Source organism: Lagopus leucura, unplaced genomic scaffold (genome assembly GCF_019238085.1).
Source record: "Lagopus leucura isolate 7727_CA_CO unplaced genomic scaffold, USGS_WTPT01 Super-Scaffold_73, whole genome shotgun sequence".
NCBI lineage: Eukaryota > Metazoa > Chordata > Aves > Galliformes > Phasianidae > Lagopus > Lagopus leucura.
In genome coordinates this window covers 95440160-95500574 of record NW_024962252.1, presented here as the reverse complement: position 1 = coordinate 95500574, position 60415 = coordinate 95440160, and the positions used below count along the sequence as shown (strand labels likewise).

Sequence of the window (60415 nt, the reverse complement as noted above, 5' to 3'; positions counted from 1 at the left end):
GGAAAAGGACACTGGCAGAGGCCAAATGATATCTGAACACCACTGTGCTAACATGGCAGCTTTGTGGGAGGGCAGTATTTGAGTCAGATTGAGGCCTGATTCTCCCTATCTTTGGTTCAAGACGAAGGTAAAAACTGTTTAAAAACTGGTAGACAGCAGACCTGAAACCAGCCCTTGCCCTGTGAGTGTGTGGCATGATGATATAGCTAAAAAATAGAACATTTTTGTATGAAATGAGGGCAGAAGAGGAAGGAGGAGTGAACCTCATGCAGTTCAATGCTCTCTGCAGTCTGTAGGGGTGATACCCTCGCAGTCCCACTGTCAGCACTGCAACAGAGCAGGCACATGGGCTCCATACTGCAGTGCAGCATCTGTGCTCAGAAGTGGATTATGCAGCTGTTGCATTCTTCCACCATCATTTGTGCTGCTTTGCCTCCTTCCTCTCCCCCCTTACATCTGCCTGTAGCCATCACAGATTGCTCTTTCTCTCCTTCCCACTCTCTAAGTTGTGTCCTGTCCCCTTTCCACCCCCATTTCCCAAAGCATCCTCTGGCAGCAGCTGCCATGGGCACCTTTTGTGGCCTAGGGAGGGGAGAGGTGGGAAACGGGGAAGGTAGGTCCCAGCCTGTCACCTAAGTTGGGACAACAGTCAGAACCAGCAGAGTTCAACCTCAAAAACAGGAGTTACTGAGTCAAGTTAGTGAAAACAAGGCACACAGAACCAGGGAGGGCCATTACAGTTCAAGGCAACCTACACACATGCCTTTTCCTAGGCTGTTCTGGTAGCACAGTACAGCTGGAGCCAAAGGAAATTCTGCAGCTGATTTCACTAACAGGATAAAATCAGTCCCATTGGCACAGGCAGAATTCAGCCCTGAGGGTATATGAATAATATTTCTCCAGCCAGCACATGATACTGCTGCTTATGTTATCCTCCCTTCAGTAAGAGACCGGGAGGGCCTCTTGGACTATCCAGTGGTTCGTGGTGTTCAGGATACACCATGATACCCACTTAATGAAGGAGGAGGAACAGGATATGCTGTGACACAGACAATATATCATTGCTCCCATCCCAGCTGGAAAGCAGGCAGTGGTCCCAGCCTGTTCATCCAGTCCAACAGGTACGGAACTGTGACAGCAACAGATGACCTCAGCCTGCACCTCCCAACAGACACCATGTAGTTCTGCCCTCCCAGAGCAGATAGGCAGCCTGCAGTGACAGGTTACCTTGCCTGCTGTGCCACTGCTTCGGTTGTACCGATTAAATATGCTTTTCTCAGACATGGAAGCTATTATTTCTCTGCGATGAAGCAGCATCCCACATTCTTATCAACCTGTGCCCTACTTCAGAAGCAAATCTAATCTGCAGCTTTCATAGTTTGCTAGAGCCAGAGTTGGTTTGTTCCTGTGTATGCTCTGAGTTTGCCGATTCTCTACTGCACCAAGTATGGCAGAGCTCTCTTTTCTGTGGCCTGTCAGCATTACTCCTCAGAAAAACAGAACAAGGCATTGGGGTGGTTGGAGCTGTTTGTTTCAACATTCACACACAAAAAAGGTAGAAGTGTTAAAACGTTAATAGAACAAACATCAACTTGTGGCAGCAGAGAACAATGTTCTGTCAATGTTCTGTCTGGGATATTCCTGTGCTTCCGGTCACCTCCCACTGAGCATCTCAAATATGATATGTAAGAGAAAAGTGGGTGAAAAGAGAGAGTTTCAAAGGTTTCACTGCATTTCTGGTGGTGTGCATTAAAAAAGGGGAGATGGGGAGTATTATTTCACACATACACCATATAGGGAAAGGGAAGCAGAGCCTTCCATGATGGCCACCACAAAAGCAGAATGCACAGCAACGTGACCGATCCACACGGAGGTCGCTGTCTGACAACCAACACAAGCAAGCAAAGGAAACCCAGAGCTTTTAAAACCAATGCTCGACATTTCCCATTTCAGTTGGCACACTTTGTTGACTTCCTTTCTGGAAATTAACGTAACCACGCTACAAACGCAGAGCCGCATGGAGCACGAGCAGCTCATCACAGTCTTACTGTGGGGAAACAAGATGATCAGCTCCTGTGGGCACTGAGCTCTGCTGCCACGGGAGTGCTGGCACGGGACGCAGGCAGCAGCACACAGGCTGTTTGCGGGCTGTTCCTTTGAGCCACCTGGATAATAAACTTTGGTCAACGCGTTACACGGTGCCCTTTGTAACCAAGGGATGCCAGATAACGTGTCGCCGGGGACTGACATTCCCCAGGCGATTATGTGGAGCCGCTGGGATGCGCAGGGCTGAGCAGCACCGAGCGCCCGCCATCCCAGCACGGCTTCTCAGCGACCTGCTCGGTCAGGAAGGGCAGAGCCTCGGCGGGAACACGTGTGCAAGCACCGCGATAGCGCTCCATCGCCAACCGGCCCAATGGGCACCGCGACCGCACCGCCACAACGGCAGCCAGGCCTCGGCAGGCCGCTGCCCCGCCCCGCCAGGCCCCGCCCAGCCGGCTCGCCCGGGCTGCCACGTCTGCCCGCCGACGTCACCCCGGCCGGCTCCTCGGTGGCCAATGCGCAGCGCCGCGCGCCGCGCCGCGCCGACGGGGCCGAGGGAAGAAAGGCCTGCCGGCGCGCATGCGCTGCCGCCGCCGCGGGGGCCGACGGGAAAGCGAGTCTTCCGACCCCCTGCGCTGCCGCCGTCCGCGCGGGGCGGCGGGCGGGGCGCGGACTCGCTTTCCCGGCGTGCCCCGTGGCCGCCCCCCGGCCATGTAAGCGCCGCTCGGCAAGACGCCGCCCCGTTTCCTGGTTGGGCTCCGGCAGCCATTTTGGGCTGAGGAGCGAGCGCGGAGGCCGCGGAGCGGGCAGGGCGCCGGCGGACGGGCAGGCCGAGCCGAGCGCCGAGAGAAGGCGGGAGCCGTTGGACGCCTGCATCCGCGGAGCGCCCGCCTCGGCGGCGGGAGGTGCCAGGCCGCGACCGCCACCACTCACAGCGCGCTCGCCGTCCCTCGGGCCGCGGGCCCCACGGACATGTCCAGCATGAACCCCGAATAGTGAGTGCGGGGCGGGGGACGGCGGCGAGAGGATGGGCGGGGGCGAGCGGGCCGCAGCGGGACGGCCGTGGGGAGCGGGGCCTTCCTGCAGGCGGCCTTCCCGCGGCGCCGGGTGACGGGGCGCGGCCACGGGGCCGAAGGGCGGCGGCGGAACGCCACGGCGGGCGGTGCTTGGGGACGGAACGGCGGGGCTGCAGTGCGATCGCGGCCGGGCCTCGGAGGGCTGCGGGGGAACGGCGCTTTGTGAAAGCCGATCCGGGCCGGCGGCTCGGCAGGCGGAGGTCCGCCCTTCGCTTAGCCGCGAGTCATGTGTGTGTCACATGGCTCTTGCAAAACACCTCGAGCTTCTGCGGGTTTTGCAACGCCGGGGCTCGGTAATGAAACGGTCGTCGTCAGCCCGAAGGCGGCGCGGCTTTCCGGGGGGTTGCCGGAGCTCGCGGTCTGTCCGTGCGACCCCCCTTCCTCGCCTCTCCGCTGGGAGCGAGGCTCGACCTGGGTCCGGGGCTGCCGCAGCCTGGCGGCGGTGAGAGCAATTTCTGTGCCCCCCCCCCCCCACCACCATCCTCGTGGGGCCGCAGGGACAGTCGCTCTACTCGTGGTTCTTCACGTGAGGAACAGGAGGAGAGATTTGGGAAGAGCTTAAAAAAATATTTTGAAACCTGCTGTAGTGCTGGAGAGTGTTTTTAGGGCTCTTTCCCTGACATTGGCTTTGCCAGTGCTCCGGGTTGGGATGACAAAGCTGCTGTGCCCTCTGATGTAACTGGAGTGGCTCTGGTGTTGAGCTGCGTGCGTTGGATGGCATTGCTGCTCCAGATGACACTCAACCAATTTCAGTCTCAGAGCTTACTTTTTCTCACAGTGCTGGCTTGTGTGGCCATGGTTTGTGCTCCCGGAACATGGCAGCCTGACTGCGAGCACTCTGTGCCCATTAAATCACCTGAAGAGCGAACAGAAACAGAAGGCAAAGTAGTCATCATCTAGTTTGAGATAGTTTGTGAAAACCAAGAGGTACGGCCAGCAACTCAGATTACATCTTGGCAAGGTTACATAGCGAGCTTGCTAGTGTAGGTTCAGGAAACATGAAAACAGCAGCGGGATGCAGCCAGTGGATGAGCAACCAACAAGTGCTGGGTGCCTTTATGGCCATGAAAGCTCCCAAGGCCCCACCTGAGTTCATCCTATGTGCCAGCAGACTTTGGATCCAGAGGCTCCCTGCGGAGTGCTAGGCTGGGCTGTGAGGAGCTGGGAGAGGAGGATGTTCTTCCCATAGCTTTCTGGCCTTAGCAAAGGCTCTCAGCTGATACAGAGGAAGGTTTCCTACACAGAGGTACTGAATGCTGCTCTGAAGTTGAACGAACATTTTGTGGGAGATTTGTTCTCTGCAGAGCACATTTGTTCCTGATGGTGAGGGCTGTTGAGCTCTTGAAAGCGGGTTGAGGAGGAAAGGCTGTAGTTTAAGATTAACTTGTGATATTAAAGTGTCACTTCCTGACAGGGCCGTCTCTGCCGGATGAGGATAAGAGATGGGAAGAGTACAGTGAGATGACAGATATTTTCTTTCCCTGTGGTATACTTTGATCAATATTAAGCCAGAAGCAAGACTGATAGGGCTAGAACATTCTTCTTTATAGTTCATCTGCAACAGGTGCAGGTGTCTGTTTGTCTTTCTAGCAGCGCCTTGCCTGTAATGTATGTTCATTTCCTTACCACAGCCCCACACCCTCCTTCCCTGGCATGCCAGAGCACCATCAGGCATCAGTGGGTCAGATAATGTTTTTAGTGAAAAAGACTTGCAGTCTTCGTTTGGTTTATTTAAAATGTCATGAAACTAGAAGCATGGTGTCAGAGCTTGCAGGGATCGTATGCTTCTGGGAACTTCCTTAGAATTTTGGTGCTCCAAGACAGCTTAGTGGGTTAATGAGCGTGCTGCTCCCTCTGAGTGAAGGAGGGCTGGCTGAGATGTCGCTGTGGTGTCTGTGAAGCCACGTTCTCAAAACATCTGTCTGGGCAGTGCTGGGTTGTGTTCCTTTGTGTTCCTCCCCCGCTATGGTGTTTAAGTAAGCAAAGTGTCCATCTTGACTTCAGTGTCAAGGTCTTGCCGGGTTTGGTGCTTCCTACTTGTTGTGCAAGCTGTGTGCAGCAGGCTGGCTGGTGTGAACGCCGCAGGGTGAGCAGGTCAGCAGTGTTGGGAGCTCATCCTGCTGAGTGCTATGTCAGGTCTGGATTTCATGCTAGGGAGCCGGAAGGGGAACAAGGAAATGTTTGTGGAATACATTTGCTTATAGTATTCAGAGGTGTTACCAAATACCTGTGTGGGATTTTCATCTTGTATGGTGGAACTTGGTGGACGATGACTGAGTGACAGCTTTGGGTTACTGGAGACATCTGGAGTCACGTGTTCTAACCTTTGTAAACCACAGTATGTGTTGCAGAGTAGCATTGTCTTCTAATCCTGTTTGCTTCCACAAGCAGAGGGTAATCAGTGGCAGTCATGCTCCTCTTCAGCAAATCTTGGATGGTGGAACAAAGACGGAAAATTGGAGGCTGCTGTGTCTGTTTGCAGTAACCCTGCAGCTGACGGCAGTGATTAAAGCTGATTCCAGCAGTTCCCTGTAGGGGATGGATGTCTACCTTGTCTGTTTTGGGATAAAACCTTCCTGATACTAGGAAAAGAAAGGACACTTTCAGCTGGCTGAACAACAGTATCATGGGCAAGCAGATCCCTCATTCTGTGCGACTTTGGCCTCGTCTGTCCTGAACTTCCTGCTCGTGGCATGGGGAATCTGTGGTAGTGCTACTCTCCACTCAGATGTGACAGTTCTCTTTGGAGATCTCCTCTTTTGCAAAGGGCAGTTGAACTTAGTATTATCCAACCCTTCTCTTTGGCAGGAATCTAGTGTGTCCTCTTCCTGACAGGGAGGATGGAAGAGCCTCCCTTGTACTTGCTGTACCTGCCTGTCTTGCTGTGCATCCTCCTCTAGTGTGCTGTCTGGTATGGGTTTAGCACCTAAGTATGCCTGTTTAGCAGCTAAATATGCCTGCTTACATATATAATGAGAGATGGCTGAATGATCAGTGTGATTCATGCCATCTCGAAGTGGTGTGGAGTAGCTGTACTGCTTGTGCTCAGCCTGCTTCACTAGGGCTTTCTGTGCCCTAAGAGCCAGTGACCAAACTTCTCAGCCCTGGAAAACAAAACTCAGTAGCTTCAGAAATGGTCGTTGCACTTCAGAGCCAACACCAAAATTAACCTGTGTGACTTGGACACATGAGAGCAGTGGAAGGTGTTTATTCCATCAGCTGAGTTCAGTCTGGAAATAGACTTCAGTAAAGCTTTGTAGTTTGTTTTCATTTCTGTTGGTTTTAAACTGTTAGAAGTGTAACATCACGCCCCCTGTAGCACTGTTCATCAGGTTCCTGAGGTCTGTATATAGGCATCTCATGTTTTAAAAGTACCCAGAAATGCAGTGCGCAGTTGGGTGTTATGCATGCAGTGACCTTCATTTCTGAGAACCTAAGCAGCAAGGTTCTACTTTCAGTTATCCTTGAGTTCACACAGGTCTAAGCTTCAGTCATGCTGATCTGGTGAAAGTAGGCTTGTGACACAGCGCCCGTTTTTGGGGTGGGAGCCACTTGGTAAAGGCCATTGCCTTGTGCCGGGGCCAGAACGGTGCTGGAGCTGCTGTGAGCACTGGATTGCTTCTGAAATAGAGTGAAGTCAGGAAGGCCTTAGTGGTAAAGGTGTCCAAAGCAGTATTTAAGGCTTTTGGATTCCCGTTGCTTTAATTTAGCAGTAGTGCTGGGTAAGCTGTGAGAGCCTTTCTGCTGTGAGAGCTTTTGGACAGTAAGTGCCTGCATGTAAAATGGAAGACTTAATAGCAAGGTGGAGGTGGCTGGTGGCTGCCCTGAGCACCAGGAGGAGGGCAGGGAAGGCCACACGGTGCCTGGGGGCTGAGGACACCTGCATCTTCCTGATGACAGGCTCCTCACTGGGGCCTTATCTGCACTAAGGAGTTAATGCTTTTCTCCCAACATTAGCAGCAGTGTTTTAGTGAGAACAGTGGTAATATTCATATGATACTGTTCTTAAGGAGATTAGAAACGTGCTGCAGGCTCCCATACTTTCAATTGTATTAATGCTTTCCAGAAGTAATAATTTAGTCTTGCAAGGAACTTAAGCTTTGCCAGCAAGTTAACAACCAACATGTATTGTAAAACTTGAAAGCTGAGGAAGCTGTAGCTTCAGTTTGTGTTCATGGAGAAGGAGGGATAGGTTGAACTACAGGCCAGGTCTGAGAGCTGCATGCCTTCACCTCACCCTCCAGCCTATGTCACTCTTCTCTGCTGCTCTCAGGGCAGTAAATCCTTGGTGGGGGTAAAGAGACTTCAGTGCTTGTCTGCAGGTGCTTGGGGGGTAGCTCCTGCCTCAGTTCCTGGGTGTGGGAGGTGGCTGGAGGAGCACTGACCAAGCTGTAAGGCTGCCCGTGCAGTCCTGCTGGCTCGCTGTCAGGCTTAGAGCTCATCTTGTGATGGAGCTCAGCAGGGCGTCCTCAGCTCCCACCTCATTGCTGTGGCAGCTTTTGCAGGTTGGCCCACAAGACATGGAGCTGCTGTCCCAAAGGGCGTGGGGGCACGGGGTGCTGCTGGGTCAGCTCACAGATAGGCCAGCTTTGTGAATGGCCTATCACTGCTGTCCTGGCAGTGATCACCAGTGTGAGCTGCTGGTAGTAATAGTGGCCCTGGTAAGCAGTAGTTCTTCATTTGTCTTGAAGCTGTTGAGATAAGTGGGTTGTGTGTGTGCAATCAAACTTCTCTCTCCTGAACTATTTGGGTTAGTAACTGTCATTTTACTAAAACAGTCTTTCTTCATGTCACTACATGACTTGACCTTAGTGAGTTCTGGTCGCCATAAATTGCTAAATATCCTTTAGATGACTTTGATTTTTTGAAATACCTTGAGTGCTTTTTGCTTTATGATGTGTAGGAAGCATGCACTTCTGAAAGATTAGTTGTTACATTTTCTTCTCTCAAGGTTAGAGACAAACCAGAAGCACTATGAGGGTGAGTGGAAGTCTCAGCTGACCAAGTTCCTTCAGCTTGGGACCAGCGAAAGGGCAGGTCACCCAGGCATGTGAGCAGAACAGCTCACCAGCTGTTTGTTTGCTACCAGCTGAGGATGCATGCAGGCTGCTGCCAGCTGGAGTTGCTGCAGTGGTGGGGAGTAATAGGCAGGGACAAGTGGCTTCAGGCACTTGGATGAGTCTTGTCTTCATTTGGTTACATGGCACAGACACGTAGCTGTTGTAAACTTGTGGCTAAATGAGAATAGGACGTCATTCTGGGCAGCATGGGGCTGAAGTGCTACAAGCCTAGGGTGAGTTAGTCTAACATGGGTTACCTGCTTGCTGCGAGTGGTGGTCCTCATCACACCACCACCTTCCTGAGCACAGATGTGTGGATGTCACACCTGAGCATGAATACATTCCCATTTAGCGATGGCTTTCATTCTCCTTCTGTTCTGGAAGACCAATAGAGTACGTGGCCGTTCTGCTGTGAAGTCTGCAGCAGAAGGCAAGTGTTCATTTTCTGCTAGCAGGCTGTTAAACTTAATTTAGGTGTACAAGCTATTAACACTGTGTATTCCATTGGTTTGGTTTGCTTTTAGCCAGCTGTTCATGGAGTTACAAGTGGTGTTGGGCCTTTGACTTAAAAATGATGTGAAGAAAGCATGCTGGCCACCAGAACTATTACTTCTGCCATCTGTTGCTGCAGTTGCTCAACCAAAGAGCAAGGCTTGCACTTAACTGGGAAGTGTGGTTTCAGCTTTAGCTAGACCACAAAGGGCTGAAGCAGGGCTGTCTTGCCTTGCTGATAGGCCAGTGTCCTCAGTGGAACTTCCTAGGAAGAAATGCTTCTATCCAAAAGTGCTGTGTTCAGAACATGCACCTCACACTTCCCTTACAAAGCAAATTGAGCGACTTGTGAAAGCGTCTAAACTGGGTAAAGGAGTTTGGAGTTGTAGGTGCCTGTTCTCTAGCAGTGAATTAATTTTACTCAGTCAGATATAATATATTGCTTTAATGAACTTGGCTGTGTCAATGGCTCTTTTCATTAAGTGCTGTTTTTTCTTCTTGCAGTGACTATTTATTCAAGCTACTTCTGATTGGAGACTCCGGTGTTGGGAAATCTTGCCTTCTACTTAGGTTTGCAGTAAGTGACTGTGCTTAATCTTTATGGGAAAGCAAAACAAAACCTGCTGGATACTTAAGAAGAATTTATCTGCTGTAAGAACTGCTTGAAAGGACTGATGTCTGTCTAATACCTAGCCATAATCAAAGCATTCCAAAGTTCTCCTGTCTTCTGCACTTGTTTCTAGCTGATGTATCCTCAAGCTATAAGGACAGATGTTGAGGCTGTGCAGTTAAGTTTGATTGTCACTCTTTCACTTGAGGGAGAATATCCTAATGCTAGGTTTTGATACTATTGCAGATAATGGTGGCAGTTCCTGCCCAGACATCTGCTCTGGGAGGAGCCTGCTGTGCTGCATGCTACCTGCATGAAGTGGTGGTCTGCTGTGCACCAGCAGCATCACGTGTGTGGAAACTATCAGGATGTGTGGCGCTGCTTTAGGAGGACAGGGTAATGTGAAAAGCAGAGTGAGCACCTGCTGTAACCTGCTCTGCTCTTGGAGCTGGAGGCAGTGGATTGGAAGTGACACCAGGGCTGGAGCCATACTCCCAGATCAGTCTAGCCTGTTTTTCTTGCAGATGCTTCTGAATACATTTTGTCTTCACATGAATTGTCAACTTTTCTTTTTGATAACCAGCTCAAGTTTGTGTCACCTGATATTTCTGTAACTAAGTAGCTTCTTCCTGTGAAAATGTGACTTTCTACAAAGCTTTTATTTTGCTTGACACAAGGAATTATTACAGCATTCTCTTACATGTGCTCCTGCTGTAGGTTAAGCAGCAACAGGCTTTTGAACACACCTGCCTGAGCGTTGAAATGTTAAGGACATAAATGTCACATTCTGAAAGGTTTAATGCTTTATTTCTACTTTCTGCTTCTTCAGGCAGATGTATTATCTGAGGTGTTTTCCATTCACAACCCAAAGAAATCCCCTGCTTTCGTGCCAGCTGCTGGTTATGTGAAGCCCTTTGTGGCATATTTTACCCAAAGTTCCATCCTGCTGGTACTTCAGGGCTGTAAGCTCCTTTATGCCAGTAGGCTCACGATCTCTAGAACATAGCAGTGAGCCCAAGGTTCCTGTGCTCCCTAAGGGCAGCTGGGGGCTCAGAGCAGCTGTGTGTGCTCTTAAACCAGTGCTGCCATTGGCTTCCTGTGTTTACTCAGACTGTGCAGCAGGGGACTTCAACACAGGAGCCCAAGCTGTAATTCTAAACTGCCTTAGCAACCAAAGGATCTGAAATTCAGATGTGGAGTGTGACTGAGGCAAAGCCTTTACCTTCTTGGAGATAGCTGCTGTGTCATAGGTAAAGGAACCTCCAAGGAAGATAAAAATTTGAGGCATTTTAATGACCATCATGGTTATTCAAAATAGCTCCTCAGTTTGCCAACTCGAAAAGCTGTCTTTTAAGCTATGGTTCATGAGGACTTAATGTACTGGTTTTCAAAATGAATTTTACTGACTAGTTGTGGCACATAAATCTTGTTTTATGCCATGCTTTCAACTTCTGCTACGTTTCTGAAGTGTAAATATTGATTGAAGTGGTGCAGGTAACCGTTGGACTTTGTAATGGATGGTCAGACTGCTTTTTGCTGGAGGACTAAGTAGCTTTGTGTGCATGGTGTTTGTCTGTTGCATAATTAAGTAGGTGACTGCAGAAGGGCAGCTGGCTTGACTTCTGTTCACTCTTTCCTAGGATGACACGTACACAGAAAGTTACATCAGCACAATTGGTGTGGACTTCAAAATCAGAACTATAGAACTAGATGGGAAAACAATCAAGCTTCAGATAGTAAGTATTTCTGAACTCCTAGCTACATCAGTCTGTTAAAGCATGGTTGCCTTCATGATTACCAGTACTTATATTTGATTATATTTTAATGATAAAATGGTTTCTTCCCTGTACCAGGAGGATAGGCAATTGTAACAAGACTTCTCATTGCCTGTTTCTAAAGAAGGATGCTGATGAAGCCTGCTGGCCCAAAGGGGGAAATGACCTGTTGCTGTGTTTGTTTTTTTTCTTCCTCTGGGAAGCAAAGAAGGCTGAAGTGTTACAAGGCACGGTGGGCTGTGAGCTGAGGGGGGTAGGATCCTGTGCTCGTGTGTTCTCATCAAAACTGGGCTCATTCTGCAGTAGTTGGCAGGGATTTGTGCAAGGGCATCACACTGCTGCCCTGGATGCCCAATTTCTGCAGCAGCTGTTAACAGCTGTCTGTACTGTTCAGTGCTGGAAGTGTGCTTTCGTGCATCTGAAAGGAGGAAGTAACACAAATGCTTGTTAGCTGGCTTGCCCATCTTAGCACTGACTGCTCTCTGGTTGTTTGGCCTTTCCCTTAGAAGAAGCAGGGGAAGAGGCTTGGCAGCTTTTTCCTCTGATCTTGAAGCGCTCCGAAACGGTGACTTGTGTAATGAATATCTGTGCAAGGTCACACAATCCCTGCCAGCCATTGCTTCCAGCTCCAGCAGAGGCACTCAGGATGGGCAGGCAGTGACTCAGGGATTTCAGGCTGTGTTGTGGAGCAGCAGTCCGGTACACAGCCGGAAACCTCTGTGGCAGAGCCTGCAGACCTCCAGAGCCAGGAATGCTGTCAGTACTGACATCTGTCTCTGAGTCTGGCTATTTTTAATACGTGCTTAGCCCTGCTCATGATGTGGCCCAGGGAACAGCGGTGTTTGGGTGAGAGCTGCTCCTGCCCTGGCAGGGGAGGAAGTCAGGAACCGTATAGCCTTCCTTAACAGAGGTTACCTTTGCAGCTCCTGTACCAACAAAGCCGGAGGGTTTGGTGATGTTAAAAGATGCCCACACCTGTCTGATCTTAACAGGTTTTAAAGCTCTGGCTCATGTGTTTGTTCTTCTCACCACTGCACTGTAGTTTCCATTGAGGTCCAAAGGATGTGAAATGTTATTTTTCATTGAGATAACTTTAGTGCACTTGTCCAAAAGCCAAATGAACGGGCAGTTCTGGAAAAGCACCTACTGAAGTACTTCACAGTTAAAGCATTGATTATCTTGAGTCCTGTTTGTTTCTGTGTAGTTGTGACTTGGCTATGCCTGCAGCTGGATGGCCGATCAGCCAAGCTGCATTTCCACAAGGCTGTGTAACACTACACTGCAGTAACTGGTCCTGTTTGTCTTGCAGTGGGACACAGCGGGGCAGGAGAGGTTTCGAACTATCACTTCCAGTTACTATAGAGGAGCTCATGGCATCATAGTTGTGTATGATGTTACAGATCAGGTAAGGGGTGAGTCTGTGCCTGGTGTTTTCCCACGTGGACTGCACTAGGCTGGTATGTAAATAAATGCAATCTGATGCTTTTTGCACTGCACAGGATTTCAACAACTTGGCATTTCTTAAGCATACAAGTGGCATGTTCTTCTGACTGTTAATGTTTATCATATGTGTCTGCTTTGGGGCTTAACACAGAAATAAAAGGAGCTTTGGGATACGTGGCTATAAAGCTGTGGTATCCTAGGCTTAAGCTAAGATCTGCTGGGCAGGTAACTGACTGTTCTGTGTGAATATTTCTCAGCCTGCCTTTGGCAGCAGAAAGTCTGAGTTACTGATATTCTGAATGTACTTGAACTTTGGTCTGCAATGAAGACTGGAATTTGAAAGAAATGTCAGTGTGTGTGCAGTGTACAACTGAGCCAGTGTTTTCTGTGCATCTCTGAAGATTACTGGTGCTGTTGTGCTGCCTGAAGGGCTCTTTGGAGGCGTCGAGTTTCCTGAGCTGATAGAAAAGGAGCAGTTGGGCTCAGTACTAACCTGAGTGGCAGTTCTGTATTTCTGGAGTCAAAGACTCCATCATCTCTACAACGAGGTGGCTTGCACCTCATAGCTGGTGCTCTTAATACCTGGGCTGGTTCTGCTTTCAGCTGTGTGCCTTTTCTCTCTGCTACAGGAAGAGGAGGAGGAGTCCCTGATGGTGTATGTTGGCCACTCGGGAGGGAAATACAAAGGGGTGGAGGGGGAAATGCAGCAAGGGAGGAAGAGTGATTGTACAGGGCTTGGAGCAATGAATTCTAGAGTTTCTAGATCCTGTGTTGACTTCCTTATCCTGAGATAATCAGGGGAGTGCTGTGTTGTGGATAAATACAGCAGCATTATAGTTCTGTCCCTTGTGGTTGTGAAGCACGCTGATAAGTACGCTATTCTTCATCTTTTTCCAGTCATTACCAAGTAGTGCTGACCTCTGTCATGGTGAGGGGTCTTGCTTACAGTTCTCTTGTCTCCTAGGAGTCTTTCAATAATGTAAAACAGTGGCTGCAGGAGATAGACCGTTATGCCAGTGAAAACGTCAACAAGTTGTTGGTGGGGAACAAGTGTGATCTGACCACAAAGAAAGTAGTAGACTATACAACAGCAAAGGTATGTTGGTGATATCCTTGCATGGCTGAGCGCTGCTCTGGGTCGCAGATGCAGCTGAGTAGGGCAGAGGAGCACCTTGGTGCCCAGGTGGCAGTGTGCACTGTGTGCAGCTAACTTAGGTGCACAGCGGGCTGGGGCTTGGGAGTGGGCTCGTGGTCTGGTAACTTGCAGCTCGTATGGAGCTGCACTGGGAAGCAAGGTGAGGTATGAATCTGTATGTGAGCTCACTGTTTGCTGTTTCTCCATTTGCAGGAATTTGCAGATTCTCTTGGAATTCCATTTTTGGAAACCAGTGCAAAGAACGCCACAAATGTAGAACAGTCTTTCATGACCATGGCTGCTGAGATTAAAAAACGAATGGGTCCTGGAGCGACAGCTGGTGGTGCAGAGAAGTCCAATGTTAAAATTCAGAGCACTCCAGTCAAGCAGTCTAGTGGAGGTTGCTGCTAAAACTTGCCTCCCCCCTTTTGTCTCACAACAATGAATTTGCAATCTGAACCCAAGTGAAAAAAAAAAAAAAAATTGCCTGAATTGTACTGTATGTAGCTGCACTACAACAGATTCTTACCGTCTCCACAAAGGTCAGAGATTGTAAATGGTCAATACTGACTTTTTTTATTCCCTTGACTCAAGACAGCTAACTTCATTTTCAGAACTGTTTTAAACCTTTGTGTGCTGGTTTATAAACGTGTAATCCTTGTTGCTTTTCCTGATACCAGACTGTTTCCTGTGGTTGGTTAGGATGTATTTTTGTTTTGATGTTTCTATTGGCATGTTTAGATGTCAGGTTTAGTCTTCTGAAGATGAAGTTCAGCCATTTTGTATCAAACAGCACAACAGTGTCTGTCGGTTTCCATGCATAAAATTTAGTAAGATATATGTAAGATCTGATTTGCTAGTTCCTTCTTGTAGAATTATAAATGGAAAGATCACACTATCTCTGATTAATAGTTTCTTCATACTCTCTGCATATAATTTGTGGCTGCAGAATATTGTAATTTGTTGCACAATATGTAACAAAACTGAAGAAATGTTTAATAAATATTGTACTTATTGGAAGTAATATCAAACTGTATGGTGATAAATATTGTCTTAATTTGTATTGGCTAAAGGGGAAACGAGGCTTGCATTGTGCACAAAACATATCTTTGTGCAGCCATGGCTCTCAGACCTTGTAGTAGAGCAGAGACCTTCCTTCCCTGCGACAAACATTGTGCTGTGCCCCAAAAGCCTGAGCTCTGGCAGTGCTGGAGGCACACACCAGGCCCAGGAACACCCCGGTGCTGGCGGAGGCGTCGTGCACTCTGAATGTACTGCAGTTCCCCAGCTTAGTCTCAGATCTTAATTTATTTCTCAAGGACTCCACGTAGGGCATCTGTCCGCTTGGTGTGAGGGGAGAGGAGCGGTACTGCCCTAACGTGAGTGACTTCAGCGTGACCTTGAGGTGGTATGACTTTCTACCAGTATATTACGTCTTTTCTATATACTGTTAATTCCATCCTCTTTTAATTAATACTCTTCTTCGTGCAACAGCTTAGTTTCTCTTCTGTTATGTGTAGAGGCACCAGAAGGATGCGGTGGGGACAGGGCAGCCCCACGCCAGGCTGTTGCTCCGGTAGGCTCTATTGCACCCAGCGTGGAACCAACCAGCAGCAGTGAGGTTTGGGCAGCGTGTGATTTGTTGTACAGAGCTAATCAAGTCATTAGTGCCTGATGTCTAGCTAAAAGCCACAGGAAAGCTAGCCTATAACACTTCCTATACATGTAAAATTGTTCAGCTTTATCTAAACTCAAACGTTCAGCCTATTCTGTAAATAGTCTCATGTTTGAAAGACCATGTAACATTCCCCTAGTAGTAAATACACCTTGTGGTAGTAAGAATATAGCCTAGGTATGTTGTGAGGTATAAACTAAAATTGGTGCAAATATCCTCTGATCTTTTTGTTTTGGGGGGGGACTTTGGCTAACAGCTTTCTTCAACATAGTTGCATCAATCAACAGGCAATTGTAATACATAAAGTATTGTCATGGTTAAGTTGAACTCTTCCACTTGAGACCTTCACAATAAAGTGATGTGCTTTCTATTAGAGATGTGCTTGTTGGTATAATTCATTATAATGTGACTGGCTCCTCCTTGAGGGCAGGAGCCATGGGAGCAGTGAGTGCTGCTCAGATCAGGAAGCGACCCAGAAGGTGTACTGAGGGCAAAACATCTTCCCTTCAGAGAACTGCACAAATGAACTTAAATGTTGAGATGCCTGCTACATAATATCCAAAACAATGTTAATATATACAGTAATAAAAGCATTGCAAAACCAACTTGGCCTACACCAGTTGTTTGGTGTTTTTTGTTGTTTTGTTTTTTTTTCCTAAGTCACGACTTAATTTGCTGGCACTGTTTGATGCTGGGAGCAGGGGGAGAGTAGAGCAGGTTTAAAGGCAATCCCTGCTGAACCGGGCTCTCACTTGTGAGCTCCAGCACACTGCTTTGTGCTCAGAACCTGCCAATGGTGGCCACCAGGCAGCAGCCTTTCCTTCCATCAGCACTGGGGTAATGCTGATTCCTGCTGCAGGAGCCACACCAGTGCTGAGAGGAGGAGGTGGAACTTGGAAAAGCGTTAAACAAAAAAGACCAAGGTGTTATTTAGAACTCCTGGCTGCTTTGGTGTAACTGTACTTTTTGCCTTCCACTTGGGCACTGCATGTGCTGTATCTGTTCTCTTTGTAAGAATGGGAGGAAATGATGTATTCTGCAAGAGAACATGACTTGCTATTTAGTGTAAAGGTTAATTACAAGTACCAACAGCCTGTAACTTTCTTTTTTTGACTACTTACCTAATGAAGTTGCTCCAAGCACACCCTTTTTTGTTGCAGAAAGGCTCTAGAGCCCCTTTCTGATAAAGGGGAGCTGTAAGAGGGGGGTGGCACAGTCCTGTTCAGCCAGGGGGACCAGCATGGTGCAAGCAGCTTGTGCACAAACCTGCTTGCTGTTGTCAGGAGTCACTCAGAGTATTGGCTCTTTGCATTTAACAAAACAGTTCAGTGGGCACTGAAGGATAATTATAAACAAGAGTTTGCTCCCAAGAACCAGAAGGAGCTGCTGCTACTTGGCTTCCAGCACCTATTTCTGAAGGGCACAAACACAGAACGCTGCTATTAGAATCACAACAGCTTTACTTAGGTGTGAGTTGCACTGCACACTATGGATTACTGAGATAAAAAAATGTGCTCCTGCCCCGTGGGACAGAGCACTGCAATAAAAGAGTAAGCTACATTCCAATAAAACAAAGAAGGAGGTGGAGAGCTGCACATTCCTCACTCGTAGAGCTCCCAGCTTAGCAATAACAGCAATACCAGGAGCCAAACAACTGCTGCACAGCTTGCCCTTCTGTGGCTACAGTAAAAACCAAACCGAATGGGCCAACACAGCAGTGGCATCCCTGCAGAGCTGTGTGTGCAGTCACTGCTCAGCCCTCCTGAGCCTGGCTGACGAATCTCAGCTCTGATGGAGGCAGCACCTGCAATGAAACAGAAAGCTTTAATGTCGGGCAGTGGCTGCAATCCAAACACAAACAAAACCAACCCACACCGTGCCTCAATCACCTCCTCATACACTCTGGAGAGCATGCAGTGTGTGTCTTCAAGAATTAGAAATACAAACTTTGCAATGCAGCGTTACCCTCTTCTAAAGCTCTGGAAATCTTTATTTCCCCTTCACCACTTGAACAAATGTTCAGAAATGCAACACGCGAGGTCACAGAGCTCTGGGGGAGGAAGGAGTTCCCAAATTGTGCCTCTCAGGTGCAGGAGCTGCACCAGCCCTCCTGGCGCAGCACGGAGTCAGGCTCCACGCTGGCACCCACAGTCATTTCATAAGGACACGGTTTTAGAAGGATTCCCAGTGACAGCTCAACTGGCTGAGGGAAATGGGACCGGATTTCCACAGTGACAGCCCTCAATCACCGCTCTGTGCCAGTGTTCCCTCTCCCCTTACCCTGCTCGACCACTGGGCCTCTGGTGCCTGAGCTGCTGCCTGCTGCGCACTGCTGCTGCTCTCCCCCTGCACGGGACCCACAGCAGCCAGGACCGACTGGTACAGGCGCTCTGCGTGGTTCTCCAGCTCCTCTGACTGCTTCTCAATTAAACCCAGTGTGTCCTTTAAGGCTGGAAAACAGAAGGCATGAATGGAGTTATTAACATGACTGTAAGAACAAAGAATAGAGCTCCACCTGCCCCAGACAGACTTCTGAAGGAAACCGACTGTCAGATCTCACTGAACGAGTCCATGTCTGCCCCTTCCAAATTGTGATGCAGTGTTACAAGGGCAGCAGGATGTAACATAGGAAGCTGCAGAGTAAGACTGAAAGTACAAAAATAGGGGCTCTCAGAGGAGTCCTTTATGCAGAATGCAAAAGTAGACCATTAAGACAGCTTTGGTGGCTGCAAAGACTTTTTGGCCACAGGATGTGCACGTATCCATCAGCCACACAGGCAGCAAGCACTGTGACGGATGGCACAGCATGGAGCAAGGTTAAGGCACGGGGCAGCCTCCGCACCTCCAGCCACAGATACACCTCTGCATCAGTCCTTTTCTTACATCTGCCTCCGTTCTCACAGCAACAGCAAACTGCCCACCAACTGCCAGGGATCCAGGGGGCCGGCTGTACCCACATGCAGCCACACAGAAGCACCCATCCCCTCCACCCCCACCCAGCAGCTCCTGCTCACCTGGCGAATTGGAGGCCATGCACTCAAGCAGAGCAGCTCCACGCTGCAGCACGCTCTCTGTCAGGCTCCGGTGGTCGGCCACGTCCTTCCTGAACTCCTGGGGAGAAAAGGGGAGCACTGCTTAGCAGCGTGTTGGGCAGCACCCACCCCAGTGTGGCCGTGTGCTCCAGGCCATATACCCACCACGTAACGGTGCAGTGCCGCCCTCACACTGGCAGCATCAGGCATAGGGGGCACCCAACCGTCCGCCGTGTCCGCCACATCATACAGCCAACAGATGAGCTCCTCCAGCTGGTGGCAAAACACCTGAGGGAACAAATCACAGCTGCTGCTCCGCCAGCTTCCTGCCCTCCTCCTCACAGCAACCCAGTCCCATGGAGTTCATCTGCAGCTGCTCCTCCCCGGGGGATTTTTCTCTCTCAATTGAGTACCTTCATTTATATTTAAAGCATCTCAGTGAGGGATTATTTTTGTAGGATGCAGTGTAAAGCCTGGGGGCCTCTGCTCCCTCTGAAGACTCCAGCCCTGCTGGGCTCCGTCTGGGAGTCGTGCTGCTGCTCCTGGTACAGAGAGCTCCCCAAGCAGCCCTGTACACCCCAGGTACAGCCCTCATACATCCCAGGCAAGGCCATGTTACAGCTCCAGGTAAGGCCCTTTACCCTGGTTTGTAGCACAGCTGCCCCGACTTCCCAGCCCTCCCCAAAAGTTGTGACTGCTTTTATTAGGTGAACTCAAACCACCAATAGGAATAACCCAGCGAGCAGAAATGTTGTGAGGACGCAGAACTCCCCACTACCAGAGGTTCTTGCTCCATCTGAGGAAATTATCTGCCCTGGTGAGCCACCCTGCACAAATTCCTACCAGCTGCCAGGGACCGAGCACCAGACAAGAGGCACTGGGAACACAGGAGCAAAGTACAGCCCCAAAGAGCAGTGGTGAATGGAAATAGCTGAGAGAACGAGGACTGTTTAGTCTGGAGGAGGCTCAGGGAAGACCTTAGAGCTCGCTATGGCCTGAAGGGAGGCTGGGCTGAGGTGGGGGTCAGCCTCTTCTCCCAGGTAACAGCAATAGGACAAAAGGGAATGACCTCAAGTTGCACCATGGAGGTCAGGTTTGGTATGACGATCTTAGCGGTGTTTCCAACCATAACGATCCTATAATCCTACATTGCATGCAAAACCTTCCCACAAGAAGCTTCAGTCCCTGGTCTCAGCCTACCTTAACACACTGGGCGAGGGACTCACTCCACTGGTCCCCCTCTGTGGGACAGCCTGCAGCGTGCAGCCTGTTCAGGTGTGTCCCCTCCAGGACAGCCCTGCTGCTGGCAGGGAGATGTGGTCTGTGCAGAGGGTCTCTGTTGATTCTGCTGCTTGGCTGAGCACTGTCCCAGCCGTAGGGGTGACATAGCCCAGCAGGGCCTTCAGTTCTCTCCCTTAGGTCCCTGCTGCCCACTTCTCCAAAAGGAGCCCATTCCGACGAGAGGGTCTCTGGGCCATTGCTGCGAGGTGGAAGGTCCCAGTGGCTTTGCCTGGGTGTCCTTATAGTTAAGGAAAGATCAGACAAAATCTGAGACAACGTTTCCAGCTCCTGGAGCCGGGGAGGCAGGGAAAGGAATTCTTCATCACCGTCCCACTCCCTTGTCAAGGGGAGTACTTGTGTTGTAGGCAGAAACCTCTCAGCGCTTTTCACCTTTCCTTTGTGACTGGAGAAGGGATTCCTGGTACACCAGCTTCCCCCATCCACATCAGGGCAATCAAATGAACTCAGTCTGGCTAACCTGGATAACGTTAAACCCTTAGCAAAACCTCCAGCAGGACCTGCTGTGCCAGCAGAGGAAGCGCTCCTTGCCAAAGATGCTTTTGCAATGGGAGAAGGTTCGTAGTGAGAGACAGCTCCCGCACTGCCTGCTTTTCCAGCCACTGGTGTGGAGTATCTCCTTGTGGAAGCCACAGCCCCCTGATGCTGATTCTCTCTCCTTCCCTGATCCTGCCAACGTAGGCCATAGATGCTGGTGGATCTGAAAGTGCCCTCAGGAGACAGAGAGAAGCTGTCCAGATCTACTCCTGAGTCATGGAATAGAGGCTCCGGCACGTTCCCAAGCTTGTACTTTGGCTTCAGCGGGTATGTATAGTCCAGCAAGTCTTCATACTCTTTATTGGGGTTCCAGTGGGGAGACTGACGATCCGGGGATGGGGGTAATGAATCAGGTATGGCGCATGCCCAGTAATCAGCCTGATAGGAGGACATCTTCCTGACACGCTCCATGGCGGCACAGTCACGCAGCAGGGGGCTGAGGGCCTTGCGTGCCTGCGGTGTCCTACCTCCTGTTGTCCTACCTCCCGTTGTCCTACCTCCTGTTGTCCTACCTCCCGTCACACCCTGCTGGTGGCACAGCTCCCAGGTGGCTGCAGTAGGTGTGTCCAGGCTGGCTGGTGAGCTCTGGGACCGCCTCCCTTCCTGCTGCTCAGAGATGCTGTTTTCCTCTAAAGAGAGAGTGGAGAAGCTTGATCTGGAGCGGCTCTGCCTGGGGCTCTTGGGGCTGGGCAGGGTTTGCTGAGGCAAGGACTCCGGGGGGCTGGAGGACGGGGACCAAGGTGCCTGGCTCCAGTGCCTGGAAGCGATGTGATGGATGCTGGCAGTGCCATTTTCCTCTGTGGAGTTCTGCAGGGACCCAGGGAGAGAAGAAAGGAGAAGCTAATTCACGTGCTTGCTCAGTTTACAGCCCCAGCCATGTTACAAGCCTCCCGCACCACCAGGAAATCCCAGTAAAAAGAACCAGGAGAAACACTTCTGATGCATGGGGAATGGTACATAATACTCGTGCTTTGTGCCCAGACAGAAAGCCTCTTTGTGCAGCCAGGCCACGGAGATAAAAGCCCAGCCCCAGCTCCGCCCCACGAGGCAGCACTGACATGAACTCTGTCCCAGCAGCGCGCCTGCACGCTGCTCCTCAGGCCTGGACAGGGTTTGTTTTTAAGGAAAGGCATCTCGAGGACTTGGAAGGCTGCATGAGTCACTTGGCAGCCAGAGACACTTACTTAAGGAGCTCCATTTTGAGCAGCTTCCAGCTCCACGGCAGCAACACAGGAACCAAGGCAACAGCCTGTGTGCCGGCACCCAGCACACCGCCGGAAGAGAAGGGGAGCTGCCCCCCTCAGCAGCACCCGCTACCACTGCTGCACGTTTAATGCAACAGTGTCACTACTTAAAACCCAAAGGCTTCTCCTTCCTGCTTGGGGCGACGGTGTTTTGGGTTTATCTCAGCACGTTTTCGAGCTGATGTGGTGTTGGGAGATGCAGTGCTCTGTGCTACAGGATTTTGTGTCACATCACACAAGGTCCTTTGCCTCCAGGCCTTTCCTTCCCCTTGAGGTGAAAGCTCCCCAGGACAGATACTCCTTCCCACCCCACAGGACCCAGACTCACAAGGCCCCATCTCACCAGGGCCCATTGGCAATACAGAGGTCAGCACAACCCTCTTCACCTGCTGCTGTTCCAGGAAGGACCAGTGGCCAAGACGAGATGAATCACCACTGTGGTCAGCTCCGTAGGTCAGCGGCCGTCTCTCCAGGCGGTTTGCTTTCGTTCCAGGCAATCTGGATGCAAGTGCTGTAACACCGGTGGCCAAACCACCACGTCCACTCATTGCCAGGCTCTCCGTGTCGTTCAGGGTGGCTTTGGCTTCCTCTGCACCCAAAAGCTGGTGCACGTTGCTGGCCAATTCTGGGTAGTCCGTCTGTCTGTCCATGCAGTCCCACCTTCTGTAACATTTGGCCTTCTGGCTCAGCGAGGCTTCAGAGAGCGACTTTGCCACATCCAGGGCCATTAGCATAGAACTTCTGAGTGATGCCACTGCGTCCCGGGCTCTCTGAAACACACAACAAAAGATGCTCTTCACCTCCCCTCATCTCCACGCAAAGTGAAAAAGTTGGGTGCATTTTATAGCAAAGCCAGCAGTGTGCCCAAGGGGCCAAGAAAGCCAAGGGCATCCTGGCTTCTATCAGCACAGGCTGCCCAGGTGGGGTCACCGTTCCTGGAGGTGCTCAAGAACTGTGGAGAGGTGGCACTGAGGGACTTGGTGGGGGTTGGCCTTGGTGATCTTAGAGGTCTTTTCCAACCTTAATCACCCTATGATTCATCACACCTTGGTGCATCAAAGTGCAACCCAGAGGAGAGCAAACTGGCCTTCCTATCTGAACAGTCATGCCCGGATTCTGGGCACAGCACACAGGCACAATGCAACTAAAGCTCTTACAGCCCGAGAGCAAACCTGTGTTCTGCACCAAGGCTTGGTCCTCTCCCGAATTAACAGTCTATCTCAAAACGAGGTTGTGTGCCATCAGTGGGCCCAACTGAGACATCTTTCATCAGAATGCAGAGCATGTAGTAGCTTGGCTGAGCCCTGAAGCGTGCTGTGGGGAAAGCTGAGGTTTTTAAGGGACAAATGCAAAAAACCTGAGATGGAAGCCACACAGAAGTGAGCAGTACATAGAAAAACAAGAGGAAGAGAGAGGGAGCCACAAACCCTAAATCTTGGTACTTAGCTACACAATTTTGGGCAACCTGATCCAGGCGTGGACATCCCTGCTCATTGCTGGGGAGCTGGGCTAGATGGCCTTCAGAGGTCCCTTCCAACTCGAAGGATTCTATGATTTCCCAGGACTTCAGAGTTGACACTGAAACAGTGGCCGGCTTTCACTGCTCACTAATTAGTTTAGCTGGGTCCAAGCAGATTCAGGAAGATCACAACTTCAGGCAACAACGCTCCTCCCTCCAGGGAAACTCACCTCAGGGCACAAGCAGGGCGCTGGGAGCACAGAGGGCGGCTGGGGAGGCTTTGTGCTGCCGTCCTCCTTCAGGCTGGGAACATGATCGCTGCTGTGGCTGCAGGGCAGCTAAATTCAGCACGGCAGCAACAGGCAGACAAAGGCCTGTTTCACCCGGACGGCTCCTCCTGGACCCGCTCAACCTCTGCTTTTTGCCTTTTAGATGGCAGGGGCTGAACCCCAAGGAGCAGCATGCTGCTGCTGGCCAGCCCTGCCAGACGGCCGCACCTGCCAGCCTTACAGGATCCCCAGTCAGCCTTACAGGATCCATTAAAGGCCCAGACCACCCTCCCACATCGATGCGTTTTCCTGCTGTGCGTCCCAGGGAGGGATGAGGAGGAGGGGTAACGCTGCTGGTCGGCCTCCTTCTTCCAAACCCAGCTGATCTCACGTGCACAAAGCCCACCCGGCGACAAATCCGACGGTACAGCGGTCACATTCCGGAGCCCATTTCGGCCCACGTGCTCGCCGTGCCTTCCCCATGCCGTCATCGAGCATCCGCCCTGCCCCCTCGCAGGCTTCAATGACCGCCTTCCCAGCCCCCCGGAGCCCCTCAGACACTCTTGCCGTACTTCTCCCAGTTTGCAAGCGCTGCGTGGCACCACAGGGCTTTGCCCAAAGAAAGCGCGCAGGCACAGGACCGGCAGAAAGGCACCTCCGGACTGCACGCCTCGACAAATCCGCTCCGTTTGCCCGGCAATTCTCTCGTCGTTTTCCACATCCCGAGCACACCGCCCGGCTGCCCCCGGATCGCCCGCAAACCCCCCGGCTCCCCGCCCCTCCCGGCCCGGCCCTCACGTACCGAGCAGCGGCCCCGGCGGCCCCTCCGCAGCCCTGCCCCGCCGCCGCGCTCCTCTCCGTACGTCGCAGCCAATGGGAGCGCGACTTGCGCGGGATCGCTACGTCGCAGCGGGAGCGGCTCGGCCCTCCCCCGGCCGTGGGAGGTGGCGGTGCCCGCTAGCGCCGCCCGCCGCTCTGGCGCTTCAGCTCCGTAAAGCGGTGGGAAGCTTACCAAAAGCTACAGCACTTCGCTCACACACACAGCTAGGTCGTGGGAGCCTCTACTGCACTGTTACTAGACCTTTCCTACAAACGGTAGCTGCCGCTTCCCCTTCCCGACTTTGGAGAAGCTCCTGAAAATGTAACTTGCAGCTGGCGGACGGAACGGGTCAGAACCGAGGGAAAACAGCGATTCCTATTTTGGTGCCAACACCGAAGGCCAGAACAACGAACCCCAGCGCTGGCAGCTGAGTAATTTCAGCGCTTCACCGCTCGCTTGCCCAGCCGTGCAGCGCCGGGGTTCAGCCCGAGGAAGTGGTCAAACAGAAATTGCACTTCTCCTCCGTGGCCGCACGATGTACCCAGCGCACCGCCAACAACCGGCCTGACTGCCAGCCCAGCAGCGCAGCCACAGCGGCGGCTGCTCCCGCTCGGCATCCTCCTCCCAAGCAGTGCGCCGCATTACCCGAGAGAATTCAGGCTGCAGCACCAGGGGAGCAGAGCGTAACCTCGACCCCACTGCTGGTTGGAACCTGCTCAGCTTGCAGGAGTCGAGTTACGAATGTTTGTAGGCCTTCCTCCAACTCCCGTAGGCTTAAGCACCTCCATGTAATTGTAACGGCAGTGTACTGCAACAAGAGAATCCGATCTGCCCGACTGTGTACGCATTTTGTGACACAGCGATGACAGCCATTGCTGATCGCAGTCCTGGGGAGCTCTGCTGGAGTGGCTCTGCATAGGTGCTAGGCTTCAGAACCAGCTTGCAACTCATCTGGTCACAAATTTGTTTAGCTTCAACATCATGACAGTAACTTCCAGCATGTGGGAATAAATTCCAGATGCCTGGCAGGCTGCCCAGCCCAAAACTACAGGTATCCTCCTTAGTGAGGTAGCTCTACTCTGACATCCCAGGTGTGAGAACTCGCAAAGCTGCAAAGCTGCAAACTTGTCGAGCTCTTTTCATGCAGATCACAGCTCACGAAACTCCCAAGAGATACAGCATACGTCCATCCGAACGCTCATAATGGGAAGACAGCAGAGATTTGATTCTCAATTACCTCGTTTCACACTTATGTAAGATGACCTGACTCTCAAACAGTGATACCGCACAACCCAAGCCATCCATGTGATAGCAGAACAACACGGTCTTGTCTTTCAGCCTGTTAACCAACACACAAAGCACTTTCCTACCTGCATCTACCTGAAATGTACAAGCATGGATGTGCCCAGATCGAGCAGACAGAACCGTGCAACACTTTATCTGGTTTGTCTGATGTCAATAACAATACCTAGCAAGCCCTAATGATGTCTAGATTGAGTCAACACAGAGACTCAGGCTAGTGCTTGACTCAGTTCTCATTAAAGATAAGGCAATCAATCCACACCTTTCCACAGGTCTGGTAAAGCTTAGTGTCTTTCAAATGGTCAGGCACTACAGTTCCGACAGCACTTACCTCGGGAAAACTGCTCGTTTCAGGCAGCAGCCATCTCTGTGTCCAAAGCTGACACTGGCACAGACAGTGACCAAGGTGCAAGAGCACTTCTCTGCTAGCTCACTGGTCCCATGTTCCTCCAGGTATCGCTCGCAGTGTCAGCAGGGAAGCAGAAAAAACAGAGATATGACCTTAGGATCAGATAGGCTTTTTTGGAAAGCATTACATTCATAGATTCCTAAAATTCACACAGTATCATTATGATTTTAAGTCACGAATTTATACGTCTTTCTTTTGGGGCTTGCAGTTCTTGTAAATTTGCACTCTCATTTCTTAGTTCTAGGACCAGAATTTGGTGCCTGAAACAAACCAAAATACACTTATATAGTAGATTTTTTTATCAGGATTTGTGATATATTGCATAGCACACCTTGTTGTAAGATGTACCCTGTGAGCTTTTAATGGAAATGTACTAAAAAAATACTTCAGTACCAAACCCAGGCCCTCAGAAGCTATAACACCGATCAGACTGACCATGTGTGTCAAATGCAAACTTACCTTAAACTCACCAGTGTGTCCCAAAGGATTGCTACATGACTTCTCCCACTTCTCAACCTCTCTCCAAAGAAGAAAGTCTGTTAGTTGACAGATCAGGCTGTCAGCCCTTTTGCTGCACAATAATGCATATCTCCAAAAAATACGTTCTGCAAAGGAGTCACAGAGAGCTTGCTTGGGTGACAGCATCAGTACAGAGCCCAGGATCCCAGCCCAGTATAGCACCCAGGCACCCAGGGCAGCTACAAGTCTAGGAGTTCACCAAACAAAGGCCAAAACATGCATTCTATTTGGGGTGATTTTTATTTCAGCTTGAGAAGCTACACAAAGAGAGAACAAATAAACATTTCCATAACAGAAGGGAAAAAGAGAGAGCGCCCTGTTGTGCCACCCTCCTAATGCAACGAGCCATCTCAGCCTGAGCCACAGGACTGCCTTCTTCCCAGGCAGATGGGGAGAATTTCTGCACCAAAGAGCAGCGTGCTACATAGTAAACATCTGTAATATTAATCTACCCCAGGGTCACACAGCCCCAGCCACAGCAATACGGGCCTTTTTGCATATATGCACGTACATCTGGTCTTGGCAGATATTAAAAAAGCTGATACAGAGTCACACAGATCAGACCCATTGCTTTAAAATAAGAACAGTTACAGAAGTTCACAAGCATCAATGCACCCACATGGCATATTCATTCAATGGAGTGGTTACTCTCAGTGCTTTCAGCACTAGGTTTTCTCTGAAGGCAGGTACCTTTGTATCAGTAATACTGGACTGAACTGGAGCAGCAGATGGCAGTGAATTTCAGAGTTCATCTGTGTGTCGCCTTATTAAATTAATCAATCAAATGGCTCAGCATATAAAAATACAAGAATCCTCCCTCCTACTTAGAATGATTTATGCTCCGGTAGAAATAAAAGCACATACACATAAGAGCATCAGAGGCAGGACTGCCGACAGAAAACTTAGAGGATAAAGGAAAGAAACTCACTTTCCCTGTCTGTTTCACGCCAGGTCATCCTTGTTCTCCCTCCTGTCTGCAGGGATAACAGAGTCTCTTGCCTTTGGTGCATAGTTATATTGAAAAGCCAAACAAGGCACCTTTAAGGGTAGTAAGGCAGATCATGTATCTCTGCAGCAACAGACGCCTTGTGTCTTAGGGGTGGACCTGCTGGCCTTGAGTCCAGAGGGCTCATCAGAATTGTCACCCTCACTACGAGTGAGTGAGTCGGTCTCAATCTGCCATAAAGCAGCAGCAATTCAGGAAAGACCCACCTGCAGTCAGCAGAGGTACACTCAGCTATCCTAGTGCTACATACAGCCTCCATCCTGTGCAGCGCGAGCTTTGTGCGCGACCTTACAGCAGCGCAGCCAGGACGGTAACAGAGAAGGTCTGATAAGACTATGTTCTTAAAAGACAGGAACATTCAGGGATGGGGAACACATTACTTCCACATTGGTCCTTGGGGAAGTAATGCCAACAGTGCATCTACCGTGGGGCAGACCAGGGAGGCAGTCAAGGCTAGCTCGGCAGCTTGGTCACGGCTATTGGACTGATTAGATAAAATGCCATTAAGGTATTGCCTTGAAGTAGGCTTGTTTTCAGTTCCAGCTCTTCCTCCGAAGTTAAAATTGTCTTCGTCCCCCCCATAAAAGGATGTGAGATGGTCTGTGTCCTCAGAGGAGGCCAGGACATGTTTAAGTTTAGCACAGGTACTCTAGAAGCCCAGTCCAAGGACCACAGCAGAACATGCAAGAGGGATATGGAGAAAGAAAACCGATCCAAACACCAGGAAGCCTTGCTTCTACATCAACATGGCCATCTAGAAAACACATTTATCTTATGGGAGGCACTAATTCATGAGAACACTGTGAGCACATAAAATGCCTCTAGCTATAGCCAACAAGTTCCAACTTACCGGGCATTTTCAAGAACGTTATGTTTTTAAAAGAGAACCAATTCAAACCCCTATCCTGCCAGAGAGTGCCATGCCACCACAAGTCCACAGGCCACTGAAAGCTTCATGAAATCACGTTAATGCACATCAACAAAGGACCTGGCTCACCCATTTTGTGGCATTCCTTCGGGATCTTAAAAAGCTACAGTGTGTAGCAGTTAATACTTGGGGTACTTTTATGGTTAAGTACAATTATTTCTGGGGGAGCACAGGGGATTCAGGCATGTGGCAACAGTTTCCTTCAGAAAAGACTCCTTTCTGCAATGTGTAACAGAAATCTAGTTGTACTGACATCGCCTATGCAGTTCAATTTCAGTTCCTAAATGCACACCTGCAAAGAAATGTATGTTAACAACACCAGAGTGTTGTTAACAGAAAGACCAAGTGAGAGCTACCTTAAGGAACATCTCATACTGAACTCTCCACGTCTTAAAACCACACCATTCAGTCCGCATTACAACAGGGCTGGCTCAAAATTCATTTCCTCACAGTAGTTCCTGTCAGTATGCTTGTTTGCCTTGCCTTTGGGAAGACAATTACAAATGTCTCTTGGGCAGGACTTCAAGAAAGAGCAGCTGGCTGCTGAAATGTTCAGAGCTATCACCTCCTGTTGCCTTTGAGATCAGTGCTTAAATCCAAGTCAGATTTCATAGCTGTTGAGGATGATGTACCTGTTGGTACTGAGGCTCTTTGAATGGAAAAGTAGTGTTCTTTTTCTACTAAAAAAGTCATCCTAGAGAGAAGATAACTCTCCTACAGAAGAGTTCTCTTCGTCCATCCTGCCAAAAAAGATGAGTCATAATCCTGCACTAACATGCTATTAATAATATGATATCAATACCCAAATGTATTTATAAACCTCTGAATGTGGACCTTTACAGGGGAAATGACCGTTAGCTAACAATGGCCTTGGTTTCAGGATTTGAAGTCTGCTCCTAGACTGCCTGATGACTCAAAGAAGCATTTTCCTTTTTCTGCCTACACTCACTGCTGAACCGTGAAATAGTGCCTGCTAGTCAAAAATGTAACACCCCAAGAAGAGAATAAACACTCTGTTAACATTAACTTCCCAAGACAGTGCTCAGATGCAATAACAGGGAGCTATGAAATCCAAATAAGGCCCTTAATCACTCTTCATCTGACTTAAAATATTTAGAGCCAACTGTCACAGTGTATTGCCCAACGTTTGGAAAAGTTTAAGACCATTTGCCTTATCCTTTTCCCTGTCCCCTGAAGCAGCAAGTGAACATGGCTCTCACCAATGTGCCCATCTAGATAATAAGGTCTTCTTTGTCCTCATAGAATAATGGCTATCCAAGAAGCATACACTGAGCTACACTGCAAGGAGGAATGTGGGTCAAATCCTGATCCAGAGCTGTACTGTTTATTTCTCTGTGATCGTGGCCAGCAGCCAAGAGCAGCTTATCAGAGCCCCATGCTGATGCTTACTTGTTGCTCAGTGACAGTACACTTCAACAACACCAGCACTGATCTCTGCCTCTCCCTGTAACACATGGCCGGTTAGCAGGTGGGGATTTGCACTGTCCCCACTCCATGCAGGACAAATGCGTGCAGTCTTTTTGATGATATCCATATCAAAACACCAAGGGAAAGATGCTTCCTTCAAAGCCTTAGCTGCTTTATCCATGTAATTACCTTATCCTGTCTGATCTGCCATCCTCATTTTCCCCCACCTTTTCCCCATACTGCCACCAAGATAACTTGTTTTGTTAGTTGAAAAGCTCTTCCACTGAAACTAAGCAGAAACTAAGCTATCAAGGCTCCCCATTTAGGTGTTGAATCCACTGTGATGTCTGTTATTTTACCTAAGCCTGGACTTTTATGGCATGCCAGAAGGATGGAAGGAGGCAGACAGCAGAGCAACTCACCGACACCAGCTCCCACTCTTCTTCCTGCAAATGCATACACTGGGTCTCTGATCATCCAGTCATCCATGCCAGCACAATGCAACTCTGACTTAATGATACATACTACGATTACTTGATTCCTTTCAGAGTTTTTGATAAGTTCATAATTATCCAAGATTTAGTGCACAGTATCTTAAGAGTGCTTCACAAACACCGTGATTCACTACTCTCCACATTATTGTCTGTGAGAGAAATAAAGGTCATCTATAGGAAATGAACTGCAAGCAGAGGATTTGTGCAACCTGCCTAATTCTGAGTTGTTCATCACTCACAGTAGCAGTCATTACAGGCAGGTCTGCAATTACTTTAAGCTGCCCAGTTTAAGTCCACAAAAACGTGACATTTCTCTTTGGTGAGAGTTTGAGCGTTGATCCTTTGACTTTCTATCTGAAACATGTTGCTCATGACCTGTGGGAGGGTCAAGGAAAAAATGATTTCCAACAGAAGAATGCTTTTGAGGAGTCGAAGAAATGTGCAGCGCTCGCAGAAGACAGGACTGAAAATTCAGTCTGGAGTGTTGATCAGAGCTATAGATCTTTGCAGAAAGAAGCAGTGGTTTCGTACATTAGGCAAGCCCTCAAGGAAGCATCCTGCAACACATGCAGAATGGGCAGTCACAAAGATACCAGGGCCTCTCACTTGACTAAAAGCAGAAAGTCTCTCTTCATCAAACTGCCCAAACATCTGTTTTCACACACAAGAGAATTAATCTAAAAATGGTCACCACTGGGTCATGCCCATCTCTTGCTCCAGCCAGAGTAAATGCCCAGGGAAGAGTACAGAAACAGAGCAAACACACAAAACTACCCTGACAATCTCCCACTGTGTCCAGCTCAGAGCATGGCCTCTTTGGTAGTAACACGGCTGCCCAGCAGACAAAGCAGAAGTTGTTTTACCAGCTGCTCCTGTACCCTGGCTGGCTCCCTGCTTCTATTATGCCAAAAGGACACAGCTCTGATTGTCATATTGCTACAGGAAAAGCCCTGTGTTTGACCCTGGTTTGTAGTTTGCAAGAGACATCCCAACAGAGGTTTAAAGCCCTTTGCAATTACTGAATCTTGCAGTGCAACTACCAGTGTGCCAGCAGGGACCCAGCTAAAGCTCTGCTCCTGGGAATACCGGTCTACTGAACATATTCTAACAGTAGCCATGTGCTGGCACCCTTCATTGCTCACTAGAGCCAGTCAGGCCTCAACAGCCATGTCTCACAGCACAAAGCAAGCACCTTTCTCAGGATGACAGATGGCACTCAGCAATCTCAAAGCAACTCTCTAAGTTACTAGGTCTCACTAATCCTTGGTGAGGTAAGGGCAAAATGCATTCCTAAAGACCAGCTGAAGCTGGTCCAACTCAAAACTATGTCCACTGATCCATCAACACATAAAAATAGCTAGGGAACTGCAAACAAAGCAAGGAGATGAGTCAGTGACTGATAAATCACGGAGAGGAAATTCAGTCCCAAAGAAGAAATTAGAGATGGTCCCAAACAGTCAAAGACACATCACTGAAATAAAGAAGGTAAAAAAATAAGGTCTGAGACGAAATGGGACTGGGCACGCCCAGGGCTTACAAACTTTTCCATGTTCCTGTAATTTTCTCCCAAAATGCAATCACAGTATTAGAGGATAGGACACAAGCTGTTTGTAGCCTACTTTCCTAAAATGAAGAGGCTTTTCTGACCACAGCTTGCTGTGTATGCATATCCACCCTTTCTGACTAATAACACTAGAATTTTCTTTCCCAGTTCAGTTTCACCAGCACACCACAAAGGTCTCCATGGTGGTAACTAACTTTATACAGAAGGAGATGCCTCTAGTAGTCCCCTTGCATTGAGAGGATGTGACTGGAGCTCCTCTTATGAGAAACAGCTATTAGGAAGGAAAAATAACACCTGGACCCAAGTCATATGCCCAACAGAAATCTAAAAGTGAAATGACTGTGAATTGCAGCAGGAAAGGCAATGGCAGCACACAATCTCTAGGGGATGTGGATACCTTAAGGAAAACACCAGAAGGGATTAAAGGATTTGTATTTTCCAAAAGAAAGACTAAAGCCAAAAAAGAAAACCAGCATTATCTAGATTGAATTTATTTCCTCCTGAAATCAAAAGCAACTGACTAAAAGTTTCCATTTTACAGTCAAGTTGGGAGAACTCAAACATATGCCTCGTCAACAGATGTTGGCGTTCAGTACCATACTGGCATCAGATTCATGGAATTCCTGGGTAAACACAGAGCAGGTGTTAATAGCTGCACCTTCTTGGTCAGCTTGCAGCCTCTTGGTATGAGGCTGCATGGAGACCTGAAATAGGAAGATCCCAGGGCAACACTGCAGGTTGAGGACTGCATCCAAATAGCACAGAAAAACGCACAACCTTCAACAGCCCTTCTATTTCTCTCCTTACCTGAAGACCTTGACCACTGGAAGCAAATGGCAAGTCTTCTGTCTCACTGGGCTTTCAATCAGGATTCACACTCTTACAAGAGCAGCTGTTGGTAGGTATCATTTTTTTTTTTTTTAATACAGTCCAGGAGAGTACAATAATAGATCTTTTACATTTGTACCTTATAAAAAAATAATCTGAAGTCAAGCAGAGAGCCCTAGAAGACATGGCATGGCCATCAAATGCAATGGTAACATCGTAGAAAAACAAGAAATGTAATTTCTGACACAGACAATACAAACAAGACCAGTAAGGTATTCTGAAAAGCAGTCACTACCCGACATTTGTGTTTCCATAGAAAACTGTGGGATCCTCTCACTGTGTGCAAACAAGAATTGGCAGCTTTTTAAGTCTAAAGCAGAGTTTTTGCAACCTTACAGATTTGTGGCAGGTTAAGAAGACTGGCCCTGAATACTTAATGGCTCGTATAGACCCTATGGCACCTGTTTCCAGGAGGAGTGTTAAAATTCCTTTGTTAAATTCCAGCCATGGGAGTGCTTGACCTTAAGCCCAAATGCTCTAACAAGCCTTACATGGGATTACACACTCACACTGATGCAAAGCATGACAATCATCTAACGGGGACTGGGAGAGGCATTCTTCAGCAAAGATGTTCACATTCTGTATTGCTAGTGAAAAATATTAAGACAAATCAGAGATAACTGGCTTTAATTTAATCATTTTCTGGAATCTACTGTCAGAAAGAACATCCCACAGCATCCTGCTAGAGGGACAACGTACAATCAAGTGGCAGCACCACGGGGAAGGAATATCAGCAGAGCAGTGGCTAGGTGGTGCCTGTGAAGAAGCCCCAGCCTTTGGACAAACTCCTTATGAGTACTTCTATCTGTTGGCAACATCAGCTTTGGAGCGAAAAATCAGAACTGAGAAACATTCACTTCTCAAATCCTGCCATGACAGTTCACTTGGGTGCTGCCTGCTCTCATGACCTCAACTGAACTGCATGTGCCATGGTGAGGGAGAGCATCAAAAGAGCTGAATGTCTGATGGGAGATAAAAATCCAACTACAGAACCCAGCCTGCAGGGAACAGTTGTGTTTTTCAGTTCCCCTCAAAATATCCACATGCTGTTTTAAAACCATGGTTTCTGGCATTCTGGTGCAGTCAAAGTTTTCCATGAAACTTTAAATATTTCTTATAAAAGAGAGGGTTGATGAGAACCCTGATTATTTTTTTTTTTTAAAACCTCCAACATTTATCAAAATACCTTTCATTTGAGGACTCTCACTGCCAGCTACAAAGCCTGCTTCTGGTTTCCTGAGTTGAAAGGAGTTGGGATGACTCTAATGGGAGGAAATGCAAAGTTTCTGCAGGTTTTGATGTGCTTAAAATGAAATACTAAATACTGAGCAGAGGACAGCCCTAGAGAACAACAACTGTCTCCTTTCATTTTTAAAACAAGACGAGGACTGATCAAATTTTGTGGACATGATTATAAATAAACTGGTTAAAAAGAAACTCCACCTGCAGTTTTGCAGCGGGCTGACCAATTGCACAGGGCTGCTGCACACAATTAAACAGCCAGTAATGACACACTCACTGTGTTCTCCCTCAGAGGTGGCCACATCTTGTTCTGAGCATCTTTTAGCAAAATTCATCGAGTCCCTTTACCAGGAAAGATGCTTTGGAAATGAAGGCTGCTGCTGCTGCTGCTATAAAACTGGAGCTGCCTCTTCCTAATGCCGTGATCATAAACATCAGCACCCAGATACCTTTTCAAGATAGCTTCCTCTGAAGCAGCAGGGGAAAAAAAAACAAGGGGAGACTTATTATTGTATACCAAAGCAAACTGTAAATATATGTTGCTGAGTTTACAGTGTGGAGGACTGACCACACGCACTCACCTTGTTAAAGTAGCCAAGGGAAAGTGCCACGAGGCCAGGGCAAATCTTGGCATGTATGCACAGCCATCACTTTGTAACTACCTCCTGACCAAAATGCCAAGAGAAATCAACAGGAGTTTTGCAATGTTTGCTGGACTTCGATCAAGTTTGGGGGGGTGCAAATTCAGGAAGCATGTGGTAGAGGAAAAAGGTGGAGTCAGAATCCAGAAGCACCTGGGTCAGCCCCAAGCAAAGGCTACCACCTGCCATTAAGCATTACCCTGGCCCAGCACCATGTAGAATTAAATGTAAACTGCTGCCAAAAGGATTTATAGTAGGACCAAATTCCTAGCAGGAATGAGTATACAGCTGTCCCAATACTCAGAGATCACTGAACTACATCAGGTTAGAAATTCACCTCCTTTTTTCCCCTTTCAAGCCAACAATCAGACTTGCCTATTGTCAGTTCCCACATGTGTGTTCACATTTTTTTCTCCTGCACAGTTTTGCTGGAAAAGGGATATGACTTAATTTGTTTGGACTGACCCATTATACAAACATAAGCAGGACATGGCGTGCTAGCAAACGTGCATGTGTGTTTTCACGAAGGGAACTGACTTCTTGATGTTGTCACAGACAAGCTTCTTTTAGAGATATTTATACTGGAACAGACTCCACATTTTTTTTTAGCCCCAGAGGGATCACTTTAACAAAATTCGTGTTTCCTCTGGATTTTTTTTTTCTCAACAGCTTGCTAAGAGGGGAGGAGATAGCCAGCCCTTGATCTGCACCAATATCTCCTTTGTCTGGTCCCAGAGTTTGGGAATTACTCACCAGAAGGTAAGAAAACTGCAATGTAGCGGGGGAATGGAATAAGATTTGGACCTCCTCGTTCACGTATGACACTAAAAAAAAAAAAAGCAACACCCTACTTCCTAGGTTATATTTGATGTTTTTAAGTGATCAGAGAACAGGAGAGGAAGGGGAGTGGGAGAAAAATGTTGCTCCATATTGTGTAATTGTCAGTAAGTTTCCAGGACAGAAACTAAACTTAAGAAACATTCTCACCCACTGTGGAGTTTCTGAACTGCATCTCCATTCAAACAGCAGCACAATAAGCTTACTAATTTCTCCCTACCATAAGCACTCATTGGGTTGGCTGCTTCCCCGTATCCAACCCACATAAGCCTTCACTAAGAGATCTCTTGTAAAACCAGACATTTCAATTGGCATTGCTTTCGCCTACATGTATACATGTATACGTGTGTACGTGCAACACATATATACAGGTACACAGATGAATGATCAAAATACTATTACAAAGTGTGTGTTCTTTCTCACCACCCCGTTTCTTCCCAGCCCACCTCCCTCCCTTCCCCAAGCCAGCAAATTTCAAAACAGAATGGAACTGAAAACTTTCAAGAGCTGCCCAGCCCTTGCTAGCACTGCAAACGTCTAGGTGCATTAACAAGCCCCTGGTCCACCTCTAAGACGTGTTTGACCAACAGCTTCTAGTTCACAGTACTGATTCCTTGGATTCAGGGTCTGATGTACTGGTTGTGTTGGAGACTTGTTTTTTGTGGGTTACCAAAGGCGACGTTTCCTCTTCAGACTTGCTGTTAGCAACTGCTTCCACGTTGACTTCTTTTAGCTCCTGCTCTTTTCCTCTCTTTTCTTTTTCATTCAGGTAATTGAGGATACCTGCTCCTAGGGCATCCCCTTCCACATTCACAACTGTGGTAGTTCGGTCCCTGGTTGAGGTTAAAAACAAACAAAGTGGCCTTTTAGTTTAAGAGTGTTACAACACAGTAAGCGGGGCCAAATTCTTCCCTGCAGATCCACCAATACTGCTGGACCTAGAGAAGGAAGATGTTGTTACCCACAGGTATTTTCTACAGAAATATCATTCCCATTTCAGAACTAAGATTGTGCACTGGAACTGGTTCAAGCCTCCCAACTCCTGCAATCAGCTGGATCCGGTTTCTCAGCAGGTTGCTGTAATGTTATTACTTTTTCTCAGACATCCTTCTTTTCCCAGCCTGCTTTCTTCCCCCTCTCCAGGCCAGCATGCCTCAAATGCAAGAGCTGGAACTTCCTTTAAGCTTATCCAGAAGATAATTCATAGCACTCAACTTTTTCTTTTTTTTTTTTTAACTATAGAAAATCTAGTATCTTAACTATTTAAGGTGTCCTCCCAAAAGCAGAGAATGACTATGTCCCCTGGGTTTCTCACTATGAGCATCTGTTCCTATCTTTAGTTCTACAGTGCAATACTGGCATGCTTCAGAGTTGAATAGAGGAGGGTTATAACTCAAAGAACAATTTCTTCATGTGCCTCTTGAGATTTCTGCTAGTCATTCTGCACCATGTGCTTAATTTGTAACTGTGATCCTCTTTGGTAATTAAATGTCTGGCTTTAAAACAAGATAAAGGACTCTTCTGTCCCTCTTCCCCATTTTTGCTACCACAAGACTGAATTCCTGAACTAGAACAACACTGTTGACCACAGAGGGATACTACATATTTTTAAAAGAAGGCAGCCAGCATGACACAGGCTAAGGGCAATCCAGACAGAAACAAGCTGCAAACTTCACTCATGCAACCACGCAGTTCTGAATACATACAGCTTATGGAAAGCACAACTAGCACTGTAATCCCTCAGGAAGATGGAACACAAATGGATGGCCACTGCTTTGCCTGTCTCTCCTGAGGTGGCTGATACCCAAGTGACGACAGCAAGAAAGAATTATGCAATGAGCATCATAGATGTGTGTTGGTGTGGGAAGGGAAGGAGGTAACAGAGCTGCCCTCTAACCCAGCCTTGGAAACTCAAGTCTGCCCTCACACATCCTAATTTCCATGTCCTCTGTGAGAGCAGTCCATCCTTACAGACAGAGGCAAAGATTACGTACGTCTAAATCAGGAAGTGTCCCCAAAAACTGCTAAGTGAAAAAAAAAATCTCAAGGGGGATTCAGATTGTCTGACTGTTACTGACCAGCACTTGCAGCCCACTACCCAACCAGATGGTCTAAAAGCAGTGTGTGCTTTTAAATTTTCACATTGAGCATAATTCACCAGTATTTAAAGTGCAGGCATGTTGAGTGCTCAGAGGAGCCTTTCCACTTTGATTTTTTTTCAGTATTCTACAAACTTTCAATTTCCTAGTATTTCTGGAGACTACAGACAGACAGGCTTGTTTGAGAAGAACTGGGAGCCCCTTTTCTGCAGAGCTCATATAAGCAATAAGAAATCATCTGCATGTTGCATTTACTCTCATCATGTACTAATGGCTAGGTCCCCAGTTCTTAAAGCAAATTTTCTAGGCTTTCCTTAATCTGATTTAGGTGGTATAGAAGGTAAATTTAGGCTTTAATGAGGACATAACTAAAATGAGTGGTGAAATAGGCTCTTCCAAACAGAGCCAGGCAAGGAGATAATCTCTCACGTTTCAAGGAGGAAAACGGTTCTTGGGAAAGGGAGAAGGAACCAAGCAAAGGTCTAACTTCCTAGGCCTTTCCCAGAAGATGGAAAAGAAAGGTGGTAATACTGTGTACTGATCTCGCAATTCCCAGAAACATCTTCCAGCCAGGACACCAGACACAACTGTGATGAATGCTGCAAGCCCTCTGTGTACCTGCCCTGCTCTGACACTTGTGCTGGTGCTGTGACTGGTCTCTTGCTGTTATAGTTCAAACAACAGCTGGCAACTGCTTCTGATGAAGGTTGCTTCACACATCTGTTTTCCATCACTATTCAGGCTGTTTTCCTTTTCTCCTTTCCTTCTTCATATCCAACTAATTTCCAGCAATATTTTGAACAAACTTAATCCTCTGGAGGGAATTGAAACTTGAAATTGAATTCAATAAAGGCTCAGTAAAAAATACTGAACAGGGTTTTTAGCACACCAACTGCTCAATTGAGTAGGAACCACCATATTCATCATTCTCCATCACCTGTCATGAGCTTCCCATCCTACAGAGAGCCACACCTAGTAGGGTTTTATTTTATACTACACTTGGACTATCCTGAACCGTGTTTCCAGCAGAACATATCATGTAACAGCACATGCACGTGGTCTGAAGTACTTACACAATCCAGTCCACTGCTAATATCAAGGAGAGATCGTTGGTGGGAAGTCCAATGGCCTCCAAGATGATAGCGATGGTGAGAACTCCTCCAGCTGGAACCCCAGCTGCACCCACACTGGATGCAGTTGCTGTGACGCTGCAAATCAATTTGTTTCTGGTTAGTAGGAGCCCTGCAGCACTCCTCTTCTACATTTACGTCACACGTTTCCCTACTTTAGGAACTGTAAACAAACTCCACAGCAAGGGACACACAGATCATTTGCTTCCCAGGCAAATCCTTTTCTGCCTGCTGAGGCACAGTAATGGATATAGAGTACAGTTGCTCAGCAGGCTCCACGGCAGCTACCAAGGTAACAGCTCTGTCTTTAATAACATTTCAGAACAGGAAGAAAACAAAACAAAAAACCCAAATCATTTCTCACTATGTTAATATCACATCCATTTCCAAGTCATACATTGGTTCAAAGATGCTGAATACATGTTTTCTTCACTCCCCAAATGTATAAAGGTGAACTGTGCCATGCACAGAGGATAAAGCATGCCAGACTAGCTTCACAACAGGAAGAAGCACAACCCCACTGCCAAGCTAGGACTGTGCTGAAGCTCTGCCCAAAGCATGAAAACCTGTTTGCTAAGCAGGACTGATGTGCTTTAAGATCTAGCCTCAAAAGTCCAAGTATGCTGTCCATAGAGGCATACTAATAGCACTGTCCCTTCTTTGTGTCTCACCTGCATTCAAACAGATCCTTAAGCAGTGCACGTGCAACAGACATGAATCACACAGCTTTTTGTGCGAAGATGTCTGCAACTGTTTTTCCCTTGAGCTATCACTGGATAATTCTAGGGCTTGTGTCAACACTTGACTCGCTATGAGTACATGAAAAGCTAATTTGGCCATCTGCAAAGAAAATATTCCAGCCCTGCCTTAAATAGACAAACAGTATACTGAGAAATGCAGTAAAGAAGGAAATAAAACCTGGGTGGGGAAGGTAGGAAATGTAAGAAGGTATATGGTGGATAGAGTCCCTGACTTCTTGGCACAGTGAAGGGCTAAAACTCCTTCTAAGATCCTCACTTATTGGATTTTGGGCAGGGAATGAAAGAGGATGGCACACTTACTGGACCTGCAAGGATGTTCCAGGCATAGAGAGGAGAGTCCTAGAGAAAGAAGCAGGACTAAGGCAGCTTACAGTACAATGGGGAAAAGCATAATGATCAGAAGGGGGATGGTCATGGGTCTGACCTGGGAAACCAGTGATGAAGTGGTAGTAAGGGCAGAGAGGTATGCAGGAGCAGAGTCTTGAGTATGAAACTGAAACAAAAGGAACTGGGGAGCTGGCAGGAGGATTTTCTAGGACATCCGGAGGGTAGCATTCTTGGTAGTGCAGCATGCCACATTACCCAGCTTAATGGCAAGTGGAGTGGGAGGAGATCCTTAAGTAAGGAGAGGAATTCAATGTGAGGAGCAGCTTTAAACAGTTCAAAGTCTGTTTCATAATTTCGTTACTCCTCCCAGGTTCCACCTTTTATTAAACAGAGATTCTGGTCAGCCTTATAAAGCTTGTAAGACTCCATCCTTTAATCACCCTATCATTATGCCTCACAGCAGTTTGCAAGCTTTAAGTCAGAGACATGGAATGCAAACTATAAATGCTAGCTATTAACAGGGAGACCACAGGCTTTAATGCATCTGGGGGCCAGAAGGATGTGGTTACAATAACAAGCAACTTACAGAATGGTAAAGATTTGCCCAGCGTTGAGGTCGACGTTGTTCAGCTGAGCAATAAACACGGCTGCCATGCACTGAAAAATAGCAGCTCCATCCATGTTCACAGTTGCACCAATAGGAAGGATAAACCTGCTGATCCTGTTGTCGACTCCATTGTTTTCCTCAATACACTTCATCATCGATGGGAGAGTGGCTGAGCTAGGAAAACAGAGCAAGAAAGAAGTCAAACACAAAGCACCAGGGGTGCTGAGTAGCAGGTCTGCTGCCTCATGACTGTCATGCTTCTCACATGCTGCACAACAGCATGTCAAGATGGCAATGTCACTTTGTAGCCCCTCACTCATGATAGCTACATCCCTCCCTGTTGGTCTTGAGTAGCAGTATTCAACAATCATCTCCTAAACAGAAATAGCTGGTAAGGACTCTAGCCTCCAAGATGCAAAAACTCATGACCTAACAGTATGTAGCATAACACAGATGTGGAATGATAAGGTCTCAAAACACAAAAAACACAGCAATACGTGTAAATATAAATACAGCTGTTGCAACAGTAATTTCTTGGTGTTGTACTACTACCTTCTCAAATGGACAGGCAAGTGAAACAGTCACTGCTGGATTTATTTCTTGCATTATATAATTGTATGGCTTCCTTCACAAACCCTCTCCTACTTCACATATAACTCAGCTCCTGTGACAGTTGCGTGTCTGCTTCTTTTGGAAATGACTCAGAATGTTTTTATATATTCAGTTGTACATTCGTGATCTTTGGTCCAGATTTAGCCTCTTGGGAAAAGGTTAAATGACATGTTTGATAATTTGGCATCCTTCTTTACAACAAATAAAAGCTGATAAGGCCAGAGCTTTGAAATAAAAAATGCTAAGTCACTTTACACTAGCTAATAAACCTGCTGTGCTCATACAAAATCAGGCTCAAGTTGTTCCAGATTCTGCTGAACTTGGATAACTAAACTTCTCAGGACAAACTCCCTCACTGCTGACCCCTTGCTTTCCTTAAAACTGAAAGCTGGCAAGATCTTAAGACAAATGCTTTCACCTCTTCCTCCCCAAATTTCCAACTTAGCATCATGCTACACATTATCAGTACCTTGAGGAATTGTTTTCAACACCTAATGATAAGCATTTCCTGCCTAGCAGGCTGCTGAGAGCAGTGAGACTCTGTGCTCAGTCGCCTCGTTTTGCAATTTTAGAAATATTTTCACCTAAAACTAAACACATTCTGTCATTAAGATATAAGCAGTTTATAGTGACAATTACAGTGTATATTCCCAGACACATATGTTCCCCAAAGAAACACCCACCTGGAGCAAGTGGCAAAAGCAGTGGCAAATGGTGTGATAAGTCCTAAGAGAAAACGATACGGATTTTGACGTGTGGATGCAAAATAAATGAGTGGCAGAATGATCCCTCCGTGGATGAAGTGGCCCAGAATAGAGGCAAAGATGTATTTTCCCAGACTGGTCACCAGAAGCACAATATCTTCCATTTCCACAATCTTGCTCCCGACAAGGAACATAATACCAATAGGTACATACCTGCATAAACAAATACGGGCTGTCATGAAGTGCAAAGAAAAAAAAAGTTGAAAAACATGTTCTCTCTTCTAGAGATAATGCTCTTCTAAAGAACATGCCACTCCTACTGAGGGTCAGCACCTTACTTACCACACACACAGATTATACAAGTTTGGAAGGCCTCCTTTACATGTTTGCTTGGTGAAAGGCAAACAGTCAAATTGAAAAAAAGAAAAATCTCCCAGACACTCAAAGAGATGTCTAGGGCAATGAAGAAAGGAATCCAGGCAAGAAGTAGAAGCACTGGCTGAAACTACTGGAACATGATACTCAGGTGGCCTTTTAGTGCACTGGGGAGGAAGGCAGGCAAATCCCCAAAATCGAGGTTGCTATTGAAGGGAAGGCAGATGTTAGGAAAGAAAAAGAAGCACGTGACAGGAGCAAAGAAAGGAGCGGAAGAGTGGCATATTATGCAGTCTGTGACCACCAGCAGAAGTATGAAGTTAGGTCATTAAAATGGTGGGCATACTGGGTGCCAACACAGTCTGTGCAGGAAAAAAAAAGGCTATCCCTATACTAGAGAGCCATACTGCAGAGCTCAGCTAAAGGCTGCTGATGCGCTTGACCAAGAAAGCAAGTCATTTAAGTCCAATGACCAGGCTTCCAGTGCCTCCCTCAAGTCAACGGCCACGTATGCATTTTTCCACCTCTCCTATCTAGAAATGTCTCAGGACGTCAGCATTTGTTTGACATTTCCTTTGTCAGAAACGGTTGGAACTGCTCCAGGGGGAAGGGCTGCATTTGTCACAGCCACACCTCTGGCTTGGAATTGCCTTTGCATATGCAGCACAACAGCTACTAAGCAAACCATGGAAATCACTCCAACCTCATTTCCTTCAAAGCCATACTTGGAAAGTTTATGTCTGAGCACCTCTACCTATTCCTGCATCTAAGACTAAGAAACACTAAAATGTCAGCTAGATCTCCAGCACCCTGTCCTAGAGGCACAGCTGCAATAGATTCGCTTGCACGTCTCAGGAATGAATGCTTTTATCCCACTCACCCCTATAACACAACTCCTATGTTCAGCAAGACTGATCTGTGGAATCAGAACAAACGAAAGGTTTAATTAAGCACTTAAAGGCTTGGAAACATGCAAACCTTCAGGCTGCCAAAATCAACCACTTACTCCTAGCCTGCCTCTACCTCAGCAGGTCTGTAACTCCTCTGTTCTGTACCTCACTGTGTCCCAGTTCAGTGTGAGCATCCTTGCTCTGGCCTCCACTGGCTGAATCTCTGGAAGGACTTGTCAAACTTCACCTCTCAGCCTCTGCCAGATCTGCCAGGTCTGTCTGAGCCCCTGTCCTGTACAAGCTCTGCAAACATGAACACTGAACTTAACCCGTGGCTAGATCCTTCCCTTTGAAGAGGGAGGCTGGAGAAGAAGAGATGGAAGTTAAGACCCAAGTGCTGCTAAGGACAAGAAAGGCTGTTGAACGGGACTACAAAAGAGCACAGACAGCCTCCCCTCTTGGTGGTATGATTTTACCAATTCCAAAGTATGCTTTGGGAAGTACATGCAGCTTGACATATTTTGGATCAATATCAGAAAGACACAGGAACTTAAGGAAGTAGTAAGGGCTATGGTGGTGTTGAGAGGCAGCTGTGGCCCCAATAATCTACAAAGTAAAGGATTACATACCAACCGATTGGCTTGAAGCATTAGCACTGTAATCAGCTGAATACAAGAACTGCCTCTTATCAGCATTCAGTGTCCAAGGAATTACATTTAAGAGTAAGAGACATAAGCTACTTTTAGACTTCACATTTTTCAGACTTTTAGGATAGCAAATAACACAGATCTGCCTGTGCAAAATCCAGTTTGGGTTGTTTGTTTTTTTTTTTTTTTTTTCCTCAAAACATTTCTGCTTCTTTCTTGGAGGAAAATTACTGGAATCAAAATTGAAGGATGGAGAAAATGCACTTTTGCTAAGATAACTTCATAGCTTTTCTATGATAGCTTTAAGAAGAGAGTGATAAATACTTTATAATTCATTTATTCATCAACTGTTCATCCATTGTGACTGAACAGTCACTCTGTCATCCAAGTGGACACTTTATGCACACTTTCTGTACTGTTGCATTTGGCAGAGTTTTTCTCAAACCATTTAACAGTGCGTGGGGCTATCGTCCAATCTCACTGGGTATATTTCAGGTCAGTACAAGAAACCATCTGACCAACAGAAAAATTAAGGCATGAACCTGCAAGTACAGTTTGGCACTACATCTGCAGATGCACTCCAATCACACATATCCCTAGCTTTCACACGGCTACATTCCTCCCTTGCTCACACCTCATTTATGCTCTGAAACCCCACACCATTAGGCACACAATGGCAGCTAGCCACAGGCTTATGTTGTTTTGAAACAAAATGTCTTCTTTACTCTAATTAATGAAAATGGACTTCAGGACAGGATTTCTAGCAGCTATCTGATGCCCTAGCTAGGCATGATTATCTAATCACAGGTCAGAAACAAGTAGAAAATACCCTGCAGAGTAACAGCATAACCTTTGCTTTTGTGCTAGCGAGGGATCTGATATGAAAAAGCTGGAGAGATGGATAAACTGTGAGATTCCTGAATTAAGCATAATATTCTATTGCACATGTACATGCAGTCCCACACTTACCACATAATCCAGGTAACTAAGACCATAGTTGCCTCATTGAATGAATTAAAGAAGCGAATGAGATCTTCTCCTTCCCGGCCAAGCTTTTTCAGTGCCACTCCTAAAACCAGAGCAAAGAGCACCAGCCCCAGGATATTCATCCCTTCAATCTCAGTACCAACAGGGATCTGTAGAGGCAAAATAAGAAGGCTTGGTAGGTGTGAGACTGGCACAAACCCCAACGAAAGAGCCACTTTGTTTTGTTTCTATTAGCTGACCCAAAATCAACAGGCAGAACCTATTTTGGGAAGGACAGCATTTTACCCAAGACAGTTCTGCACTGCAGAATGGAAATGCATTACACAGTTGAAGGGAACCAAACAAGATCTGGATTTAGCCCTAGTACAAACTTCCTTGGTTCCAGCTGGCATGGATTTACTGAAGAGGGAAAGGGCCTGCCACAACCTCCCCTTACACTCTAATACAATGCATGTGTTCTCAGCAAGCTGAATGGAAACCTCACAGTTTGCTCAGGACAAGCTCCACTGCAGATGTGAAACAACACAGATACCAGTCACACACAGAGGGTAAATGTGGAACAATGGTTAAAAGATTGAAACTTCCTTCACTTTCCCCTTGATGATGGGTCTGTGAGATACTGTGGGTACAGATGGCAGATACTGGCTGTGCTGACTTCCTAGCTCTGCTTATTCCAGGTGTCAATTGTTGTAGGCACTATGATATTCTATTGCATAGAATATCAAATTGTACCTGAGAGCTGCTTTCAGTGGTCTGGTTCCAAATACCCTATGATTTTCCTGACACATCTGAGAGGAATCTCCTCAAAAACTGCTGGCTCCATTACTTTAGTGCAATATTCATACCAAGGTGAAAACCATGAGAAAACAGTCAACATAAAGAACTCAGAAGGAGAAAAAAAAAGGCAGAGAAAGGTAGGAAACTGTGGAAAGCTGCTCATTCATCCATCCCTATCAGCCATGGAGACACACAGAAGAGATACTGCTCTCCTTCTCTAAAATCACTCAGCTGTACGGTACAAGCAAGGGAATAAAAAAAGAGGATCCACCTATGCACAAAATTTAGCTTACTCAAGTCTGCTCTGCTGCTCCTCACAGCTTGTTTCTCAAGAAGGACAGGGGCTCGTTTGGCAAAGCAGCATCTTGTGAACTGAGTGAGCACTCTCCTGGCTTCATAAAAATACAATTGCTTTGATAAACACTCTCATTCCCCAACTTGGGGGTACAAACTCCACCTGTCAATTTTTTGTTTTATTTGGATGGGCTCCTAAAGCAGATCAGGCTTATGGACAAGCTTCGGTGCTTTGGTTAAAACAGACACTAACTCAACACTAGGAAAGAAGAGCACATTCTCAGCTAAAAGTTTAAAATGAATACTGAGCAAATAACTCAAGATCCTCATCTGCTATAGATCACAATAAAAGTAATGTGCCTGAGATCACTCTTTCACTGGAAATATACTGCTGAACTCGACTGTCTCTAAGTGACAGGTGGAAACAAGGAACTGCACAGGAGGGAATAAAACATAAATTACACACAAAAACATACCAGCGTGAAGGTTAAATTGCTGCCGAGTGGGCATGATGGGGATGGCTTAGGGTCAGATATGATGATCTTAGTGGTCTTTTTTAACCTTAATTGTTCTATATCAGTTTCACTTGATATAAGGCTAATATGAAAACCCCTGCCAGGAATACAATGTCACTATAATGGGTCCAACTGTTTTGTTTTGATTCTCATTGAGAAGTTTAAAAAAAAAATTATCAGCATCCAATCCTGCTATGGAACACAAACACAATGTTTCAAGCTGCTGAAAGTGCCAGGCATCCTGACCTGGATGTTACCAGAGCGGAGAATTTCATGACACTACTTATACCAATGTTTTGCAAAGCATCTCTGCTCCTTCTGCTGGAGTACTGCTCTTCTCAGCTCATTAAATGCAGCAGCATGAGCCTGGAGCCTAGCAACCCACTACCATTTGGACTTCTCAAAGCTCTGGTCCCAGGAACAAGGCTAAACAGCAACTCAATCTGCAAGAGGATCAGGCAGCTTCCCACCAGCTGTGTAGGGCATGTAGGGACACGGAGCAGGACTGAGCTAGAGCTCCTTACGCCCAGTTTGGAACACCATTTCCCTCATTAGAGAAGTTCAGAGGTCTTCTGGCTCATTCAGTTCCCACAAGCATCAGTCACTCCGCTTTCTTTAGAGCCAAAGGCTTGCCAGATTTTGCCTTGGGAAGCTAGAGTAGGGCAAGGAACAGTAGAACCTCAAGTTAGATACAGCCAGGACACGTGGTTTCTCAACTTTCATCTTACCATTCACAGTGGCCTACTGTGCATAAACTGGGCAATCTATCTCAAACTCCCTCCCCTCATCACTCTCTAAAACAAGGACACAGTTTAGTCCTCTCTTGTCCTCAGAGATGTCTGACACCCACCCAGCACTGCCATCTTTGCTGCTGCTCTTCTCCAGGCACTCACACTTACGAGCCCTTGAAGCCAATTTTTTCTTGCCATCTGGGGACCAAGATGTTCTTGGTGACAAGAGAAAGGACTCTGTGCACAGCCACCAAAAACTTCTTTGCTGGTTCACTTTATTCACTGTCATTGTGCCCAAGCTACCTTCAGGTCGTGCTCTCATTTTCTTCTTCTTCTTGAGCCAATTTCTTTCAAACACACAGCATTCCCCATCACCTACCATCTCTGCAAATTTAGGCAGAAGTTGTGCCCTGGAATTTTCAGGAGCAACCTACCATCTTCAGGGAATTTCACCTCCCTGCACCAGAACATGGAAGAAATCCAGCAGTAAATCCTGAGCGGAAGATACTCTCAATCCCAGCTTCAAGAACTGGCAGATGCTGAACAGCCTTTTTGTACTCTAACAGAAGAGTCCATCACCCCAAAGGAGCTGCCAAACCAAGCAGCATCGTGGACATCAAACAAAAACAGCTTTAATGAGAGCTTTGTTGCTGGGCAAACTATAGAACACATCATTGTTTGCTTGAAATTATGTGTCCTGGTAGAAAGATTCACAGACTTCTTCTGGTCCTTGAATCCCTCTGAAGATCCTATTGTTTTGTAGCTCTTTAAAAAAAAAAAAAGCATATTCAGGAAACAACTGCTGACATTGAGCTAACTCAGGAGTAGGTGGCTGAAAAGATAATGCAGCCATGTGATGTGAGGAAGAAGAGCAACCAGCTGTTTGTGTATTTTTACTACTGCCACAGGAGGAACTCGGTGTCTCTCATGGCCTCCTGGAGAGAGGATGTAGCCATAAAAGCTAGGTAAACATGAGGGAGCACGTGAAACAACAAAAAAGAATGTGGCTTAGCAGAATCTACGTGCCCCTCTACTCATATCATCAGCAACAGAAGGCAGTGCCTATTAGTAGGAAAAAAAAATATATATCAATAAAAAGCTTTGTTATTCATCATTGGTATGGAAAAGAGTAAATATTTCTTCTATTTGATCAAATACTCCACTGATGAAAGTAAATATTAGATAGGAATACCATCTTGCTTCTCTGTATCACAGATTTTATGGCTAGTTAAACTACCAATTATCCCAAAACCATACTCTTCCCTTCCAAACTTCTCATCTATCCATAAATAATATAGTCAGAGCAGTACTGAAGCTAACAGAACTCAGATGATGGTTCTTTTTTTTCTTCAGTCCACTTTTCCCTGGAGACAGGAGGGCATCTTCTAGAATTCAAGTTCAGATCTGGTTCCACACCACAAACTGAAAAAAGTTTTGGAAAAGTAATAGGGGAAATAACATTTACATCATAAGCATGGGCAAAAGCAAGCACCCGTGGCAAAGTCACAATATTGTTTGTGGTATTGCATCAAACTTGTCAGGTAAATAAAAATATGAAACGAAAACCTAAAAAAAAATCTCATGCATTTTAAATTGCCAAAAAATACATTCTTATTTCTTGAGGAAAAATCACATCTTCCCAAAGCATTTAACAAGTGCTCAACAGATGAGCCTGTGCCCAATGGATATGGCTGGCCCCGATCTGTGCTCGGTTGGCAAGACCACAAGTTCTGCCTAATCTTCAGTTGGCATGAAGAACGGGAGTCTTATTCACCTTTCCTTTACTCCTGCTTAAATCAACAATAACTCCATGATGTAAGCAACCACACTTTGCCTAAGTGCATGTTGTTACAGCCTTTCATGTCAAAATTGGTTTTAGCAGCACGAGGCTGCATGGGCATGTACTGCCTGAGGGTTTAATAGCACGAGAAGAGAAAGTGTGCTTCTGGGGTCACATGGCTGCTCTGCACTCATTCCCACACATCCATGGCAGAGGAAGTGCGTGCAGATCTGGGCTAATGTGATTTTACAGGCATGGGCAGAGCCTGGGCAGATGCAGCTGCCTTTTTCCCCAGTGAGACCGCTCACCATGCGATAGCAGGCTTCTAAGCAAGGACTGATTTTCCCCTGCGCAGCTCCTGTTGTGCCATCAAAGCCACCTACCACCCTGGCCGTAGAAGTGGGAGAAGTTCAGCCCATGAGCTGAGAGCAGAGTTGGGAAACACAGTGCTCTGCACTGCCTGCTCACACACTATGTGTGGAGAGAAGGTAACGAGGCCAGCACCTCCTGCACCAAGGGATTGGCTCCACAGTCCCTCTGGATGTGCACAAATTGCCTTTTCCATAGATTGGTGGAACCAGAGGGCAAACCCCATCTGAACCCCTCATGGCAAACACAAACACTGCAGAAGACATGCTCTAGAGACTTATAAATCACAATAAAAATTAAGCAGTATATCTGGTGTCTCAGACAGTCAGACTGAATCTGAGAGATACAAAATAGCCTTAAAAGCCATTTCCCATCACAGTTCTGTCTCCCCAAAACCCCACATAAACCTGTTTGGAGTGAGGTGAAACATTGCAGGTAAGATGCTGGGTCAGTTTTGTAGCATTCTGTCTGTAAGGTGAATGTTATTATTACTGGATCTATAATATATTGGTTCTGGTCAGTAACAAAGACATTTCATGGCCTGTTCTGTAGGAGAGATTCCATTAACAGACCACAGAGCACCGCTGCAAGTCCTACGAGCTGCACACAGAACACAATCCTGTCCATTAGGATTAATTTTCACCACACTGCAATAGCAGCCTACTTCTGATGTTCTGTCTAGAACTTGTATCCTTCCAGACCACTTGTTACTAATTAAAAATCACACACACAAAGTTTCTGCACCAAGAGAAAACTCTCAACTTACCTTTCCTTTAAAGATGAAAAAAAAAAGATCATTTTCCGCAAATTGTTAAGGGAGGGTAAGGTCTAAAGGACACATTCAGTCAGCTTAATTGCTACTTAATTTCAAGGCTATAGAAAATTAGAAGATCCTAGGCAGAGGGACTAATCAATACTGAGATCAAGTGAGGCTGAGGCTGAGAACGCATGGCCTAAAAATCAGGTATTGAGCACCAGCTCAGTTGAGCCCAACTCTCTTATCCATCACTGCTTTCCTGTTTGACTGTAGGTAACTCACCTGACTTGTGTGCGTGCCTCAGTTCCAGACAACTAAAGTATTTGCTAAGACTGTGTAGTAAAGTGTTACAGCTAAAAGCCACTAAGAAGTGACCTTACCTTTTCCAACGTGACATTTCCAGAGGTAGTGTTCCTGAGCACTATCTTATAATCTGTTGCATACTGCAAGAAAAAGAAAAAAAACAACACCTCAGATTATTAATATGACTGCATCCCTTAGCATTTCACAAAAAGGAGGTTACTATCAGAACTTCTGCTGGAAATCATACTGTGGAAAAAATGAGCCTGCCTTGTATTAGAAAAGAGAGTGATACTTCTTGACCATGTGGGGACAGAGAAGTGCCCTGTGATCACTGATCTCCCAGGCTTGGGCAGTAGACAAGGGATTCCTCTTTCCTTTACTCTGTTCTTGCTCATGCCTCATGCTGTTGCACGGCCTCCTGTGGAAGGCAAGTGGTGCTTGCACTATTTCACTACTAGAAATGGCAAGAGAGACATTAAAAACACAGCCATGTATGGCTCTGCCAGCTAGTCATGGCACAGTGTAAGCGACTGGGCACAAAGCAGAGAGTTGCCATCATCGTCCCAAGCAGTGCTCTAAGTGGAGCAGCCTACAGAACATTTCTGGTGGAGCAACAAAACACTGGCCACGAATATGTTCTTTTTTTTTGAGGAGTACTGTTCCAAATCATGCCACTTGCCGTGGAATTCCTGTGTTACTACGTCAGGTGCTTCTAACAGTCCCACCCACCAGAAGTAGCATGACTTTTGGTATTTTCTACACCATCTTTAAGTGTTTTGTTTGCTTTTTTAATAGCAAAAGTCACTTGGTCTGCCTGCATCCAAAATTCACCCACACTTCTTACCGTTCGGAAAGCAGCAGCAACAAGATTTGCAGGAAACAGGTTTCTGTAAAACACAAACAAGAAAATGAAATATTTTTGCAGTTTCTAAAAGGAATTCGAGGCGTTTTACTCTCAGAAAACTCCTTCTGCAAAAAGAAGTGCACTGGCATTAGTGAGGTATGGACTGCAGGAGACAGTCTGGCAGCATGGAACAGATGTCTTGCCACTTCTCCAGCAGCGTGAGATTTCAACATCTCCTCTTGCTCATACAAGAAGTCCCTACTTGCCTCCACACCCCCATTTAGGTTGGAAACCAGAGGCAATCAGACACCATGCTGTATAAACACACCAACCAGTGGCTACCCAACCCAGCTTAGCCATGCCAGCTGCAGCAACAGCTAATAGCCTTCAGGGTCAGGCAGATTTTTAATGTTACTCGCATGATTACTATTTGCCCACAGCATGACCACGAAGGACAATCCAATCAGCACAACTCAACTAAGAGCTTAAGCCCTCAACACAACAAGATTGGCTTCCCTGAACACCAAGCCAAAGCAGAACAATGCCAGGGGCCAGAGCTGTCAGCAAGCACTGAAGCAGTTAAATGGCATGGATGGAAGCAGTTGCAGCTTGGATGGAAAGCTGGAACATCTGAACTCAGCAGTGCCTTCATACAAACACAAATGGAGCATCAGGTCAGAGAGGGCAGTGTGCAACCTGCCAAACGTTTACACTGGGTGCAACGTGGACAGAAAAAAAAATTATTAACTGGGGTATGTAAGGAAAAAGTTGCTGGCTTCTTGTATTTTATAGTTCACCAGTTCTTTTTACTGCTCCGCTTCCTTTCTCCCCCTTCAGTGGGTAAAGAGCATGTGTTCCCCTGGCCAAACAGCATCTTGTTTTGCTGTGTCAGAAAGCAAAATGAGAAGGGAAGCAGCTCACCTCTGGGCAGAAAACGAGACCCCAGGTGGCAAGGACAGGAATTCTGGGGCTAGGAACTGAGAACGCTGCCAGCCGAGTGCAATAAGGATGCACGTGAATTCTCCTGATAAGAAAACAGAAGAGCTTACCTACAGCCTATCACCTGTGGCAAAAAGAATTGGGGGAAGCTTCTTCTCATCCTTTGTTCCATGAACTGCATAAAAACAGCCTTCAAGAAAGCTCGAGTTCCCTTCAATCTCTGTCCTGCTAATCCCCCCAAGAAAGAAAAAGGGAAAGGAAAATATGTTGTTGGGAAAAAAAGAAAGAAATAAATCAGAATGCTTCCTCTCAGCTTTTCAAGATCAGGGTGGTTACTTCTCTTTGAGAATAGTCTGGGTTTCGAAGGAGCAAAGATGACCAAAAAAAAAAATACGAGACGGAAAAACGAGCAGAAATCAAATCACTTTGTTAAAAATCAGCATTTCCATCCTGACAAAACCAAACCGCAAGAAGCAACCCCAAAGCCTAAACAATATGGTTCTCCAGTGCTTCCATGTGGCTGAGGAACCAAAAAGCCCATAATTTACACAGTACGTCAGGCAAGGGCCCCAGTAATTAAACACTGACTGAACAACAAGCATATACTTATGGCACATACTGAGCGATGCCAGCAACCCTGCTACACGAAGGCAAGGGGCAGGTTCTTGCTTCCAATGGTGAGCAGCACACAATGCTGCACAAACATGAGCGTATCGCTGTCACTCTGCTTCATCTCTAGAGCACTGCTCACTGCACTTGTTTCTGAGAACTGAAATAAGCATTTCTGACAATTGACCAAGTTGTACATTTGGATTTTGGTTCAGCAGCCCAGGAGGATCCCTTGCATCGTGTGTTCTGTCCAGCCCAGCTTTTAAGCACGCCTGACTACCGATTTACAATGACATGTAAAGAAACAAGTTCTCTCCTCTTTGTTTCAAACCCTGAAGTTTAACAAAGAAGGTGCTCCAGGTCATGAAAAGCAATTAACAAATAAACAGCTTATCACAGAGGCACAAGTCCTGCACAGACTATGCTCATCACTCACTAAGATCAGTTTGTGTGCAAATTAAATTAAGCCTTAATCACAGGTGAGTCAGACCACAGGTTTTCAGCTTCATTGCCCAAGACGGGTTTGTTCAAGAACACCACCCCAGTGCCTAAAAACAGGGGCCAGGATGCCGCGGGCTTTGGGGAAAGCCAAAAGCTGGCTGCTGACCTGCCTGGGCTCATCTGTGCTCACAGGCTTCACCCAGCATGTGCAGCCAAGCAAAGCTCACAGCCCCGCAGAAAACCAGACCTCTGTCCCTACAGTCAGCAACCCCAGGTGAGCTGAGGAGTCGCACAGGGAAGTGCAAACATCCTCCTGGCCAGGTGAACCAGCAAGTAGAAAGGGTGTGTAACTGGGTGTGCAAACTAAATGCGGGTGTCTGCCAGTCAGTGTTCTTGCACAGATCAAACCTTCAGCTTTCTCGCCTTGGATGTGGAGTTTAAAGAAATCAGCATGGTTCTATCACAGGATTACTGACTACTGCTGCTTGTTTCTCGCAGCCCTGCCACCGCCGTGCCCCATGCTAAAGAACATGGTCAGCTCTCCAAAGCAGACTTGTGCTATTGCAAGAGCACGCCTACACAGAAACCTGAGTCTGTGTGATAAGGAGCCCTGCACGGAGCTTGGGATCAGGCAGCCCAGGGCTGTGATGCAAAGAGTGCAGCAGAATGATGCAATGTAGCAAGGCTTGACATCATGGCAGTGTGCACCTCGGCTGCCCCACTGCTCTATGCATCGGACAAGAACAGTTTTTGTAGCCTGAAGCTGAAGTACATGATAGAGGGAGACTGTGCACCGTCCTCTGAGCTACAACCAAATAGAGAGACAGCCCACCAGACAGCTGTCATACACAACAGCTGTGTCCTGGGGCTGGAGCAGCAGCTGGGCTGTGCGATGAGATCTCCATGTACCTGCACACTGCCCAGTACAGGAAAGCACCACCTCAAATCCACTTAAAATAGGAGCCACATATTGCAATGGTACCAGCTGCAGAAGTTTCAGGATTTGCATATTTTCTGTTTGACTACAGTAAAGAACAGCATATATAAATGCTAAAGATGGATATATTTTGCCATGCCAGAGCTCTTACAGAGGGGAAATGGGGTTACCCTTCTGTAACAAAGCACAGTGTCTCCCAAATGTGCAAGCGCAGCTTCACTTTGGAGGCTGTAGCTTCCATCCTTATCAATTTTGATGCTATAATCAAATTCCTCTCTCCCTTACCTTGTGGAATAAAGCTGCCAAAGGAACTCCTTTGTTGCATGTATAAGGGATTATTGTTAATCACTGTTTCTAAATGTTTCTTTTGCTAGAGCTCTGCAAACAGCTTCGCTCTGGCAGCAAAACCATGAAGGGAAATCCAGGCGAGCAGAACAAAACCCTAAAATAACATGCATTCCTCTCCTGTTGCTTCTTACACAAAGGTTCCACTTTTAAGGCCAAAAGTCTTGTGTTGGAAAACATTTTTCTGAGGAAGTCTGGACTAAATGAGGTGAACATTAGGAAAATATTCTGTGCTGCTTTATCTCCTGTTTTTCAATGAAGTCTTTTCAATGGTAAGAGTCCACAGACAGCAACTTTACTGCCATCTGAAAACCTGCCAGAACACATCACAGCTTGGACTGCTCTACTAAGAGGCTTTCTTCTTCCCTCTTTCTCAGGATTTTCATTCACTACTACACAATCTTCTTTTTCTCATCTGTTTTTCTCATATCACTGTGGACATACTATGCTTGTACATTATTTTTGGGCGTGCGCCACTGCTTTAACTCAAAGGAACTTGAGAATGTTACTCACTTATAGCAGGTATTTAATACTTTCCTGCCCTAAGGGTCCAGTCTGTAACTATTTTGTCTGGGAGATAAAGCATGACTGGGTCAAGTCAGTAGTAAAGGCAACTACCAAAGAACAAAAGAAAGGAGTAGAGATCAACTTTCTACAAATAATATTAGAAAAATACACAGCGTAGGCACGCAAAAAAGCCAAATGCTTACTACACACAGAACTGAGTCAGCAATCCCTACGCTTTGAGTGAGCATCCAGGCTCAGAAAATGACAGAAGCAAAGGCAGGCAGTAACATTCACTATTTCTCCTTTTTCTGCGAGCACCCCCGAGTTTCAGCCATCCAGCCTCAGTACTGTGGTTAGTGTGTCTCTGCGTAACTGCAGCTGCTCCCAGCCACTTCTTAATTCTAGTTATCACTACAATGCTGACATCTCCCCCTCCTTTCCTAACAGTACAATTTTGCTGTTTCCAGAGCAGGACTTCAGAGCATACTCTGAGACCGCCTTCATGGATGCTGCTTTGGGTGAGTCACTGGAAAACCAGGATTTGAAGCAGCAAGTGCTACTGGGGTGACTGGTGTCTGAACAAGAGCCCACCTTCCCTGTGGTCCATCCTGGCCCTCAGCTCTGTAGCCCAGCCAGCAGAATGCAGCCACTGCTTTTCCTTCTGCTCAAGCTCCTGTGTGCCTCCCTCCGGCTCTGACAGCGCTAGGAGGTAATCCTAGCTTGCTCACAGCGCTGTGGGTACTCCTTTTGGCAGCCCAGCTGGTAACCTCTGGCAGGGAGACAGAAAGGGCAGGAAGGAGCAATAAAAGGAGCGGTAAAATGTAAATGCTGCAGACTCATCTGTCATCCCAAGAAACCCTGACACTACTGCGGGTGGCACGCATCTTGGACCTCTGCGTACCTTTCCTATGAAAAGCAAACGATGCTACGCCCATCCCACTCACCACGTTACTGTGAGATTAAAAACAAAAACAGAATTCCCAACCCAAAGCCAATCCCATGGTTTCAAAACACATTTTTCATCCCAAAATAAGGCAAAGAACGGCACCGTCTGAAGCCTTTCCTTCCACTAAAAATATTGTAAAATAGTCTGTTGAAACGTTCCTTTTTGATGAGCGAGACTTTCTACTGAAGCCTTTTGTATAAAGTTTCATCAAAACACTGATCTCACTAAGATGAAATGCCAGGCTCATTTGCTGTTAGAAATTTCAACAGAATCAGAAGTTCCTGCAAAACTGTTCGATTTCATTGAATCAGCAAACAAAGATCAAAGCCAAAGCAAAACTCTGACCCTATTTAAACACGCAGTCTTGACAAGTGCCCATCAGAAGCGTGGACAAATCAATACAGATTCTTGCAAAATATTTGCTCTTGCTCGTTCCATAGCACTCTGATAAAGCACAATATGTTAGCTGGTGACTGCTGTTGTGCCCTCCGCAACACCTCAGCAGCAGCTAAGTATCCAAACATCCTCCAGACATTGTTGTGACAGTGGAAAGCAATGGCTTTGGTCATTCATTAATAAACTTCCCAAAAGCAGAAAGGATTGGCATCCTGGGAAAGGACAACCTGTGTCACCTCCACAGAATCAAGGTAACTATCTGACTCACAGCTGTGACTTAGTCCAGTTTAGTGTGTTTTCAGTGCGGCTGTGGGACTCAGATTGCCCACTTGTACCTTCTTTCCATCTTCTTTCTGAAAGGAACTAAACACTGAAGGCTCAACGGACACAGTTCTGACACAACTGAAAACAGTTTCCTTGTATCTGATAGAAAAATTGAGGAACAAAAGTAAAACAGAAAAGCAAAGAGCGAGATGCTGCAAGACTGACACGTGCTGAAGGCAACATTTCTGCCCTGTAGAGCTGAGGCCCCGTTAACTGAAGTCAAGGCTGCAAGAACCAAGATCAGCACTCAAATCAAAATACTCACATTTTTCAAGAATAATTAGGTTAAAAAGAAAAGAAAAAAAGAAAGAAGGAATTTAATGGGAGAGGTAGGTATTATTTTCAGAAGACACACAGCTCATTCCATCCCTAGGTTCATCAGGGATTTGTTTGTCTTTGTTAAGACAGGAGCTTTTAGAGCTGATGGCACAGTGATGGCTCTCTGTCCATAAAGCTCCAAGAGAAGGCTGAATTCAAAGGTCACTACCATGCATATACTGAGGAAAGGCCCCCAGCCCTGTGCTTTCTAAAGGAAATCACTCAACAACCTGAACACTTTACCCAAGTCTCATTACTCTGAGCGTTCCTTCGGAGCTCAACCCTACCACCAGCAGGACACTTCTCAACTCTCCATCTGCATTTACAGACCAGAGCAAGAAGCAAGTTCACAACACTCAGAGGGTCTGTCCCATTTCTCACCCTACTCTGTGCAGGATGGCAACATGCAAACAAGCCACCAGCTACATCAGCTGCATTAGGATGCACCGGGGAAAGCCACCACAACAGTCACCTTCTTCCCAGCTGTCACCGTCGTTCTAACTCCTCCTTTTGCCATTTTTCTTCACCTGCCTACACTGCTTATCTGTTCCATGTCACCTTTGCAGCCAGGCCACCTACTCGCACTGTCTTTGGTGTGGTCTGTCAAGAATTGTCAGGCTCAACTGCAAGAGAGGTAGGTTATGGATATGAAATACAGCCTTGCCAATGGGCAACTGGTGGGTCCGTGGATCTTATTTCTCTATGGTGTGAAAAGGGTATAAACTCGGATTTCTGAATACAGCCTTTTTTACTGCCAGTTTACCCAGATGCACCAGTCTCAGTAGAAAGAGCAAAGCTTCAAAGCAAAAAACCCTGACTTAGCTCGGCGCCCTGCTGAGCGCAACCCTGCATCTGCAGGCACACAGGGCAAACGCTGCCTTACACTCCCGTTCACATCTCTTAACACAGCGCTGCGGCCGGCAAGCGGCGAGGGAGGAGCAGGAAGGAGGGGGGATCCCCCGCGGCAGCGTGCAACACCGCCGGCTCTGTCATCATCCTCCCAGGGCGGGAGGCGGCGGGGCGGCCCTACCTGACGAGGTCGAGGAAGGAGTCCACCGTCTTCTTGCTGGTGGCCGGCACGTTGCCCGGCAGCCCCAGACCGGGCGCGTTGAGGGCGGAGGCGCCGGCTCCGGGTCGGATGATGAAACCGAGCGCGACGGCGAGGCCGGAGGCCAGCAGCGTGGTGCCGAGGAAGTAAGCGATGGCGATGCCGCCCAGACGGCCGAGCGAACGCGCGTCCAGGCTGGCGGCCCCGGACACCAGGCTGCAGACCACCAGCGGCAGGATGACCATGCGCAGCATGCGCAGCAGCAGCTCCCCGGGGAAGGCCAGGTAGGCCACCTGCGCCGGGCCCAGCGCCGCGCCGCGCACCGCGGCCCCCAGCACCACGCCGGCCACCACCCCCGACACGGTGAGCAGCACCAGCGCGTTGCGCCGCAGGAAGCCCCGGCAGCCCCGCAGCCGCCCTCCGCCGCTCGCCGCCGCGCCCTCCGCGTGGCCGTTGCCCGCCTTCTCCCCGCCGTCCCCTTTCTCCATGCCGTCCGCCGTCTCCATGCCGCCCGGCTCGCTCACCGCGTACGTCCCGCTAGCCGCCCGCCCCCTACTGCCGGGCCCCACCTGCCCGCGCGCGGCCAGACCGGCCTCGGAGGGCGGCGCTCGGGCAGGGGGCGGCGCGGCGGGGCGGGGGGCGGGAAGAGCGCGCCGGGGCCCAGCGGCCGGTAGCGCAGCTTTTCCGCGGCGGCTGTCCTCGGCGCGCCCGGTTCCGCGCCTCCCCTTTGCGCTCCCCAGCGATGTGCGCATGTCTCCTCAGCGTCCCGAGGCTCCCTTAAAAGCCCCTCAGAGCTCGCGTGGCTCTCACAAGTTCCCTCAGCGCATCCTTGGTGTCTGTACAGCTCTCCTATGTCCCCTTAGCAGCTCCCTTGCTTTGCCCCTCAGAGTACCTAGCTCGCACATGTCCCCTCAGTGTCACCCTCCTTGTCCCCTCAGTGTCTCCATCGCTCTCACATGCCCCTCTGTGTCCCCACAGCTCTCACATATCTCCTCAATGTCCCCCTCAGTGTCCCCCTTGGTGTCTTTGAGGCTCTTATGTGTCCCTTCAGCATCCCCTCGGTGTGCCTCTCAGTGTACCTAGCTCTCACATGTCCTGTACCTGTACATGTACATGTCTCACATGTACATGTCCTGTACATGTCCCCACAGCTCTCACATGTCCCCTTGGTGTCCCCCTCAGTGTCCCCCTCAATGTCCCCCTTGGTGTCTCCATGTCTTCCACATGTCTCAGCATACCCAGCTCTCTCATGGCCCTACATGTCCCCACAGCTCTCACGTGTCCCCTCAGTGTCCCAGGACTCACACTGGTCCCTCTATGTCTACCTGTAGCGTAGACCTCATTTCGGTTAATTTCCTCACCACAGCCTAGCAGAAAACATGCTGTGAAAATAACCGGCCGTTCATCTGCTTTTCAAGTAGACCAGACTAATTAAACAGGCTGACAGAGCCATAATCCCTATTTAATGAGCATCTTTTCTGCTTTCCAGCCTCCTGGATAGACCTGAAGATCCTTATCCGGTAGCTGGGATCTGTCACTGCAATAGCACCACACAAAGCAGCTGTGCCCACCAAAGCGTTTTTTTATTTTCCTCACTGCATTGAAAGCCCACTGTGACTTACTGTACCCAAAAGACCATTGAAAATTGTCCTCATGTGCCTGCTCCCTGCTGTGTTGTAATGCCCGATGAAAAAAAGCAACATGGTTCTCCTCCTTGCCTTCAGCTGAGGCAAAAGGAATATTCTATTGGCTTTCATAATACTCATTATCATCACTCATTACTTACTTTAATTACTAATATTTGTGGATTATTCCAATAGTACTCATTTTTATTAGTGTTCCCATGTGCAAACTGAAAAGCTGGAGGATAAATTCAGGGAAGTGGAAGCAAGAAGTAGATATGAAATGGGAAAACCCACCTGTAGCAGCACATGGTATGAAACAAGTGCAAGAGTTAAAACAGGGCCTTTTCCACATTGTAAATCAATAGCAGGATCCTGCTCTGCTAGAGGTGGTTTTTGTGATATTGTGGTATTGGCTCTGCTCAGAGCAGTACTGGGAGAACCATCAGACAACATGTATGACCATATACTCACCCCAAAATCTTAGATCCTACAACATGTTTTATAACCTATGCTATGGCTGGTTGATCACAGCCAACCTTTTGGGAAGAACAGCTCACCCTAGGGATGCATATGTTAATCTTCCTGCTCATGACATTATGAGAGTTCAGATTCTCAATATCTTCTCCCTTTTTTCTCTTCATTTTCCTATTCTAACAGCTATCTGCACAATTATGCTTCTTCTCTTCACATTTCTTCAGGTGACAAGACTTTGGGCAGAAAGTCGACTTTCAGGCAGAAAACAATACAGCATGTGATGCTCCCACCATAGGAATGAACATCATCCCTCCCCCCCCCCAAAAAAAAACAAACCAAAAAAGTTCTAGGCAGAACTAACAGTGTTTCTACGCTCTGTGAGAGTTCATGGATGGCTGCAGCGATTAACATTGAAGCCTGCTGATTTATTCAGTAATAAGTGCTGACTGATCTGTTGTGTCATGTTTTCATTTCAGCACTTGTAGACATTGGTAGCTTTCCAGTCAATGAGTTTGCATGTTTCCAGTGTCCACCCTCCCTGGTGCTTCTAAGTTAGGATTTCTGACTTCCCCTATTGGGACTAGGAGAATATTTTTTGTCATAGAGAGCTTTCACCTGAACCAGGCCAGAGCCCTTCCTCCTGCAAACGTCAAAGGGGTTAAAAGTAGGCGAAAACAAATAGGCAAACAAGCAGTTAATTCTAAACAAAATCAGATTTCCTTTGCTTTGAGGGAGGAAAGCCAACCTAGTTTTCAACACTGGCCCAGAAA

General features: G+C 47.4%; 3 protein-coding genes across 3 annotated transcripts; 1 reads left to right on the top strand and 2 right to left on the bottom strand.

Annotated features, from left to right (window-relative positions):
• Nucleotides 1-2933: 2933 nt before the first annotated feature.
• On the top strand, nt 2934-15914 carry RAB1A (RAB1A, member RAS oncogene family). Its single transcript, XM_042891272.1, has 6 exons — nt 2934-3038; nt 9176-9248; nt 10922-11017; nt 12366-12461; nt 13464-13595; nt 13848-15914. The coding sequence occupies exons 1-6, from the start codon at nt 3016-3018 to the stop codon at nt 14043-14045; spliced, it is 618 nt and encodes a 205-aa protein (XP_042747206.1). The 5' UTR covers nt 2934-3015; the 3' UTR covers nt 14046-15914.
• Nucleotides 15915-16751: 837 nt separating this feature from the next.
• Nucleotides 16752-24611, bottom strand: CEP68 (centrosomal protein 68). Its single transcript, XM_042875234.1, has 8 exons — nt 24539-24611; nt 23722-23888; nt 21808-22191; nt 19542-20984; nt 18507-18629; nt 18324-18420; nt 17590-17759; nt 16752-17113 (listed from the first exon to the last, which is right to left on the bottom strand). Exons 1-8 carry the CDS (start codon nt 24609-24611, stop codon nt 17063-17065), a joined length of 2508 nt encoding a protein of 835 aa, XP_042731168.1. The 3' UTR covers nt 16752-17062.
• A 1809-nt stretch (nt 24612-26420) lies between these two features.
• Nucleotides 26421-58052, bottom strand: SLC1A4 (solute carrier family 1 member 4). The gene is made up of 8 exons (XM_042891263.1): nt 57529-58052; nt 50737-50779; nt 49970-50032; nt 44349-44515; nt 41447-41680; nt 40131-40325; nt 38400-38534; nt 26421-36060 (listed from the first exon to the last, which is right to left on the bottom strand). Exons 1-8 carry the CDS (start codon nt 58050-58052, stop codon nt 35826-35828), a joined length of 1596 nt encoding a protein of 531 aa, XP_042747197.1. The 3' UTR covers nt 26421-35825.
• Nucleotides 58053-60415: the final 2363 nt, after the last annotated feature.

What these genes read in the sequence shown, in the direction of transcription:
- CEP68 (XM_042875234.1), bottom strand. Translation starts at nt 24,611, where the DNA reads ATGCGGCGCACTGCTTGGGAGGAGGATGCCGAGCGGGAGCAGCCGCCG. An exon ending in GCTGCGCTGCTGGGCTGGCA is followed by an intron (nt 23,889 to 24,538) that starts GTCAGGCCGGTT and finishes ATCCGGGGGCAG; the next exon opens with CCGGGCGGTGTGCTCGGGAT. An exon ending in CCCTCGCCCAGTGTGTTAAG is followed by an intron (nt 18,630 to 19,541) that starts GTAGGCTGAGAC and finishes TTGTTCCCTCAG; the next exon opens with GTGTTTTGCCACCAGCTGGA.
- SLC1A4 (XM_042891263.1), bottom strand. Translation starts at nt 58,052, where the DNA reads ATGGAGACGGCGGACGGCATGGAGAAAGGGGACGGCGGGGAGAAGGCG. An exon ending in GGGCAAATCTTTACCATTCT is followed by an intron (nt 38,535 to 40,130) that starts GTAAGTTGCTTG and finishes ATTGATTTGCAG; the next exon opens with CGTCACAGCAACTGCATCCA. An exon ending in TTAGCAGTGGACTGGATTGT is followed by an intron (nt 36,061 to 38,399) that starts GTAAGTACTTCA and finishes AACCTCAACCAG; the next exon opens with GGACCGAACTACCACAGTTG.
- RAB1A (XM_042891272.1), top strand. Translation starts at nt 3,016, where the DNA reads ATGTCCAGCATGAACCCCGAATA. An exon ending in AAACAATCAAGCTTCAGATA is followed by an intron (nt 11,018 to 12,365) that starts GTAAGTATTTCT and finishes TTTGTCTTGCAG; the next exon opens with TGGGACACAGCGGGGCAGGA. An exon ending in TGTATGATGTTACAGATCAG is followed by an intron (nt 12,462 to 13,463) that starts GTAAGGGGTGAG and finishes CTTGTCTCCTAG; the next exon opens with GAGTCTTTCAATAATGTAAA.